Source organism: Aquila chrysaetos, chromosome 18, assembly GCF_900496995.4.
Source record: "Aquila chrysaetos chrysaetos chromosome 18, bAquChr1.4, whole genome shotgun sequence".
In the NCBI taxonomy this organism is placed as follows: Eukaryota; Metazoa; Chordata; class Aves; order Accipitriformes; family Accipitridae; genus Aquila; species Aquila chrysaetos.
In genome coordinates, this window is record NC_044021.1 from 25,873,034 (window position 1) to 25,926,574 (window position 53,541).

Consider the following 53,541-nt stretch of genomic DNA (forward strand, 5'->3'; position numbering starts at 1 on the left):
TTTGCCGTTCACGGATTTTCAGTTGTTAGGTTCAGTCCCTCAAAGCATGAAACGCAGAAGACTATTTAATAAAAAACCAAGCTTGGTAGACAGCAACATTACTATGCTATTTCCAGGCCATACATTTCCCCTGCTAGGAGATGTATGAGGGGGACTCGGGATTTTACTGAACTTTGGTCGCTTGCAGCGGTAGGAAAGGCCTTCCTTTAGCTGCTCAAGGGAGAGAGGCATGTTCTCAGCCAAATAATCATACCGCCCGTGAAAGAGTTTAAATGAACACAGCATTTTGATGTGGCTTTTGGCTTTCTCTGGACACCTTACGGCTTCCCATTTTCGGAGAAAGAGTTTGCTGGAAGAAGTGCTTTTTGGTAATTCAGTCTGGTTATTTCCGAGCCAAAATTAATGGATGCACATAAAGTTATGGAAGGGGAAGATGTCGTATTTTTTGTTGTGTCTGCATCTTCACCTTCCTTCAGAAATTTAACACCAGTCTAAAATTGAGTTTTGCACAAAAACAATCTACTCCAACACAAGCTGATTTACTTGCTGTTCTGTGATGCACTGAGGTCAGCTGTTTAAGTAGTCTGAAATCCTCAGCAGCTCTGGTACTTCTATGTAAATATAAACGGAGAGAAGGAACACTTTGTCATTAGTTATCTTGTCCAAGAGATCAGAGATACCAGCAAGGTAATTATTCAAACATTATTGCAGGACACAAGAAAGATCAGGTGCTTTATCATTATCTGTATAGCATACATGAGATGGATCGCCTCAGTGTTAGCAATCCCCTTTATCATTTTTATACTAGCAGAAATTCCTTCCGAGGAAAGGAATTCACAGTAAACCCACATTTTGGCAGTTAAGAATGTCACACCCAGACCCATACCTACCTGCAACTTCTTCCTCTGAAAGACAACTCACGCGTTTTGAAAAAAGTTATTTATTTTCACTGCTTTAATCTCTCTACTGTAGTGTTAGCACTTAACATAAGCATCCACTCTTCTACTGTCCTATTTACAATCCATTGAAATGTATACTCTACAAATACAATACATATTTTCAGAAATGTAAGGGAAATGCACAATTTTGTAAGGTTTAAAAAAAGTGACACTCATCTGTACAGGATCCTCAAATCATCCAAAAAGTAAAATTTACAAGGCAGTATCCACACAGCTATGTAAGGGCAGGTGCTACAGTGACAAAGCAGCAAACTTGCTAATACAATAAAATACAGAAAATTAAGGTGTTTTGGGGCACCAGATAACACATTTAGTACCGCTGAAGTTGTAAATTTAGTAATACCCATATTTCTAGAAACATGTAACTGCAAACCTGGAGAATGTTCTGAAAAATATTAAACATTATATACACATGAGGTAAATGTACCTTGGTCTTTTAAGAGGTAATTTGAGTTTAAAGCAACTGATATGGTGAAGTTTTTTTGTTTTAAAACACAAAATGATTAACACCTTGCAATCGTTTCAATGGCACGATATAAACAAGGAACTAACTAAAAGGTGAATTTCATGGCAATCACACTCAGAACCATTACTGAAAAAAATAAAATAGCCTCTTATTTCATTTGACACCTTCATGTCCCCACACAATCCCAATGTCTTTACCTATATACAAAGTCTTTCTTAGGATTACAAATGGAACCATTGGAGGGTGACAGTGTGTCATAACTTGGAAAGTCAGCTTGAGAAACATCCCAGAATTCCAGCTTTTAAGGTTGGAAGGTCCCTGAAGAATTCCAGCATTCCAAACACAATGTTTTGGGCTTTTCAGCATCAGACCATTTCCAATGCTCCTTATTCTCCATGTCCACATCCACCCGGTCACAAGTCTGTAAACCAAACTGAGGCTTCAATGCTACTAAAATGTCAAATTGATTAAATCCACAAAAACTTAAGTGAATGTATAATGTATGTAATATTTACAATAAACATTTGCATCAGTATTCATCAGAAACTGTTTTGGTATATACTTGAAATGATACAAAATTAATATTTTGAATGCTAAAATATTTTGGTCCCCCTGGATTTCCAAGAGCAGATCTGGTGATATTACAATCTTAATTTAAAAAATACTTATGTGTACCTGTGTCCATATATATAAGATATGATCTTACACAGGTAACATTTAAAGTTACATAATATATACAGACACAGCCTTTGTAAAAGGTGTTCAGTTTATATAATGGAAAAGAAGAACAAAGCTTGAAGTTGTGGTGTCAGAACTGAGGATACATATAGCTCTATTCAGAATTTTCCTGTTCAGCATTCCAATATGAATAATAAGGTTGTCCCAAAATAACATTCCTAACATCACACACTGTATCAAGCATCCTTCCTGTGCTTTGTTTTTGCAAGCTTCCATTACAAAGGGAAAAATCAGAACAATATAAGAATAGCTGCTAGCAATTCAGGAGAATGAAGACTGAAGAATGACATGAGACAGATGTAACATGAGATGATGCTGTTCAGCTGCCACACATTCTCTTTTAAATGCAACAGAACTGCTCCTTATATTTTAGGAAACTAAACGTTACGGTGATAAGGTTTTGTAGGTGCTAAAAAAAGCTACTAATGAAATTATTTGATGAATTATATTGGAAGGTCTCTCATGTTACCATCAAGATTACCTTAAAGATCTGAAGCATGCCAGCAGTCTGATGATTCTAAAGTATGAACTATACCATTTGCATCTATGGTAAAGATCCAGTTACGCCTATGAAAAACTCAAAAAGTTTAATTGTTTAGATAGAAAGCCTTTGAAATTAGTACGGAGATTAGTAAATTCTACTTTGATGCTGACCTGTTTTCTTTGAATATTTGTCTAGATACATAGAACTTCTTAAGAGGCATGCGAAGTACATAGACTTGGGAGTTTAGTTATATTCGATCATTTTTTTAGAACAGTCATAATTGAAAAAACTGTGGTGCACAGCTGTCCATTTGCACAAAGGCATTGTTTATTTAAAATACCTACACGAAGTAATTTTTGATGCAGCTTTGCCTGATAGAGGCCTGAAGCACAGAAGCCTGACTGGTCAGATAATGCTAAACAAACGTAAGCACGACAGCTGTACATATGTTTAAAATCAATTGTTTTCTAAGAACTTCTCTTACTTTTTCTTCTTTTCCTGGATGCCACCTTCCAGTACGAGTAAACTCATCCATAAAGGTGGTTGAATAAAGCATTTCATTATTTGCAGTTCAACCTCTGAAGGTCTGTAATTCCCACATCAGTTAAACCTATCTCCAACCAAGCACTAAGAATTTGGAAATACGCAAGAGTTAGCGAAGTGCTAAGGTTTATCTTGGCTAAGCCTCACATCACCTATATAGCCTCCTCTTGCTAGGACCCATCCATCTTACTGCTTTAACTACCACATATCACAGACCACGGAATACAAATCTCGACTATGCTTCTGTTAGCAACCACCGCGCCGCTGCTCCCGGCTTTGTGAAAAGCTCTCTCTCAGTGGACTGCGTGCTGAAGAACGAAAAGGAAGCAGAGTGAAGGTTGCCAAGCGTGTTGCACAACAGGATGGATACTGATGTGTTCTGGAAAGTAGGAGGTTAGGTGGCATATTATTCACCAGGCACATTTACATACTGACATACAACTGAGTGTTTCAGGCATTAATGAAACCAAAGGTCAACCAGACTCCTCCTAAAACTGCAATTAAAAAAAACATATCCTGGTAACAGCAGTTTTTTAAAGAGAATTTTCCACATTAATTCCCCCAGTTCCCTCCAGACGTCGTACATTCGGGCAGGAAGCAATTCAATTTCTAAACGAGTTTGCAAAAATCTTGTGATATCCTTAAAATCTCAGGCAAATCTTGACTAAAGCCATGCATATTCTTCTGTGTTCTTATGACAACACAAGCCACCGTAAGCTTTGTTCTTGTAACTATGAAGAGGATTGCTGGAATCCTCTGGTATTTGTATCCGAAGACCTGCAGCTCACCACTTTCTGTAGCTCACCACTTTCTGTGTATGAGGCACACACAAAATATATGCACATAAAATTTATAAGCAGCTTTGAACTTTCTAGTACAAAAGCCCAAATAACTTCTCCCTAATTACAGGTGCACTTAATCCTCGTTTAATTGCAAATATTGTTCTTTGAGCCTTAAAGACTCTGCAGAACTGCACAGAAAATATGCTTTCATATTTGATTTAATGGAGCAAAATCTCCCTTAAGAACACCTTACTCCTCTTGCTACTTTTCTGAAGTAGATAGGTACTTCAAGCATTTTAGAAGTACCACTTGATTAAAAAAAAAATCTTACACATAATTATGACTGATGACTTGACAATTACAAAATATGACAGTGAATTAACTAGCTTACATTATATAAAACTCCTATAGTGGTTTAAAGAGTCAGATTTTGGTAAAATTAAAGGTGTTCCATGAATCATGTGCTCACTTGCTGAAAACGAGTGTGAATGAGATCCTAGCTAGGCAAAGGATTTTTAACTTGTATTTTTGAAACCAAAAGTACCATAGGCTTTGTACGCTCCTACTGTTCTGCATTAAAAGACTCAAAAGCGGCACTTACTGGTATAATACAATCTATTTTGAAGGCAATGTAATGTTCTGAGAAAGTGGAAAAACCCCAGTAATCACGTATAAAGTATAGTTGCATAAATTATGTTCCCACAACTGAATGAGGTCAATTTGTAAATCAAGGTAAGAGTCCAAGAGATATACTACCTTAATAGCTAGCAAAGTATACTCCAACAGTACATTCACAATCTGAATCAAAGAACCGTGACAGTGGTTCAGAATAGTCAATGTACCAGCCAGGAATAAAGCTGCTTAGAGAGCCATCAATGCACTCTAGAACAATACAGTGAACCAGTTCCATTTTAAAAGTGACCTCCTATTTTTAGCACAGTTAACGAGAAGTTAAGACCAGCTATCAACTTTCCAAATAAAAAATTATAGGTTAATTAAAATAAAACTAGACTACACAATGTTTTGTAAGTAACCTGGGAAAGAGGTTCATAGTGCACAGAAAGGACCCAACACAACTGTTTAGCACGTCCACAAAAATCCTAGTAAGTGACGTTCCTATGAAGTACTAAAAGGCAGCAATATCCTTCTGTTCCCCCAATGAGGTAGAACAATTAACCTTCTTAACACGCCACTCTGGTGCAGATATGGATTTTTACAGTATTCTTCGGTAGCAAATCCAGGATTACATCTTTATCCCCTCCTGTTGACTAAGTTGCGATAATGTTTTCTTAATGCGCAAAGCTGTTAGCCTAGCAGCTCCGTTGGCATACCAGCATTCCCGCATAATTTTTGCCATTACTCGTAATGCCTGCAAAGGAAAGACAAGTAATTATATGTGCTGCTGTTCCAACGTAGCCCATGTAACCTCTGTTCTGCCTTAGCCTGTTTATGCATTTCTGAAATCTATTACTAGTACTACAGCTGCATGGAATTGTGTGTTGTATGAAAAACTCAAATTTTTACTTTATTGACAGAAAAATAAAATTCTTTACAATCCTGTAGAGCATAACTAGTATTTTTCAGTAGAATTTCAGCCCATGCAAAAATATTTTAATGAAAAATTAGTAGCTTGTAACTGTTTTCTGAATTTTTGCATCAGACAAAAATACACTCTTTTTTATTGTACCTCCAGTTAAGGAGTTAGTTCAAGGTAGAGCAATTCAAAGTTCATCAGCCATCTTCCTCAAACTGAAGCTTTCTAATGACTCTGAAAATTTTTGGAGTCTTTTTATCCTTCAGACAGCCATTCTTTGAAATCCGTGAATGTTACCACACAGGTAACAATGCAAATAACACAAGAACTGAAGATGAAATAAAATAATAGCTCTACATTCCAAGAATTACACCCAAAGCTGTATCACATTGAGCTGCTAAGTAAGTTTGCAGGATTGGAATGACAGCATTTAAAAAAATGACTTTACAGTCTGTTGGTGCGTATCATCGCCTTTCTCTCCTTCTTGCGTTCTCTTGCCCAATCTCTTATCTCAGGCCTTCACCCATGTATTCATTTCACACATGCCACAACCTAGTTCCCTCTTCCACCTAAAGTACATGGTATCTTATCAATCTCACTCCTACTGCAGCTCTTCTCCTAAGCTCTGAATCAGAAAGCATCGGTTCTAGCCCTAGCTGGGTTCCTAGAGCAAGCAATATGAACAAAGTTGGCTGGAAGGCAAGAGCTCGCTGCTGTGCGTGTTACTACCCGTGCAGCGTAACGAGCTCACCCCAGAATCGGGTACGCACTTCTACAGGGCATGGTCAGGTCAGGAGCGGTCGCTACATGCACGCTTCAGGTTCTAAGCCTTTGGCTTACTAGAGTCTCAGCTTCCTAATAACTGTGTTCATCTTTTAGTAAGTGCACAGAGTACAAATTCTGAGACACACAAAGCACTAAGGCCACCACAGTTTTGGATGAAAATTCCTAAAGGCATTTACTATTCTGGCCAGCCTGTAGGATACTCCTTGACTACACAACGGTAGGGCAAAGACCCCTGAGTGAGTTAGTTCCAAGTGAGCATTCACACGAGGCAGCACGGCACTGTTGAAGATACCATTTGTGTCCCAACAAGCAGTACAGTGCTGCTGCGCTGGCAGAGTATTGAGCTGAAACTAGCAAGTCCAGTTCTTGAAAGAGATAACCAGCCTAGTTACAAACCAATTGGCACAGACCTGACTAGCTCATGTATCTTTACTACGCCTGCTGTGGGTTAACCCCAGTGGGCAGCTCAGCCCCACAGAGCTGCTCGCTTGCTTCTTCCCCACTCCAGTGGGATGGGGCAAAGAATCGGGAGGGCAAAAGCGAGAAAACTCGTGGGTTGAGATAAAGACAGCTTAATAGGCAAAGCGGGGAAACCAAGCCAAAACAAAGAAAACCAAGTGATACGAACCCAATCGCTTACCACCATCCAAATGATGCCCAGCCAGTCCCTGAGCAACAGCAACCCCTGGAAAACTCCCCGCTCTCCTGGTTTTATTGCTGAGCATCACATTGCATGGTATGGAATATCCCCCTGATCAGTTTGGGTCAGCTCTCCCAGTCGTGTTCCCTCTCAGCCTCTCGTCCACCCCCAGCCTACTCAGCGGCTGGGCGGGCAGAGTGAGAAACGGAGGAAGCCTTGAAGCTGTGCAAGCACTGTTCAGCAAGCGCTAAAACGTCGGTCTACTATCAAATTGTTTTGGCCACAAACCCAAAACACAGCACCATACAGGCTGCTCTGAAGAAAGCTAACTCAATCCCAGCCAGACGCAGCACAACTCCCAGCTGCACAATTTATTTGCAGTGATGCTTCCTGTATAATATAATTCAGACTACCTTTAATTTACATTAGCATCACACCTATACTTCTCAGGAAGGGATCCTAAAATCCTCCACACAGGATTAGCTATTAATTTTTGTGAAATTACATTAATTATTAATGTATAACCAAGGATCAATGACATTCAATAAAGCCACAATGATCAGAATGAAATTAAGTTCTCCCAGAAGGAACCCTTCTCCCTTCAACAACAAGCACAATTTTTAAGCCATTGAAATCAATAAAAGCTCTAGTGTCCGTTAAAACAGCTTTAGCAAGGTTAGTTAATACCTCACAGCTCTGCCATCTGTTTGGAATATTGGGCCTTAACTTCTGCTCACACACAACTTTCCTCATTTCTTCAACAGAAGGATCTGAAGGAACGAGGTCATAGTACGGCAACTGGTAATCTTCATGGATGCCTGTAATAGGTTGAAAACAGCTTTATTTTAGCTAACACTGTATTACATATTCTTCACTGTTTACTGTGTTCCTTATCAGTACCCTACTGTTTTCTTTTTTTGTTTTAATTTTTAAAAATTACATTACAATCACTGACAAATAAATTTAAAAAAGAAAAAAAGTCCTTAACCGTACCTTAGGAGTATTTACATTACCCTTGAAGAACTTTTAATTTTGAAATTTATGTATTTGGAAAAGATGGAAACTATGTCAAATCTTTCTTATGCTATGCTTCCAAGAAGCATGTCTTTAGTATATGATTTATAATAGCACGTTCTATTTTAAATAAGGTATGGATGTTATCTGAACACATTATAGCTAGCCCTTACTTGTGGTGTTTGCCCCTTGCTCTCAAGGACATTTAACTTTGGCCTTTTCTCCCCTCTATGTAAAGGTTTTAGAAAAAAAATTAATACAGACAAGGATATTTCCTATTTTTTTCAAAAGGTATGGTTCATCAATTTACAAAGAGGTCAAATAAACCAGTCATCATTTACAGGATTAACAATTAGAAAGTCTGAGATGTACTGGCTATTACCTTGCACCTTTAGAGCAAACTGTTTACTCAAACTTATTCAGGTTCTGTAAGTTACTTATAATTCCTTAGTATGTCCAATTTTGTAAAGATTGCCACATACCACCGATTGAACATCGCCGAGCTATTTCCCAAAACACTAGTCCCATTGCATAGATGTCTGCTCGTTTGAATGACTCAAAATGTTTCATATTTATGGAATCATCTAGAACTTCAGGTGCCATGTACCTATTTGCAATAAAACAAAAAAAAAGAGAAGAGAACGTATAATTTCATAAATACTCACTGTAGGGAAAGTTCAATGCTACTGATCAGCTCAAAACCAAATTTAAATATTTATGTGGAAAAGGAGACAAAGGAAAATCTGCTTCATTAATGTTACCCAAACAAAGACCTTTCAGCGCAAAGGGGATAATAAGTAAACCGAGAGGAACAAGCTCAACAATAGAGGGAATAAGTAAAATGATAAACAGATAGAGCCATAAACCTGATAGACACAGGATAACAGAGACAATAACAAAGACCAAAAGTCTCCAGTTGCTAACCGATGGGCTATTAAGAAACTCCAGGCATAGCTTCAGAGGGCCAGTCTGGACCTTGTAAACTGCTAATAAGTGGGAAACGAGGAACACAAGGATTGTGGATATTCAAGGGAGGCCTGTGGGACTATGCAATGCTTATCAAGGAAAGTTTAGGAGAAGGGTAACTGGGAGGAACAGAATTGGAGCAATAAAAAAGGGTATCGTAGGGGCCAGCTGCATAAAGAGCTGCCAGTCACTACGCCTGTCTGACCAAGCCCCGCACCTGCTCACCGCAGCGTATCCTACCTTCTTAAATCCTAACTATCTTTCTAAGCAATCTCACTCTCAAGCCGACGTGCACGTGTGCTCTAAGGACTACGTGCCAGCAGCTGGAGGCAGGCGTGAGTGGGTTCAGGGCTGGCAACTGGAGCCAGATGAGGGATGAAGCTGCGCTTGGGCACGGGGTGCCAGCAACCGCACAGAAGGAGGGTCTCAGCTGGAAGGGGAACTGCAGATCCCAGCGGTGCGTGTCCACGGGTCTTTGGAGCACGTATCTGGAGCTACTGTGGGAATGAATTCTGGGCTAGCAGCTGCAGTCAGACAGTGGGTGAAGACACCCCTGGTGCCAGCAACTGGAGCGAACGAGAGTCTCCTCTGCGGCCACTGAAGTGGTACCACGGGTCACAGCCTTCACAGTCACTCACGTGCTTACAGGTACCAGCTGAAGGGGAGAACTGGGATGACCGAAGCAGAGTAAGGGCCTCTCGGCACCGGCAACTGGAGTGGGAATCACAGGTCATAAGGTCTGTGTGCCCCAGCCAGCTGCTGGGGTGGGCCAGAAGGGTTGTATTTCCCCCAAAGCTGGTATGCATGACAGGTGTGGATGGGTGTAATTCACTAGCAAACTTCAAGCTGTTCTAGCCAGCAAATAGATGGCCCAGGCAGGGATGCTTGACAGGCGGAGGGCCTGTGCTGGTATTCGAGGGAATCCATGCACGTAGGTGTGCATAAGGGCACACGCATCTCTCTGCTACTGTGCATTAACCCAGCCCAGCTGGTAAGTAGGAGACCTGTGGAGCACAGAAGAGGGCATTAGACACACCGAGGGTTGTACTGGTAGTTAGGGGATTCATAAACTTCCATGGGCTTGTGAGGCTGCAGAAGGGAGGGTGTGTTTTCACTAATGAAGTTCAATCCTGATCAGCTGAAGAGAAGGAAGGAGACTTGGCTGCCTGTACTTATATTTTATACAAGTTCTGACAGTGTTTTACGTGGGTGTTGAAGACAACACATGGTGTATAGCAATCTGTGTAATCGGCCCTGTCTGTAGTGTATGTGTCTGCGTATGCCCAGCCTCGCTACTGGTTGAATCCCAAGTAAGAAAGAAGCAGCAGCTGCATCCATGGGCCCGGAATGGACAGAGCCCCAGACCTGTGGACACACCAGGCTGGGCTCCAGAGGTCAGGCAGGAGGAAGCCCCGGCTCCTGGAATCTAGCAGCCACTTAGAACATCCCCCAGCAAGACTAGAGAGGGAATAGACACGAAGGGCTGGTTACAAAATCAGCACTGTGAAGGATTCCTTCGGAGCAAAGGGTCCCTACCATTGCAGTAATTGGTTCTTCATCATACAGTCTGTAAGTCCCATCATAACACATGGCAGGCTTTCTTCTTTTTTTTAAATAGTAAATCCTATTTGGGTTACACATTAACAACTGTGCTCACAAAAGTTTACTTTATCAACATTTCCTGAAACTGAAAAATCTGTGATGGACTTTCAACTAAGAAACAAGGACTGAAAACTGGTCATGGCATCCAAGTGATTCTTTAGCAACTAGGCCTAATGTGGGAACATCAAAAAAATGTCAGTGTGGACTGCATTCTGAGAGTTACTGACAGCAGCATCCCCACTGGCTGCTGGAAAGAATGAATGGTATTTGCTGCATCAGTCAACATCAGTTGTAAGATTGCGCTCTCACTCTGGTATAGCTCTGGCAGCTAAATCCAATATGTAACGTTTAGCAGAGTTCAGTGTGTTTCTCCACATCACTGCCCCTCAATCTCAAGCTGACATAACAATGAAGCAGGCAAACAATGACACCAGCGCTTTGGAGAGCACAGTTAATTTAAAGCAACACACATAGATTACTGGAGTGGAATACAGTGTCAGGCAACACTGGAACAGCCACAGAAGCCTATGCACAATTTCACGTAATCAACATAATACTAGCATTTTCTTTTCCTAGTACCAGAGATGGTAGGCAGAATACAAGACACACTACTTAAAATAAATTTCAGGACTATTAGACCTTTAAGAAATCTCTTGGCTACTGTCTAACAGAAATGACATACGTACAAGGAAGCAAGGTCTACCAACAAAAGAGAAAAAATGCAACCAGGAGTCCAGAACTTCAACAAGGGTTCCTGACATGAGAGCTCTCCTAAGCACTGTACAGGCATATAAATTCCTCGCAAGTGATAAACACAGCACAAGCAGCAGACAACTGTCTACAGAGGAATGTAACATTTACTTTGACAGTATTTATTGAATGGAAGCAGAGTCTTAAGTTTACATATATCACAATCTTTGATGTAGGCAAGGCTTAAATTATTCTGGGCCACCTGTATCAAAAACTTTTAAAATCAAGAATGCAAGATTGTGGTGGGTGTTTTAATGCTCTCCAAGGATTTTGCATTACTGGATAATCTTCTTATGCTACTTCATGTGTTTGACAGTATAGTGATCAGCTTTAGTCTAGAGGAAAGAATATTTGATCTGAAGATCACAGGGGCATGAGAAGAATGATGGAGCTGGGAAAACACCAAACCAAAAACTCCAACCATGTTGCAAGACTGTCAGCCAGAATCACTTATACAAGCAATAAAGGAGGTTGTCTCAGCTTCTGTAAATCATCTTAAGGACAAGGGTCTTAATAGGAAAGACCATAAGAGGCCTGAATGTGGCAAATGGAGCTTTTCCTCAAAAGAAAAAAATCCATCCCCCCTCCCATCCCAAATGTGACTTCCATTGAATTTATTGGCAAATTGACCTCTTACCATGATCCTCCATCAATGCATTTAGATTGGCTTTGCCTTTCATAACACAGAATGGTGACTGACTGCTCAAAAAGTCTGAAAGATTATTGCTGGAACAAGAGAGGTGAAAGGCAAGTAGGTCATCTAGCGTGGTTATCAGATTAGCCCTTTCACAGCTATCAGACAAAAGGGAGAGAAACATGCATCTCCTTGTCAGCTTATATATTGGACATGCATTGCTTGTCAGAAACAGTATTTTAGGTTCTGGAGAGAACTACTCTACATTGACTAACTTGGACCTTCTGAACAAGGTCTGCAGCTCAGTACCCTCCAAGAATGAAAAGGATAAGTCTACAAAGAAGTTTACAAATTATGTTGAGCATGGCCTTGCCAAACTTTGGGTGCCTGCTGACCTCTTCCCCCCACCCTTTTTTGGTCCAAGAGCTCTGTATTAGTTGCCTAAATTTCTTCTAAACATATAGGGAGCTTGGTGTCATCAAACAGGACCCATACACAACATGCTGAGTGTGACATCTCCTTTCACTAAGCCTGTTCTCTACAAGCATAGCTAAAATTCCACTCATACTGGGTTTAGGTAAACTGCAGAAAAGCACCCATGTTAAGGTGGAATTTGCAGCCAAGCTTCTTTGAAAGACAGCCTATTTCAACTACCAAAAGTAACAGTTGGGCCACACTTCTCAAAAAAACCAACCAAAAAAAAAAAAAAAAAAAAAGGAGAATGAGGGTTTGTTTTTTTTTTCCTTGCCTCAGGGAGTGAGAATGGGATTCTATTTCCTTCTCAGTTTAAAGCTCACATTCCCTGTTTTATGCTGCAGGCTGAGCTGTGAAAGCATACAGTTCACACCCTCTGGTAAAGCTAAGCCTCTGAACAGAAAAGAAAGAAAGATTCATTCAGAGAGAAGGATCATCAATCTGACTCAGCACCTATATCACTCACCCAAGAGTGAGTCTTGCTTGCTCCCTAGACCATACATTTTTTACAAGACAATCATTAGAAAAATATAAACTTAGCCAAATCTCCCTGAACTTGCGCACAGAGCTTCCATGTGCAGAAGAGATACCAGCAGTGGCAATCAATGAGAATAAAATTGCCATTGAACAGGTAAGATCTGAACTTTATTAGGAAAAATTAATCAGAGGTGCAGAGTTACTTACCTAAGAATGCACAAGAGGGAGGAAGAGGGGACCAAGCCTTTTATGAGAATGAATGATTTTCAGAGTGGTAGAAGTGACTGATGTCTTTAAAGTGGGAAACAGACTTAGTCATGCTGCTGCCCACTGCAGCAAGAGAGTTACTACAGCTTTACCCTTGTCAAGAAGCATAAAGCAGATGAACAAGCAATTTAATAGTGCCTATGCATGAAGAGATCTTGTAAGTGGGATCTACAGAAACAGCTGAAAGGATGCTTTCTCCAAAGACTAGACTAAAGAAAATAACTGATTTGCACACCATTTATCTTTGCATGTAGCTGTAGTAGAAAATACTAAGTCACATGTGGTACGTGCCCTGCACACAGCTAAGTTCGCATTGACAAATTCCACAGTAGTCTGCTGTTTTGCTGCTACCAATGATTACTGGAGACTTTGAGAAGGAATAATGCCCGCTACTTTGTAATCTAGTAGTAGTTCAGAAAATAAATCTCATCTGACCATTTGTGTGGTATTTTTAAAGTTGCCAAAGGACTAGTACAGCAGAGCTTTAAAACAAAGTAATTTCAGCAATATAATTGTCAGTAAAATAAATTTTCAGTACATGTTCTAAAAGCTTCTGTTCACTGAGCCTTAACAAAATAAACAACCTGACTTTTTCTTTCTTCCAAAAAGCCACAGCTAAAGGGGCATCCCAGTTCATTGTAAAACCCCAATCACCATTCCCCGCCCCCAACTCCCCTGCAGTATCACTGACTAAAGAGAGTTATTAAAAAAAAAATATTTTATGTATGGATTGGAGATTGGGCAACATCAACACAGAATTTTCTCCAACACTGCTAGGGCATATGCTGGAGTTAATCACATACAGCCCTGAAACTCTGGGCTTCCACACATTTCTCTGACAGGCGTACAAACTTCAGTTTGATGTATCACTGAACCCATAGGCATCAAAAGGACAAAAAGGTTGCCCACACCACACAACTCTGCTGCTGTGGTTCACTATTAGTGCTACTATCTCTAAATGCTGTATAGCTGCACAGATTACTAAAGGAAATTAATCTTCTCTTCAGAACAGCTTCCAGTTATTATTGTCTGGAGGTTCAGCAATGATAAATTACAGCCAGGAAGTTTAATTGCACTTGTGTTGATGGAGTTAAAGAGCTCCGAGTTCTTTTGAGACAAGAAAATCCATATTTCCAAATTCAGAAGTAGGCCTTTAAAAGAAAGGGATTATACTGACTTATCCATTGATAATTCTGTTTATGCATTAGATGACAGATGACTGCTGTTTTAAGCTCTTGTACTTCTCTCAAAAATATGATCCCATGAAAGACTGCATCCAAGACACTGCACCTTTTATGTTCTACCACATAGGCTTCACACTGAAAAAACCCCAGCTTTTTACTTTCACTGTCAATATCCTGTCTTACATTCCAGATTGGGCTGCAAGCAACATTTCCATGCAACACAAGGCAAAAAGAATAAAGATACGGCAGTGAAGTCTCTAAAACTGCCATTCATGAAGTCTCCTAATTGTTTTAATATATACTTGTGCCCTACAATATTTTGCAAGTTTTCAGTATTTTACACATGCTAGTAATAGATGCCAATATTCAACATGCTTTTTAAGCACCTACTGTCTAACTACATTACCAGCTGGCAAGGAAGTGTCTAGGAATTCTACCTGCCATTGTTTACATTTTCCTGTTGCTTGTATTTGTACCCACAAAAATCTTCTATATGGGACAAGACAAAACACAAAGCATTTTATTACAATAAGTCACCTGACGCATCATTTTAATGATTTTACCTTTTTGTTCCCACTCTGTGGTTTGGGGCAATATCAATTGTGTCTGTAGCAGAATCGTGCCTAACTGCCAACCCTAGGTCCGCAATGCAGCATGTTCCATTCTTCTTTACCAATATATTTTTTGATTTCAAATCTCTGTGGGCAATCGCTGGTTTGCCTGTAAGGGGAAAAAAAAAAAACCCAAACCCAGAAATTACACATCTGTAAAAAAGATAATTGCTATTATTCTAAGCCTGGCGCAGATTTTGTTTGAAGTTACAGAATTCCTTCCAGTTCTACTGCTTAATATGCATCAAGGTAACTCCTGAAATCATTCACTGTGGACTGGCTGGCTGTCCAGAAAAGTGCCTTAAACATCTACCATATTACTCCACTCTACTGCTCCTTTCCCTCTTCCTGCAAGTATTTATTGTGTACACATACTACGTGCCACAAAAAGGTTTCTAATCTCTCTGGAAATAGACCCATAGTGCTGTCTCAAAGTTAAGAAGATAGTACAGGCACCATTACTTAGTGCCTTTTAATAGGCGTTTTGTAGGAAGGATTGTTACATCGCAAAACCTGGGTATACCACACAAAGGAAGGTAAAAAACCTTACAAATTAAGAACTTCTATTAGTTCAGAAATTATCACAGGTCCCAAACAGACATTTTTCAATTCAGTCAGCTCCAGAAGGGATTAACTTGGGTATCTGTGCTGAGTTCAGCTGCCTTCTCATCACGTAAGTAGCTGTGTGCAAAGCAACTACACCGTGAAAAGGTTGAATGTTCTCATTAAGAAGAGAATTATAGTAGAAAGAGCTATGTATGTGTCATTTTTAAGAAACCCAGTATTATCCACATGACAAGTTGAATAGTTTTAAGATTACCTTGCGTGCCAACAATTTCCATGTGAAGATGAGCAAGACCACTGGCAGTGGACAAAGCTAATTTTATCATTCCTTCCACTGTTACTGTATACCTGTTCAGGTAATCAAAGAGTGATCCATGCTCATGATAGTCTGACACCAACCACAGCTGAGTCCATGTACCATTGTCTGCAAAATAACACTGGCATGAATACCACATATACACACACAAAAGACAAGCAAACCATATATGCCACTTTTATACAATGCTTATGAAGTACAAATTACATTTTGCAAGTAACGTCTGCCAATTAGACTCTCAAATCTTTACTTCTATCTCCGTAATATTTAAATGCCTCTGTAAGGGCTGGGACTACCACGCAAGACTTTCTGAACAGCTTAGTGAGTATTCTTTTATGTAAACTAAAAGATTAACCATAGAAAGCTGACGCCACTGTGATTCTGAGGTGAACTATTCAGGTTATTAGCTAGGCCCTGCCTTCCTCTAACTTTTCTGCTTGGGGGGGAACAGTGCTGAATGCATGATACAGAACATCCTGTCACTATCGGTCTAGTACAATACTGTCCAGGCTACCCATAAAAAAAAAAAAAAAAAAAAAAAAAAAAAAAGACATTCAAGCTTTGCCCCATGATGCCTTCAGTCTTCCCATAACCTCTCCGGCCTCAGCCTGGGAGATAATTTCCATAGTTACCAGCAGCTGGTAGATTTTTCCTCCTGAAGCAGAAGCTTGCAAGCAGCAATTTGACACACTACTTCAAAAACAAAGTCAAATCCCACCTCTGGTGACATCTAAGTTGCTGGCCAAAATTGAGGTTTCCAGGAGGCACAAGGGTAAAGCGAATGAAAAACACAGATTATGAGAAAACCAGTTTGTTGTATGATTTTTCACTGAACTATGAAGAACAAGATTATTCCATAATACATTTGCAGATATCCTAAGGCATACAAGTGACATAAGAACTAAATTGTTCACATTATTAAACTAGTGGACACAAAATACCTTGAAGTTTAAGCCACAGAGAGAAGACTATTAAAGGAATTCAAATCAAGAGGGGAGGCAAAAGGTTTTTTTTTACCTAAGAAGTAGAAATACACCCAGAAAGAACAATCCTGACACCAAATAGGTTTTCCAATTTTGTTTTGTTATAAAAACCACTCTCATGTGGCAGATCTGAGAAGTGGTTTTATAGCTAGCTACTTTTGTAGAACAGTCTTTCATCTCTTTAAATGGCTAGTTATCCCATAAAAGATTTTAGTTGGACTTCTATCCTGAATTATACAGCCACTATTCCCTAAGAATGAGTGACAAAACTCAGCACAAGCCAAAGAGATATCTCATTATGTGGTAGTCGCTAAGGATTATCAAAGTGCGTACTCAGGAACTAAATATGAAGGATAGCAAGGAGAGAAATGAATTCAGAAGTTAGTTCCTACCATAAACATACTGAAAAACTTTTAGTTTCCAAGTTGGAGGTTCTTATACTTCCTTCCCCTCTTCCTCCATTCCCCTCAAAGAACACACTTGGCCCAGAAAAGTCAGAGGCACTAAATGCCTGATCTACAGATTGACAGAAACTACCTTTACAGAAGTACTTGTGCTTATCTTTAAATAAGCACTTGGGTGGGGGTGGGAAAACTTTCAAGCATCCCTTCTACTTGGATGTTTCTAGGGAGGCCAGTGATGCCATTAAAAATAATTTTTAAAAAGTAATTAAAAAGCCACCAAATCCTTCAGAGCAGGGAAATAAAAGTCTAATCTACATTCAAACAATTCTCCTAACAGAAAGAGAATTTTGCCTTATTACATTCACAGAATAGTCTCAACTAAGTTGCTAATGTAAACAGGCAAAAAAACCCCATTCAAATGCTCTAACCTGTAAAAGACTGTTAGAAAGCTGCTATTGCACTATTGCAGTGGGAAGCTTCTTATAATATGCCCACAGAAGTGACTCCTAAACTTTGTTTTTCCAAAGAAAAAAGAAAATTAAAGATTTTTTTTTTAAAATACCTTCAATTATTTTATAGTTAGGTCTGCTGCTTCTTTTGCTACTTCACATACCCGAGCATGAACTCTTAGAACTCAGCATACTATTAAATGCTACTTTTTCCAAAGAGAATTACGGTCTCTGAAAATTCAATCCAACAGTATTAGCTTCACTGAACCAGTTTTACAGAACCGAATGTGTTCACAGGCATATAAAAGGTGCTCTCAAACACACATAGTCAAAGAGCTCCAAAAAGCTGTAGAAGTTCAAAACAAAGTAAATCAGTTCAGAATATTCTCCTCACTCAGTTTTATTCTACTGCTTCACCAGTTAAGACCCTGCATTGCCTGAAATAATCTTCTCCTGGGCATTAACACTATACACACTCATAGCTTGATCCCGTATTTGATTTCTTCTCCTGTTTCTTATGAATGGGATAACTCAGCAGGTGTCTAAACTGGACAACAAAAGTAGGGAAATTACTAATCTGATTTTAAGTAGTCTACCAGACCTGTTGTGTTTAAACAGATCTTTTAAAGATATCACAAAATTTCTGAAGAACTATCATTGCTTCGAATCAAGACTGTAGTGTCTTTGCATAGTTCTTCCCCTCTTAACTCTAGGTGCCCACCTACGAAGAGCATATGCTGCTGATTACAGACCCTTCTACTTCAGTTTTATCTTATTTATTAGCTGCAAATCTTAATATTCAGTCTGTTTTTACCTTCCTTCCAAAGGAGAAAATATAAAGCTGGGCTTACTATCCATTCTGAAAGGAGCCATGATTCTTTACTGTTATATGTCATATCTGTGGCCCTCCAACCAGATTTTAAGAAGGGATAGTGTTACATCCAAGCCTACGTGAATAATAGTAACGACAGACAAGCTAAAATGCAGCAGTAAGTATGGTGCCCAGCTACTAGATGGGACCTAGATTTTCTTTACCTTGCTGTATTTGACAAGCTACACATTTGTTTAGCAATCTAAGCAGAACACATGTTATGACGCACTTAAGTTGTCTTATACTGTTGACAGTAGTTAATTATTACCAAGTAATAATCAACCTGACCCTGAGTATTTTTGGCTGCACAGTAAACAGCATCTGTCATGATGCTTTCAATCACAGGATTTGCATTATCAGGTAAGAAAAAGGAATTATGCTCAGTAGTAATTACAGAGTAGCACAGCCTTCCATGACAAGGTAACCTAATTTAGTTCATATACACACCATGATCAAGAATCTCAAGCAATTTCAGAATGTTCAAGAATGTTATAAAAATTTATGTATGTTCTTGGAAACCTATTTAAGAGATTAACTATGGTTATTTCATCTGTTTGCAAGAAACTTTGAAGTATTTTAGACCATCAAAATCACTCAGAAGTAAAAGCTTTTTCTTTTGCAGTTCTAACAAAATTTGAAATTCCGAGTAAAGAAGCTTTCAGATTTGTTGTTAAGACTGATTACAGTTTGAGAAAAACATTAGTGAAGTCCAAGCAACATCCATCTTAGATGAGCTGCCTCTTGAAAAATGGAATTTATAACAATTGCTTTATCAAATATATAATCAAGTTTCAATTAGTAAATTCAGTCAATTCAATTTTAAGTGAAAAATGCTTTTTTCACATTGGTACTAGCAAAACAAAAATTTGGACTGGTCACATGCTTATTTTTAAACCACATACTAGGTTTTAAGGTGTGACAGTATTGCTTGGTACAAGAGTTTTGAACTGCAGACTTATGTTCCAAGTTGAACGTTTAAAAGAAGTTACAGAAACTGCTTAATTGCATGAGTTCCCCAGTGTCATGTAGTAAAGTGTTTCAAAGCAGAGAGTGGGATACAGTAGCCTCTTCTGGTGTGCAGATAATGTAACAGAAAAAAAACAGGAAAAAGCAGTGAAAAGATCAGATACAGAGGGGATCTAGAACTAGAAAACTCTTAGAAATGAGATACTCTGGGAGATGTTGGGGAAAACACTTTTGTCTGTGGCTGCAAGAGGACTGATACTGTTAGCAAAACAGCTTGACTCTATCACATTGAGAAAGTCATCTGATTAAACTGATGAAAAGCACTTGAGCTCCATAGCTTAGCAAGATCTTCCAGTCAAATTCCTTCTTCTCAGGCTGAAGCCAGAGCTTCAAAAAGAATAAATGGCTCAAGTATTACTTTTCTCAAGAGGAAGGAATTCTGCTCATTTCTCCACAGCATATTGCATAATAACATTCTTGGGGATCTACTCACCATGTACGGTAGTCTGACTGAACAAAACTTTCACCTAGGAAAGTGCAGCTTTCAATTAAGGGGAAGGAATGGAGAGGCCAAAGTATTTCAGTGCATAAAGTTACCTGAAAATGTGCAGTACAAGACTTCACCTTACTTGTAACATGACTAGAGACAATTATGGTTACAGACAGCTAAGCCAGGGAAACCTTTAGTACTGTAAATGGAGGTTGCTGCCCCTCCTCTTCTGCTAGTAGAATAATGCAGATAAGTAGTCATGGATACACTTTACAATTAAGTATCTAGGTTAGAAAGAACAAAACAAAAAACCTCCACCCCAAACCCAAACTATCTGTTTAGGTGGTTCAAAACAAGGCCATACGTGGCCCAGAAAGCAGTTTCCCTGACCTAGCAGTATTTGAAAGTTCGCATATACTCCTGGCTAAGTAAAGAACTACCCAGAACACAAACATGCTAGCCAGACAGAACACAACTGCAGTTAAAATTGCTTCTCAGCCCTCAAGCTGGCTTAACAGCAGCACCAGTATATTTTGGGACAGGAAAGCAGACAGATTGGACCAGCTCCTGCAGCCTTCTGAACGCCATACAGCTGTGGGGAAGTAGGGGAGGAGGAAGAGAACGTGCCATGAAGGCACATGGAATGTCTAAACAGCGTAGTAGAACAAGGAGTGAAGAGCGTACTTCAGTCACAAGCTTTATGACTCCACCATCTGAGCTGAACGCCACTGCCAGCTGATCTATCTGTGCTTGGAAACACTTTCTAATCTATACATGCACCTTCTATGTGAAGGCACCCCCCTCACCTCCCCAATTTTACAACTACTATGGCCAGCCAGATGTTCCCCAGCAGCTGTTAAAAATACGCAGTTGCATTAAGAGGAGAGACCTAACTAATGCCTTTACTAGTAGCGAGAATTGCAGCATGACACTGGCCCGCATTTACACCACAAACTACATGTCAGGAGATACGAGTCCTAGCATTCATAATGGATACACAATTCTCACTCTGAGAATTATTCTCCATATATCACCGAAGCTTTCAGCAAGCACTGAATTGGGATTGCAAAAGTAACACTGAGAATTCTGCACTGGTGGGTTAAAAACAATGATCCAGCTTCCCGCATCTGCTCAGACAGCAATTCTGTTAGAAAATAGAGTCAAGAACAGCAGCATTTTCAAAACACGTCTTTATCCATTTTTTGTAAACCAATTACCAACTAGTTCAAGAAAACAGAAGAGCCTTGCCCTAAAGCTTTAAAGCCTCAAATAATGGCATGACCTACCAACCAAGGATTTTTTCTTTGTATGGACAGCATATTAACAATAGAAACCAGAAACAATTCTATATCACATTATATTACAAGGAACCTAAAGGTGACCAAGTCAAATGGAATTTCATCCTATTGCATCTGGAACCTGAGCCAGCAATCAGGAAATTATTTTAGGAACCCACTCATTTAGGAAACCTTCCTCATACCTCCTCTGTACAGTAGTCAAATGTATTTTGGGGACAAACTATCTATGGGTTTGGGGCAAAATGGGAGACTGGGATGCTTAGCCACAGATAGATTTTGTTAAAAGTGACAGATAAGGTATTGCAATATACCCTTTATGCCTTTAGCGAGACATAGTACCTAAGGCTTCTGCAGGGATGAATTTTCATTTATGTCTTTAATGCAACTGATATACTAATTTTAAACTCAGGCTCCAGATACTCCCCTAGGTCCATCAGAACAAACTCAAGCTGTCAAGAGGTGCTATTAATATCCAATACAACTTGAGGCAAACTGAAAGTAAGACAGTTTCTAATGGTAAGCATAATAAGCTGCAGGAAAAAGTTGCCTAGTATGCTGTAGATCTGCAAGCTCTTGGAGGTTAACAAGTTGCACAAACATCTGTTATGAGCAAGTTAGCTATAGCTAACCCTTTCCTGAAGAAGGGAAGTGTTCTGCACAACCTCTTGGGTTCTGTTCCAATTCTACAGATTTATATATAGAAACTTGAAATTAATCTAGCGATAACTAAAAAGAACTCTATTTACATGTATACTTCAACTACACTAAAACCATTTAGGAATTTCCCACAAAACCGAGAGCCCTTTAAGAATCCAGGATGTGTGTGAAATCTTGACTCCTCCCTAAGGTGACAGAATTTTCTGTTAATGCTTTCTTCACAAAAAAGTCAAAGGCCATTTGTGGTGAAACATGTAATTTCAGTTTAAAATAACTGAATGAAACAGCATAACATTTTAGCCTCCCTTAATGTGAGAAATTCAAAACTGTTGTTAGTTTTGCCAAATTTTCGTGTCTTAAATTGGACTGCAGGAAAACCCAAGCAACTTTCATCTCTCTGAAACCGCAATAAATCAAGTTGAAGAAATGGTTAAACTCTTCCTTTTAGTGGATACTTAAAGGCTTAACAGGAGAACTTCAGGAAACAGGTACAGTTTTTAATACTAGGACCAAATCATTAATTCCCATTTTCCATTTTCTTTTCTAACTGGAGTTCTAAATGAGTATCTCATATCTCAGCCTTAAAAATGAATCCTCTACCTCTTACTTTATATTAGGACAACAGGATTAGACATGATCTCTTTTGGTCCCACACATGTATCTTATTAGGCTATTAGGGAAGTACAGGTACAGGTATTAAGCAGATGTGTGGGCTGACAGGATAAGGCATCTCTTTTTTGATACCAAACTTAACGAGTATTTTAACTTGCTTGTAGAAATTACACCTCATTAAATATGCAATAATTTTTTAAAAGAATTAAACACAGCATGTTTTCCAGAAAAACAAAAATGTACTTTTTCCCTTCATTAAACCTATGAAAAGCTTGCCAAACTCTGAAATATTCTAGTAACAAAATTATTTTTTGCTACTTTTAATGGGATTCTTACAACTTTATTTTCCCCACCATTTCCCATCTATTCTGACTGGGTACACAATCAGCTAAATGAATTCATAGCATCACTAACCTTTGTTGTCTGCTGCTATAAATCCAAGAATGTTTTCATGTCGTAGCATAACTGTTTGATAAATTTCTGCTTCGCGAAACCATGAGCGTTCCTCTCTTGAAGAGAAGATCTTCACAGCAACTTCTTCTCCTCTCCACTTCCCTCGCCAGACTTCTCCAAAGCGACCCTTACCAATGCTTTCTTGAAGTACTATAGTTCTTGCAATTGTTCTTTGCACAAGTAAAGGTAAACCTAAAAAAAACATTTAACGTTAACCTTAAACATCACTAACAAAATAAGCATTTACCATAAGTACTAAATATAAGATCTATATTCCATTAAGATATTTCTTTTAGAATGCACATAAACTCTCCTAAGATTTTAACAACTTGTTTTGAACTGCTAACAAGCAAGTAGGTAAGATGCTGCCTTCAACCTTAAAGGCCAGCAAAACAAGTACTCAAAGATATTATGCTAAAAACTGCCTCTACAGTTGTTAAAAAGAAGGCACAAACTTCCTTCCAGTTTAGAATTTTGACAGTTGTTGATCCATAAAGTTTTATTTTAATGAAAAAAGAGAAACAAACCATGAAGCAATCAGGACCAGGATTGAGGTTTTTTTGTTTGTTTGTTTAAGAAAAGGGTCTGCCCGTAACTTTCCTAGCAAAGCAGTTCAAGAGCACTTTTGCTACTGATTCATTTACTTGACATGACTTGGTCCATTTCCAAGTTAAAGTTAAACCATGCTTATCAGCAACACTGAATGTCGAAAGTTTACACTTGTGCCCAAGTATGCCAGTAGCCTGTTAGTGCTCTCAAGCCACTGTAAAATAGGAAAACATTGTTGTAACGCAAGCTTCCCATTTTACAGGCCATTCTTGTGCACCTTGCTATAATTATACTTGAGAAAAATGCTTACATTCATCAAGGTTTTTATAGCTTTGAAACATCTATGTGCTTTCAACTCACAGCACCTGATAACATGCTGCAGTAAGTTTATACAACAAACAAGAAGCACTAGCATCCCCCAACCAGGGTGGGGTTTTGTTTATTTTAAATCTTTCCTGCTGTAACTGCAAGGCTTGTCACAGAATTCTGCAGTGATACTACACTGCAAGATGAATGTATCAGCCAGGTTAACTGCTCACAATAAGCTCTTTTGGTATAGGATTATTTCACTTACAGAGTAATCTATTACTCCACAATCACTGTTCCAATAGCTGATAGAGCAACATCTGTATTTCCTTATGCTATAGAAAATAAATCCCAACTAATAGATCAAATAACTAGTTCCTGTCCATCTCTGGACATTGTTTGCTAGTTAACAGCATGACACAGACATCTGATCTGGTCACCAGCATTGTCACGCTTGTGTCTCAGTCTGAGGAGTGCTAATTAGAACACTGCAGTGTTCAGAGGAGTTCAAGACTTCCACGCTTACAGGAATTTTCTGCATTATCTGTGCTGACAACATACCTATGTGAAGAAGGGAAGGGGAAAAAAGGACACCATACCAGTGATTTAATCACTCACGTGCTATAATAGTTCTTACTGAGAAAGTTAAAATTTTTTCCTGTAATAGCTGTCCTCAGGTCAATTGTACTGCATGCCCAAACTGTAAAGGCTCATCTGTGAGGCCTAACTTCATTCTTTACGGACAGACTTTTGAAATGCAGAAAAGGCCAGACTAGAACAACCACAGGATCAAACTCAACCCTGAAAACGTAAAATTGGACTTTGTTAGCCAGAGAAAGCTTCCTCCTTTGCACTTATGTACTACTGCAGAATCCACTGGCAAATGTTAAATACAAGCTGATTTTGTATACTTGAAATGGGTGATACGCCTAGTATTTCCTTTTTCCTGCAGCTGTTTCAGAAAACTGTACATTTTCAGATGCACTGCTCTTAATTTGCTGTACCATTTATAGACATCCCTTCTTGTTTAAAAAAGAGGTCCAAGGATATCAGCTAACCTCTAAACAGATACTAAGCTCTAAACCCTCCAGACACGAAGCACTTCAATTTCAGATTACAACCCCCTAACCATCATGTTAATATGTCACAGTACAATAAAAACCCTCCTAACTGTGATCTATCCACCTTGCTCCTATACTTATTTTTACAGTACTTACAAGATTCAATTTCCTTCTGTTTTTTGCAACTGTGCTTTCTCTTACTACTGCTGCTGAACAAAACCAGAAGATCGGAATCCATATTTATATTACATCCGTAAGAATTCCTTACAGACTTTCTGTTGCAACTGAGTAGCCTCCTCTTTTTGCTATAGAGGAAACACAGCGCTGTATCGACAGGAACTTGAGCAACTGCTTTACAGTAAACCAGACTGCCTGAGAAGTAGCTCCTCCGAGATAGCTACGTTAGCCTTTGACATACACACTGGGCACAACTGTACTTCAAGCTTTTGGGAGTGCAGTTTCTTTTAACTGTGCATGAAGAAAGATGACAGTTTGCTAATCAGGAGGATGAGAAAATTCAAGCCCATGTTAAAATTGACAGGAGCTCATAATGTTTAGTATCGTCTTCAGCCACAGTCATCCAATTTATCCCTGAAGCCTTCATCATCATCTTCATACATCATAACAAAGTATCCTCAAGCCTTCTGAGAGTTTAACAAAAGAGTTCTTTTTCTTTTCCATATCTTAACTGTACTCTGATTAGTTTGGACCAATGACTGTCCAATGCGCAAGAAATTTGTACCTGATTTGGATAATTCAGGAATTAAAGAATTAAGTTCTAAAGCACTAAAAGTAGCCAACAAGAACAGCTGCTAGAACTTTGTTCTTGTTCACATTCTTGTTTGTAAGTCTCTGCCCAGAAGACTTCCTCTGAAGACTAATAAAAAACCCCAATCCCATGACCTGGTAAAAATCTCATTCCCTTCAAGCTTCTATGAACCACAGGTAAGTTTTTTCAGGAGTTTTACATTCACTTCAATGGACTCAACTTTACATTGATTTTTGTGACCCTTTGGATTTCTAAACACTTTAAGTTCCTGCTTGAAGTCACCTACCAATAATAACCAAAGCTTCTCCCTGCTGTTTTAGGCAATTCTTCCTATTTCCTTGCAACTAAGTTACTTTGCCATTTGTGAGTTGGAGACTAACAGCTGGGCATCCCAGTCTGCCTATACAATATGTAGTTGATATTTAGAGATTTGCCTCATGATCTGAAAATCATTCTCAGCTCCAAAAGACTTTTAAATCCTTCTCTTAGAAGCTGCGGCTTGAGCAGACAGGATCTATTTTAGATGTTTCATCAATTCCTTTCATCAGGCCTCTAGCTATTTCAGGTCTTGTTCGTCATGGAACAACAGGGCAACACTAACAGAAGTCAAGACTGAATAATTAATAACAGCTTACTATTCATCATTGCAGAAAATGAATCCCACTTCCCTTTTGACCTGATTAGGAAGCTCATTTTTAGAGATCTGATCACTTCTCTGTTTTATATGCTTCTCTTCAGAGAACAATGTAATACAAACCTGGTAGAATCCTTTTTATTTGACTATGAACTCTTTCAGTCCCTCAGTATGAATTTAAGAGCAGAATGTGTACTTTAGGTCACCAGGTCCTCAGCTGTGCCTCTTAGGTCTGGATTATTTTGTCTGTTCTGTACATTTCCATTGTGTTTCTTGCAACCTCTCACCCCAACAGAATCCCTTTCACACAGTTTAGTTTCTGCCAGTGTTAAGCTCTATTTTAACTAGCAGCTCTGACTTTTCTCCCTTCAGTGACCCTGTTCCCCACCTCCAGTTTATTCCATAAATGTACAGTCTTCTCAATTTGAAGTGTGCTGTACCAAAGTCTGGATTAAAATACACATTTCAATGAAATTCAATTGCTGCAGGCATATTTCAGGACACACGAAAATTATCAGTTCAAGTGCTAGGACACCGTAAATTTATACAGTCACTGATTGACTAATTTTGAGAAAAAGCGATACAAGTCATTGTAAACATATACTCTGCCAACAGTACAGAAAATAAGTACTTGAAGTACCTCCCATCCCACTGTCATAATAAAAGGGAAGTATAAAACACTAAATAAGGCTAATACTTGTCTTACAAACACCTGAACAACATGGAACTCACTGCAGCTGAAGTTAAAAGATCACTCTTATGGAAACACCCAGTCTTGTTTTACAGGGAACAAGACTTTGTCTTTCAAGCACAAAAAGAAACTAGTGAAGAGCTTTCCTTAGGGGTAAGTAAAATTCAACCATATTTGTTGGTTTTCTTCCTCTGATGCAGCCATCAGTAGCCAATGCTCAAATACTGTAGTAGGTCAGGTGCTCTGGGAGACTAGATCAGCTGGAGCATCCTAAAGCTCTGAAAACTAAGTAATTCCACAGCATGCTGCTTTGAATTAAGTGTAATTAAAGTGTAATTTGCAAACAGGCAAGGGAAGAGTCAGTAGTTTCTAACCATTTGCTCTGGAGGAAGAATCTTAAGTTTCTTGAACTGGGATTCCCCGCTTTTCAAGACCTTATTTTGAAGCAGTACTTCCAGAGTTTTCAAACATGAAGAGAGGCTCAGAAGCACCACAGGGAAGAAGGCCAGAAGGAAAATGAAGGAATATTCCTGACAACAAATGGAAAGACCAATTGACAACTAAGTCTGACGTAACATTATCGTAGGCCTCACTTCTGATCTAAAGCAGCGTGGGAAAGCAGCCATGTAGAAAGTGGCAGAAGTGCTGTGACTACCTACAGAAGTTAGAAGGGAACTATCAACCAGACAGTACATGTACCAATAGCTACAGATACAAATTAGTTTTCAGTTTAAAGCTAAAGAAAAAAACTTCACAAATTATCTCAAGACCACAGAAGATGGTAATTTAGATAATGCTGTGCAGAACAAAAAGGTAAGTGACTGAACCTTACTAACAGAGGCATCAAAGTATTTACAATAGCTGACTGTGATATTCCCTGCATATCAGACTGTACTCTCAGAATGATGAGGAACAGTAGCAGCAACTCAATATGTTTCTTTTATTTCACTTATTTCCATATATTGAATCTGTACTGATATGGAATGAATCTACATGGAAGTAGCTTTTCTAGTCATTTCTCCAGTTAATTGTAAGTTTAAGTAGACTTGACAATATTAAAGAAATGTGATGCCTTACAAGGCTCAAACACAAAGCAATTGCTACTAATAGTGTGACATTACCTGACCCGGAGCCTGAAGTTGTCATATCATAAATTAAATCCTTTAAAGTAGTTCCTTCCGATATAAAGGGACGATCCAGTGAGGGATCTTCTTCACTTGGCACACGATGATGAATTACAGTACGATTATGACAAAGATATAGAATCAACATTAGTGAAATGCAGACAAAGCAGACAGGTCCAGCAATGACAGCAGCCAGTTCCACAGGTCCTAGATTAGAAGCTGGTTTTCCTGGAGTAGGGCCTAACAGTAAAAATAAAAGAAAATGGTAAAACTATTTCTTTCTTTTTATGCAGCTAAATTTATTGTATATCACAGTGATCTTCAAATTATTTCAATGTATTTGTTAAAACTTTTGCACAATAACTTTTTCAAGAATCAAAATAAGTATTACAAAGGACAAAAGCAACTATGTGCTTACTCACAGTTTCCATTTAACTTGCATATAAGTCTTCAAAACTGGCCCTAACATCCCTATCCAGAAGATTAAACTTCTTGTTCAAAACCTCTTGAAATTTTACTTGCAGAATCTAAGGTGTATTTTAGGCCTTCAAATTCACCTACAACTTCAAAACTGAAACTTCCGCTCTTACAGAATTTTGTTTTAAAAAAAATAAAATAAAATCAAATATGCCCAAACCCCTTACCTGGTGTTGGAATTGGAAGTTCTATTTTATTGCAGTGGTCTCTGTCACAGCAATGAGGCACAGTAATGACTCCATCTCTGGAGGAGGGGGCACAAACAAATGGCCTGTCTCGGGGAATCAGATCGATTTCTGCTATACACATACTGTTGTGTATGACTTTGTCTGCAGTTCGTGTTACTGAGGTAAAACATAGCCCATCTGTCACACATGTGAAGTTGTCTTTTGTACATAGATGGCAGTAACACTGTAATGCTGTATTGAGAAAAAACATTAATGTTAGTATTGGTACATGTTCTGAGTTGAGAAACAACTTGAATGACTAAAGAAATGAAAGTTCTAAAAACTAGGAGGCCTATAATCTTTTTGGTTACATAAACACGGAACTGTAACACTAAAGAACAACACTACAAGGCCTTTTAGTGGGACAAAAAAAAAAAACAAAACCCAGGAGATGAGCGGGTGAAAGAAAGTAAAATTTAAAGCTGAAGTCATCTCTCCTTATACAATTATGTATTAAAAGAGAAAGCCTGCAATCCTAGATGTTCCTCCATTTATAGAAGTTCCATTACAGTTCCCCACACTAAAGATCTAGACTCTTTAATAACACTGTATCCTCTATAGCATGCAATTCTGCTATTTTCAAACCAAATACAAATAATGCCATTTTTTCACAATAACCACGGGTATCGCTTTAGTAAGTGACAAATAGGATGCTGCTGGCTATCCAAGATTAATACTTTATACGTTACTCGATGGCTTCAATTTTGCGCCGAGGGAAGGGCATATACAAGCTTAAGCCTCATTAAAAAACAAACCCTGAATAACCTGAGAACATACGCTTTCACACAAGCAGAATATGGTTTTGACTTGTTATTTATGAAGCCACAGGAAAACATTGCCTTACATTACTCAAGTTCCTGGTCTACTAAAGCTATCAACTGCACTAGTAAAAGAGGGGGCATGGGGAGGGAAGCAGGAATGACAGACTAATCATGTCTAAGATGATCAGGTTTCATTCTTTAAATGGCAGAAGTTCTTGGAAAAGGAAGACTACTACTTCAAATTTCTTTTTCCATTCCTTCCTGCATTTACAGGACCAAAGCCAGACAGAAAACAGTGTGGTAGCAACAATAAAAATACCAATATCCTCTGACTCCACTTGTTCATCTGTGGAGAGCAAAAGCTAGCATAGAACTTGTGTACGTGCATGCAGAAAGATTAAAACCAGAAATTTAGACAAATTTAAAATCTTAAACATTCCTGCCCAAAACACAAAAATGCACTGAGCCATAAACAAGCCTCTTTCAAGAGAACATACAAAATCTTACACCAAAGGTGTGAGGATTAATAGGTGGCAAAGCAAAAGATGCCCCCAAATCTGAAATCTGGTGTTCCACTTGAATTCAGGAGTTTAATATAACCACCTGAATTGCCTCAGATTTTACACCCCTCTCTATCGTTGGATATCATGCATTCAAATAAATGGTGATCTGATCTCAAATACATATTCCATCTCAAAATCTTGATTCCGAGTTGTACCCCTTTCTCTGAAAAGGCCTCCTTCCCCCAAGATTTTGAATCAAAACAAATTATCGCCAGTCATCCTCTACTGTTACAGAAAAGACATAAGGTTCTTAGGACTCCCTACAGAAAGACAACCCATGTTTCAAAGAGTCACCAGCCCACAGACCAGTCAGAAAAAGGGAGAAAAAACCCATGAAAGGGACTGCAAAACTATTTGTTTAGTATGAAGATTATTGAACAAATAACTAGAAGGTATATGAAACGAGAACTGGGAAACGGGAGGGTAAAGCTTCTTAACAGTACTGTGGCAGGTACGCCTGTCCTGACCGAGACCGAAACTCCCCAACCGCTCCAAGGAAAGAGCCACCGCCAGAAGCCAAGGTCTGGGGGTCGAACGCCCCTCGGCCGAGGGATAGGAAAAGCAAGGTCCTCCGCTCGACAGACAAGGCCCTCGGCCAGCGAAACGCCTCAGTCGAGAAAAGCTTCCAGATCCCCTGACCGCAGGTGACCACGAGCCCCGATCCAGCCGAGGGTGTAAAGGCAGCCCGCCGGGAGACCCCTCGTCCTCGGAGCGCGTCTTCGGAGCAGCGGGTCCGCAGCCGGAGATCTCCCCTCAGACGGGGACGTCGTCTCAGGGCAGTCCCCAGGGTGGAGCGCCTTGCCTTATCGGAGAGCGATCTGCGCATTTGAAGTCATCTTTCTAAGCTTAGATGTGGTTGGTTTGCGTAGGGATAGCTCCCAGCTGACATCCTGAGCCTGTAAGTTGTGTTCGTCGCAGTGTTTACAACCTAATATTCCTGTCCAATCTGGCTGTTATACCCCAATAGATCATAACTATTCAAACTGACAGTTACATTTTGATATCATTAAAGAAGAATGACTTTTGAAATACATCGCTGTCTAGTGTTTCTGCAACAAGTACTGCTTTTTGAAGATGCAATTTCCCACCTCCCCATCAGAGAAGTAAGGAAAGTCTTATTATTCAGGGTTTAACTATAAGAACACTTAACAGTTATTTTCCTGTTGGTGTGCCTTTCATAATTTACACTTGAACAAAGTATTTTTTAACTTATTAAACCCATTAAAAGTTTTCTAAAATATTCACACATTGATATATATGTCAACTTTCTTAACAAGCAGGCCTTTATCTCACTTGCTTTGTACCCGTGACTTTTTTTTTTCCCCTATTTAAATAATATTCTTGGCTTATCCTAACTGCACATCTGAATGCTTACAGTAAAAGACAGATATTCAGTAGGATATAGTTACACTGAGTCACTGCACAGAGGCCAAGTTACTTGAAGTGAAAAATGAGGTTTGGGTTGACCTTGTTACACTTACGCATCTTCCTGATCTTGTGAAGTTGTAGAAAGACACTGATACCACTATGACTAAGTAACGCATTTGGTGTCTTATCTTACTCATTCATTTCGTGCCCACCTCTCTTTTGCTAAAGAATTCCCAATGAGTGCAATTTGATACAGTTCATACTTTTGTTCCAGTTAGATGCCACTATCTTCCAGTCTCCTGCCAAGACACAGTACACAGTCACACACAACTGAATGGTTTCCTTGGCACTGACAGATCACTACTTCCTTCTGAAGCTACTCTCCCCCTTCCTTAAAAGCAGAAACCAATGCCTAAACAGCTGAATGGCCAAAGGTTCTAGGAATACAGGTTTTTTGCTGCTCTCTAGTGGACATACTCTTAAAAAAAAAATTAAAAATGCTTCAGTGCCCTTACTACTCTTGCCACTTAAAACTCTTCATGCCTTCCAACTCAAGTGGGTAACAGAATTTCTGTATTTTACTAGCAAGAAAACTAATTCAGAATCTTCAGCAACAATCCATATCAGGAGGAGAGGAAACAGAATTGGAATGTCCTTGCCCATGTCTCACTCTCCAGTTGCCTCTGCGTAAAAGAACAAAGACTATGACTACACAAGCGTGTTGTAGATGAGATTTAACATCAGTGGGATGAGGTGATGTCAATGACCAACTGTAGTTAAATCACTTCATTCCTATAAGGAAGTGTTTTCACTTGTAACTGATCTCAAGAAAAAAATATCATACTGTTGTCCTCTTGGAGATAAAATTTTTTGCTTTGTCTCCAAGTAGTCCATGTTCTTCTCAGAGAAGCATAACAGTAATTTTGAACACTCAGAAACTAGTCAGGTCTCTAAGTTGACTTAAATGAATACATACATTTCTAGAATGGGTTGATAACAGTATGCAATGAAAGAATGGCAACGCTGATGTAAGCTAATCTTCCATAGCCAGTAATGTCTTTCAGGTATAATGTATTTCAATACATTTGGAAAACACCCTTTGAATCCACTACCACAAAAAGCTCCTTCAAAACTACTAAACTCAAAGAGGAGGAAAAAAAAAAGTTTTCTCTTAGTCCATCTTTTCCATGGTGCAGAACTTTTTTTTTTTTTTTTTTTTTTAAGTATTACAACAGTGTTTGGATCGAACCACTACCATGAAGCTCCACTACCAACTACTGAAAGGTCACGTCTGTTTAAGTGATATGAGGCTTGGGAACTGAAAGTACAGAAAGCTAAATGAATGCACCAAAGGTTATATAGACAACCACTGACAAAGCCAAGAACAGAAATTGGGTCACCATAGTAATTTAGTGCCTTCTCTATTGCATTTCCTCACTGTGCCATGACCATTCTACATAATCATTCCTGCTTTATGTGACTGACTACGATTACAGGAAAACAGTGAGACAAAGCAGTTATAAAAATGTGTGTGCGCGCATTATGACACATATCATGTCATAGAAGTCATGAACAGCATACTTCTCATACCTCAAACCGATTTAATAATAGATTAACCTCTTCTGTTGAACACAATTACTTGGGTAATTGCTCAGGCTCAGACTCTCAGTTTGACAGTTTTGTATTCCCTTTAAAAAGCCTCTCTTCCATGGGTGCTGCAGCCTGGAAAGCCCACAGTGAGGGTAAGGCAAGCTGGCAACATAAATGAGACACTGAAACGACGCAGCTTGACAAGACTTAAAATAAGCTGGCTCCCAAGAGCTCAGATATTAATACTATATACAAAACGTGAACAGAGAATTAAGTACACCCTGTCAACTTAACTTTTAGAAGTCCGTACCGTTACGTACCTATCAAAACAGTCTTTTTTGTATCTGTTGTCTTTCTGAAGTAGGAAAATTGCACGAAGCCTTTATTTTTAGAATTGCATAAAACCCTGCGAATCGCTATATAGTATGTGCTAACATCCTGCAGAACTACTTCAACCAGACAGTTTAGCACAGAACACCACCTTCAGCCAAAGAATTTTTGGTTGGAAATCGTATGCTGAAATACCGTCTTTCAAAGAATGCTAACAAAGGGTATTACAGCAGTTAAAATTTGTGAGGTGCTCTAAAAAAACCCCAAACCCACATCTCATTATGCATAATTAACTATTATATATTATTAATACTTTGATTTATTTAAACATATATCTTTGTTTTACAAATTTAAAAAAGGCAAAATAGTCTCAGGCCCCCAACAGCAGCATTATGCTGAAGAAGAAACTCCAGATCCTTCTCCTGTGATGTTATAACTCTTCTCCCATGGAAAATACAATTTTTGACCCCAAAATTTCACCAAACAGTGGAACTTCACCAGAAGAACAATCGGGACTCCTGGCTCCACAAGATGCAGAGTTTCAAGGGATAAAGGAGTGGGGCTATGACGTGCAAGAGACAGTAACAGATTTTGAGGAGATGAGCAAGAGGGCTGTAGTGTTTAATGGTAGTTTTCTTCCCCTACCCAATAAAATTTGCCAGAAGCAAAAAAGCCTGACACCGAAAGGTGCTGTCAGCTTCCTATTCTCTGATTCAGACAATCCCCTCAAACAATACACGTGACTCATCTCTGAACTCTTCTAGCTCAAGATACAAAAATGTTTAGGTCTTACAATATGTGGGACATGGTTACATTTTTTTTTTAAACCATGATACTTCATGACCTTCACTAACTCATTCTTCTCACAAAGGCACTAATTAAGTTTAACTGTTGTAAAGTAACAGAACTGGATTTCAAGTTTTCAGGACAACTTTCACATACGTTTCATCCGTCTTTGTTAAGCAAAACTTCCACTGAAAACAGCAGGTTTTGGCAACCGAAGCAATACACTCAAGAAAACAGACAAATTACTTTATTAAGGCACTATCCTCAACTTGCAAGCAGCGATAGAGCCTTGTGAAAAATCCCAGCTTCAAAAAAGCACTATTATATTCTCTGTAGTGCAGGTGCCAAAGGGCGCTAACAGTTTTTTTGCATCTCATCCATAAAGCTACTTACAGATACGTTCATGCCTCTTACAGCAAGATACATTAAAAATTTGTTTCTGGTATCTTTCATAGAACAGTATGCTTTAGAAAACCAAAAGAAAGTTAAAATTAAAAGCCTAGGTTATAATTTTACTAATGTTACAAAAACAGAAAGAATAAAGATCTCCTTCATTTGTACTTTTAATTTCATTTCAGCATACAAATCAGATTTCCATCTTTATTTGCGATTAGGAGCAACTGTGTGAATGCAAGAGTTCCTACGAGATGAATCCCCAGAATTCTGGAAAGACCAAAGACTATGGCTCACACAGTTTAAAAAAATAAAAAAAGCTAAATTTCAGACTCTGCCTTACAAATTAGGGCTGTTCTACTGTTCAGCTAGCTGCTGTGATTCATTACATGTCTGATCTCCGTATAAACCGTTATCACAAGACGATTCATTCATGCAATAACACTAGTATATTGCAAAACCGCAGCATGAGAAGCAATCAGAAGATGCCTAACTTTTGTCAACCCATGATAAGAATACTAAGTAACAGTAGCCAGATCGTACCTTGTGCTTCTTTGTCAATTTAGACCACAAAGTTCAGACAAATTAACCCCTTTACCAGTACCAGGACCTGTCTATGAGTTATGGATCCCCCCCTGCCTCTATTCCCTTAGCTAGGAAGGATTTATCTTTTCTTAAACAAAAGGTAGCACACCACCACTTCCATCCTTAAGCTTTTCTATGGAAGTCTATTGCCTTGTTGTCACATAAAGCTTTTAGACCTTAATTTCACAACTGAGATTAGGTGAAAACCGTTGAGTGATCAGAGGCATTAAAAGGGAAAAGAAAAATTCCAAGCTCAAATCAAGGTAAAATTTCCTTCAACGTCTAAATTGGATGCGTTACATAAGGAAGCTTTAAATTATTAAAGCCTGCTGCACCTTTTTAAGAACACAAGAAACACCACGGTTCTTAAGCTTATTTCACTGTTTCCACATCAAAAATTCCTCCATTTCTTCAAAAATAACATGGACGATTAACACAGCATTTTAGTATAGCAAGTTATGTTTTCTTTAGGTAATATTTTCTTTACAGCATGAGTACCATCTTGGATTGAATGATGAAGAGCATGGATTTTTATCCCGATCGAGGGATGTCTCAAAGCTGTAACTGAAGAAGGAAGTTGTGGTGCTTCTCCTCTTCCTCTTTAAACCCCAAATCAATACACAATCCACCTACAGAAGAATTTCGGAAGCAGACCGATTACGAAATGCAGTTTGTGGATCTGTCATCACCATCACCTAACCTTCTGCAGATGAAACTGAAACCTGAACCAACTAGAGTAGGGTGTCCGTAACATTTGTACACCGCGTTAGGACATACGGCCCAAACTGCTAACCGAAGAACAAAATGGGCTTGCCTTTTTTTTTTTGGTGTTAAATAGAAAAATATCCATTTCTCGCATTTCTGGCTCCAGACACCAGCCCTGCAACAGCAGAGCTCTGACACCCCACCTCTCTCTCTCTCGCAAGAGAGCAGGGGTGCAGGAGGCTGGAGGCACAAACCCCTGCTACAGCTCCAGGCTGGCCAAGAGACCTCGCCGCCGCACACAGGGCTCCGCTCTTCGGCTCCAGCCCCGGGATCACCCACCGGCACGGCGCCTAACGGAGCTCAAGCATCTGACGTGGGAGTTCGGGGAACCTTTTTACCTTCGCTACGTGGAACATTCAACACGTATCTCCCCCAGCCGGCGCCGCTCGCTTCTCCTCCCCCGCGGCACCCTTCGCAAGCGCCCTGCAGCCCGCCGAAGGGAGACCCGCAAGGCTCGGCGGCGGCTTTGCCCCGGTCCGAAGCTGCCGGGAGCGGGGCAGGCACCTTCCCCCGGGACGGAACGGGGTGGTGGTGGTGGTTGCGGGGGGGGGGGGGGGGAACGGGGACCGTGTGTGCGTGCTCCGCCACCGATAACCAAGTTGCCTTCGCGGGCCGCGGACCCGCCTGGGAAAGGACGGGCCGGGGCCGGCGGGCTCGGGAAAGTTACCCCGGGGCGGACGGCACCCGAGGGGGCACCGGCGGCGGCGGGGGGGGGGGGGGTGGTGGCTGTCGAGGGGAGCCCGCCGCGGGAACCGCGTCCACCCCTCAGCGCCGGCCGCCACCCCTCATCCCCCTCCTCCCCCTCCTCCTGGCCCGGCCGCCCCACGTCTGCCCCGCGGCGCGGTCCCTCCCGCGGAGCCGCCGGTGCGCTCGGCCAACAAAGGGACGAGCGGTCCCCGGGCTCCGCCAGCCTCGGACACCCGGGGGATTGGGGGGGGGGGGGGGGAGAGAGGAGGAAGGCGACTCCGCCCCAGCCGGCCCCTCCGCCATGTTGTTGAAAGGAACCGACGGGGACCCGCTAGACCCCCGCCGCTCTCCTCCTCCTCCTCCCCCCCCCCCCCCCCCCCGCCGCCGCCCCAGGCACCACCTCACCCGCTCCCTCCCTCCCCTCCCCTTCCCTTCCTTCCCCACTCCTCCCCGATCACGCGTACCCAACTCACCGGCCGCCCCGGGGAAAAGCAACGCGGCCGCCGCCAGGCACAGCAGGGCCCAGGGCCGCCGCCCGGCCGCCGCCGCCGCCGCCGCCATGGTCCGGTCCCGAAACCGCAGAGACGGGAGCGAGCGACAGAGAGAGAGCGCGCGGGCGCGCGCGCACCCCGCGCGCCAGGATTCCGCCTCGCGACGCGACGCGACGCGCGCGCGCGCCCCCCCCCCCGTCCTCCCCTCCCTCCCTCCCCCGCCCCGCCCCTCCCGCCCTCAGACAGAGAGAAACGCTCGCGCCGCCGGCACCTCCCCGCCTCCCTCTCTGCCGCCGATGGAACCGACGCGGCGGCGGCGGCGCCGCCTGATTGGCCGTTCGCCCCCGTCCCGCCCCACCCCGCCCACCCCGGCAGCTGCGGAGAGCCCCAACAACAACAGGCGTCTGGAGGGCGTAACCGGGGGCGGGGCTGGGCTGTGATTGACGGCTGGCTGGGCTGTGATTGACGGTTGGTCGCGGGGCCGGGGAGGACGGCGGCAGCGCAGCCGGCCCCTGTCAGCGCGGCTCCCTGAGGTACTTGGCGGGGCGGGAGGCACCGCGGCTTCTCTCCGTAAACTTGCGAGCCGGCGGTGTGGAGAGCACCGGGGCGTGCGGCTGTAAGGCGGCTGTCGCCAGCAGCGGGGAGGACCGTCCCGGCCGGCACTCCTCGCCCTTCCAGACTGGCTGGTTGTGAGGTGCGGGAGGGGGTCCGGCAGCCCTCGGGTTGTCTCGGGAGAGGGGGAGAAGCCGCGGTGGCCGAGGAACTGCTCGTCTTTGGAGACGCTGCGGCTGGGAGAGGGGCTAGGCTAGGAGGAGCGCGCAGAGAGCCCTCGGGTGGGTCGTGGATGTAACCCACGAACGCTCCTGACGGCTTACTCGCTGCTAACGCACCAGCTGGCGTACGCATGAGGCGGCCCAGCCCTCGGGCTGCCAGTCCTACAGCCCGCTTCGCAGTTCGGCGGCAAAGGGTCTGTCTTCCCGCAGCGCCAAGAGCGAGTTGTAGTTCTGTGTGAGGAAGCAGCAGCCCTGGTCCCCGTGTGCCGCTCCCGTCTTGTTTCGCAGTCTGCGCGTTCGCTGCGCGTAGCTGGAGGAGTTGACTGGGAATGAGAAGCGAGCCTGCACACTCACAGCAGCCGTCTGAGGTTCTACTTAGTCCTACAACCTGCGGCAGCAGGCAGGGCATCCGCCCTGTGAAGAAAATTACCACGACTGAGATTGTTCCTTTCATCCCCAGCTTTATTAGCTTCTGCACGGGCAGCAGGGAAGGAGGAAAGGCTTTCTTCTTCCCTCTTGGGATCCGCTAACCACTCTCCCAGCATTTACCTGCTTGCTCTGGGAATCCTCCCCTGCCCGCCCCGTCCTGGCTCCATTACCTGGCTGTTGTGCCCAGATCCTGAATCAGTTCAGAGTCCCTCAAGTTCAACAAGTGCTTTTATGCTACTTTTGTTGCTCGTTTTGCTTGCTGTGTGGCCCTCCGATCATAGGACAAGTCACGTAGGTCACAGGTGCTTTTCCACTTGTTACCTGCAGTCACTCTTGCAAGCTTCACTTGCTGTCTCTGCCAGATGGTGACTTCCCAGTTCGTAGTGTTCAGGGCAGCAACCTCCACGCTCCTCAGTGTCACGTTCACTTCCATGTCACACTGATCTCCCGTCTCCTTTTTACTTGCAGTTGTTCAGCCAACACAGCCTTTATAAAAAGTCTTGTTTCTCCTACAGTACAGCTCACCTGGGTTAAGAATCTTGGTAATATAACAGTTCAAAGTGAGGTAAATTTTTATTAATTCACTCTCTTTCCCTTTCTCCCCGAGCAACGATCAGCATCATACATAAACAGACCCTAGTTATATTGGCTCTTGCAAAATAATATTTTAATGACGGATGTCCTTTATGACAGGTGTTGGACCAAACATCTGGATTTGATATAAATTCATGCCATAATGAACTACTGAAGTTGACAACACCAGGCAAACATGTTCTTAGTTATCCATATGTAGAAATACTTAAAGGGCTAATCCTCAAGTAATATACTAGCATCAGAAAGAAATACCAAAGCACTGTTAAAATTGCTCAAATCCCGAGGCACTGTTAAAATGACTCAGATCCCAAGGCATCTTTTAAATTCATATAGAGCACTGAAACTATAAGTTAAGAAAATTACATGCTTGGGAAAAAAAACAAATCCACTATTCATTTCCCCATCACAGATCTTCTGGATTTAAGGATGGGCCACAGCCAATATCTCTGAGGGAAGGCAGGAAACGGGAAGCAGAGCATGGTGAAGGATTTCTTTCAGGGCTCCCAGTTCAATCCTGTGGGGAGCGTTCTGAATTAGCATCCTGAGCGATGTTTGGCTGCCAGCCATAGAAAGAATAAAACAAGTCAGTAACTTGCAGGTAGCCGCTCACCAACTAAGATGGTTTCAGGTCACTTTCAAGTAGTGAACGGTGCCACCACAAATTAAATATTTTTGCCAGGCCTCACCCTTCTTTCGTAACATGCACAAGGTAAAGACCACTGCTGAAGAAATACCTACAATTATGTCATCCTCTGTCCTGATCCCTGGGTACCTATCTGTAATCTTGTGTACCACATTAAATTCAAAAGCCAAAGTAAACTCTGGGCAGAAGCAGCAACTGCAAGCTACTGAAATGGATTCTGTGTGTCCAGAATCGCCCCTTTTCTTGCCATGTTTGTATTCCATGTTTCCAGATTCTTAGGACTGCAGCTCCTGGTCTTGATTAACGTGGGGTCTAAGAACTTCTGACTGTGATACAGACTCTTGATGTTAAAAGGGGTCTGGTAGACAACTGGTTCTTGTTCTTGTTAGAAGGTCACTGACCGTGAAGGTCAGTGCCTGCACCTTCTCCCATTAGCTCCCCCTTGTTACCGTAAGATTCATCCCCTGTGTTTTTCCATCATCTTTCTCCCACTATTACTTCTGCAGTCAGTTCTCCTCTTGAGTATTTCGATGTTCCTGTTCCTTCATATGAGCTTCATAACTGCTTCTAGTAGTGCAAGCACGGGGTTTGCTGGTCTGGGTAGGACTCTGTATCTTTAGGAGGGTTATGTGAGAGGTACTTAGATTTACTTGTTGAGCTGCACAGTAGTTCATGTTTCATATTCCGTTTGATAATTTATCTATCTTTTTTGCTATACAAGATGGAGCAGTTAGATAAAAAATACAAAACACAAATGGTAGCCCGAGAAGAGGTAAATCATTGGTTTCTCCCCGTGTCTGCAAACAATTGAATGCCAATCCCAAGAAAATGAGGGGATCTTATTTATGACTGCACCTAGTTACATTCATCCTTAAATATGCTAGTTAGGCAAATGAGACAGTCAGCAAACAGTTTCCAAGATACACCTTTCTGTAAAATGACATTTTATTTAGGAAGAAAATAACTCTTCTGTGATTTCAGATTTTTCAAAATGACAATAATTGCTTGGCCTTTTTCTGCCAAAATAACATGAAAAAACAATTTCACTGTACGAATTTGCCAAGTTCAATAGAAAGCAACTCCTCACCATTGTATGTTTACGACATTTTAACTGGATTTATTAAACATTGTTCCTCAGCATTTCATGTGAGGGAATCCTTCAAACCACTTCTTACCTACTTTAATCCATCTTTGTTTTCACAGTGCTTACTGAGAATGGAAACAATGTAGTCAGTGGAAATATATTTAGAAGAATAGGCTAGAAAAACATTTTGCCTAGCCTCATTTATGTCATAAATTAAAGAATTTCCACCATTCCAATTATAGAAGGATGCAACAAATTTCATCAGCTTCTTAATGCAAGATAGAACACAAAGCAAGACAACATAGAAAATCCAAATTATCTGGCTTTATGAAATCTCTTTAGATCATCAAAATGGTTGAACCTATTTTAAAAATCCTTGCTTTTTAGATTGAGTAAAGCAGGTTATTATACAGGGAATATCTGCAATTTAAACACAGGTTAATTTCTTGCTTCTGTACTAGAATATGACATTTATACACATATGCAGCACCCACAGGGAGAGAGGATGAAATAATTAATCTTTAATTAGCAGTAGTTTTATTTCTTGCAAGAATTATTGTCAATCTTTGAATGTTTCTTATGCTTTCTTCCTGGAAGATGGAAAGCAAAATATTTGTGACTGCATGAAAGGTTCAAACAGAACTCTAATGCAAAAACCCCACATACTAAGAAACTACATAGTGGCTTAGAATATGACCAGTTTTGAAAAGGGACAAGTGGTGAGATGGTAGAAAATGATACAAACCAAATTGTTCTATAGGTTAGTCTTTGACTAAGATCAAGGGTATGAATGTTCTTGCATTATAAGCTGATTTACTTAAGAAAGCGGGCACTAATAAATACAAATTTTTTAGTTTTTAAAGTAAGAATGTGTGGAAGTGTGGTAGGAAATATTATTAATGGTGACCACTAAAAGCTTTACTAGTCTTTCAGTGTAAGAGATACTCTATCAGGGTAATAAAGACTTCTAATGAATCTTTCTCTCAGCAAGAAGTGCTGAGAGAACTCTATGCACAGTTAGTGCTAGAGCAAGAGGAAATAAAGGGGTTGCAAAACTTAATTTGCAGTTTTTACAGTTTTCTCTCCATGGTAATTAGCTAAATTTTATCTGCTTTTTTAAGAACTATTCAGAGCATCATGATATTTACAAATTACGTTTACTAAGGAACTCAGCAAGAGGAGAAATACTGGAAGTGTAACATTTACCAAAATAACAGAATAAGCTATTTTCAAAAAAAAAACCCCACCCAAAACAACAAACACCCGCCCCCCACCCCCCCCAATCCTCGATCTTCCTGAGCAGTTTTACTCAAACTGGGACAGAAAGGATCAAAGTGCTTATTAGCGTGCAATTTCTATAAGCACACAAATCGGAAAGTTCAGCAAAGAACTGTGATCTTGCCAAATCGGAGACATGCAAAAGAAAACACTTTTTTGAAGTCAGTGCTTTATAAAATACTCAGAATTACTCATTTTATAAGCTTTATAACATTGCCTGATTTTCCTCATCAGTGCTTCCAAAACTAAATACAGCGAGATCTTAGTTATTCAAAACCCAGTTAATCATCTCCATTAACAGGAGGCCAGTTGAAGCTTAAGACAACGTGAAACCCTTTTTGCTTTTAATTTAATTCACTGTCTGTGAAACACACCAGATCCATATCTCGGAGTTACGAGTTGGGCAGCCCAGCAATACACCGCATCAGTATGCAGCTGCTTGATCCCTCCAGCTAACACTCCTTATTATACAGCTAATAGGTTTGTGGATACATTATAGTGTTTTAAATTCTTACTCTGCAGTTTAGCAGATCTCAGTGATGACAGGTTTGCACTGCTGCTGTTAAACCCCTCCGACTTAGTGTTTCATTCCAGCTTGTAGAGTCCATCAGTTGCCGAGCTTGTTTTTCTACACATATGATATCCAACTTCATTTGAAATCAGGTATGAATATATTCAAAGAGAGCAGTGTTGATTGCAAGTCTCATTAGAGAGAGGTCTAATTTATGCTGGAAGCAGGGAAGAAGTATATAGTCCAAGACACGTTGCTAAACACAGAAGTGACTAAGAAGACTGGTTAGCTTAGGGAGGGGTTGCCAGAAGCAAGGAGGCTGACATCAACAAGGTCTGGAACTGACTTTAGACTGTACGTCATTATCTATTTGAAGGCCTTGTATTGCTATAGCAACCCTGAAATTGTGTGAGTATCTCACCTATGACTGCAGTGAAGGATAGATGCATTGAAGTAGCTTGCCTCTAATTAAGAAAGGATACTTTTTTTCTGTGGAAGTACAGCTTTTACCTGCTTGAGTGCTACTCCTCATACCAAGTTGATGGTGCAAGTAATAACTTATATCATTCTGCTTTTCAAGAAAGGTCAGTTTCCTCCTACACGGAAACCAGTTTTGAGATTGGACTCAGTTTAGACTTGAGTGGGCAAGCAGCAGCATGTGTAACTCACCAAAAGTTAATGTTACTCGAGTAACTTTTGGTAACTCACTAAAAGTTAATGTCTCTAGGAATGCACAGATCAGGATGTTTTCCTATTGTAGACCTCTGTGTACCCATTAGCAGGTAGGCATCCTGTGGGTTTGACGACTTCTTCCATGGAATTAGGGCTCATTACAGGCAAGAAATTTCTTAGAGCAGGAAGTAGGTATTGTGGTGATCAGCTGCTAAGACCCCAAAGCATTAGATTTGGGGATCTAGATTTCAACTTGGATTAAATATCAGTCATCCTTAAAAAAGAAATCAGTTTTTAAATAAAACTTTCACTCTGTTATTAAAATAACATTTTGTTCAGTTAAGTGTAAACCCACAATAAAAAAAAAAAAAAGCGAGAGGAAAATAACACACCTTCAGTAATGATTAATTCCTGACACTGATTTATTAACCCTGCAAACTGGGAATGAGAGAAGAGAGAGTTTCTTAGTTTCTTCTATAGTATGCTGTAGGAATTGCCTCTTCGGTGCAGCTTTTCTAGACTTGCTGTGTATTCCCCATCCACTCTCATTCTTCAGTGCTTATGACTGTATGTTACCTGAAGTGATAATGTCAAACTTTCTATCACAGTTCAGGTTCTGCCTCGTTGTTTCAAAACCCTGTTTCTGTAGTCTCTCTTAGCAGTATTTTCTGCAAGTTTTCACTTTTTTGTTTGCAAACAATAGCTAGAGTTCACTCTAAAGGTGCTGTACTTTGAGGAGTGCAAGCAAATTATATGGAGATTTTCTGTAGCATGTTCTAAAAAGGTGCTTTTTCCTTTAAATCAGGTAACAGAGCTTGTACCTACTCAGGAATAAAAACTAAAAAAGAGAAAAGTAGGCTAAAGATCTATTTGAATTAGATGACACATTATTCAGTGAAAAGGGAGATGGTGGAAATCAGTTGTGGAACTTTGTTCTTTACCAGTTCTTGAGTAGTTAAGTTTCTAACTTTCCTCCAAGAATCTGTGATTTTGAGATCATTTAAGTCCTTGGTTATTTCTCCATTTCCAAGTGATATTACTAACAGGGAAGACTTTTGTCACTGGACCTATAAAAAAATAGTAATTCATGCTGTTTTAATTTCTGAGTTAGCATGGGAATTCTCCTGAACAACATTTGCTGTTTGCAAATAATAAGAACTTTTACTTCATTCTGTTTCTCTACAGAGATAATTTTCCATCAGCCACATCCCTTAAGTGTAATGCCAAAAGTTGACTTTTATCCAAGAAGTCTTATTAGACTGGATAGTAGATAGCTGAAAAAACTGTCTCTCTTGAGAATTTAAGAATGTAGCAAGAATGCTGGTACTAAAATATAGCTAGCCAAAAGCATAAAGCTTGAAGAGCACAATAAGGATGAAAAAGTAGTGAGAGACTATGGAGATGTTGGAGGCTCTCAAATCTCAAGTTCTTTTAGGAAAGGCTAGGGATCTACAAAACTGTTTCATATATTGAAAAATTATTTCATCCGCACCATAAACCACTTGGAAGGAAGTATTTTTAAATCGTGGCCCTAGTAAACAAACTCCTGAAGCAGGATTTTTTTTTTTTTTTTTTTTTTTTTTTAGACAGTAACTTCTGCAATATCCTCACACAAGAAACCAAATGTTCTTATTACTGAGTCTGGAATGTTTTGTTGGTAGAGAGTAACTGTTTCTTTTCTTGCTTTCTGTTCTTTCTTCAGGCATTTTTCCAGGTTGGGTCTTCATTTTCTAAGTGGGGATGTTGACCACTGATTACTGAGGTCCTAATAACTGTATAGAAAACCAGACTAAGCAAATATTTAGTTCCTGTGTCTTTGGATATGGAAATCTCTTGTCCATGTATGTATCAGGTGCAAAAGACTAATGATTACATTATAATGTGCATTCTTGTGAATGTCTGGTGATATATTGTTATTACTTGACACGAGCCCTATCTTTCTAAAAAATGTGTGAATTGTTTTTTATATTTGATGGTTAACAAATTATTGAACCATTTTGTCTTTCCTCCTGATGTAGCTTCCGTTCTGACTGGAATATTATGATGTAGCTTCAGTTCTGACTGGAACATTGTCTCAAATATTACTACATTTGCAACAGTACTGCTTTCAAAAGCTTAACTGTCCTGCTTGCAAACAGTATGAAATATTAACTACGATGGTTTGGAAGAGAGCCAGTTGCTAAGATAAAGTCAGAAAAAATGAGAAGTTGCAATAAGGAGTGACCTTCTATTGATACACAGTTTAAGTTTTTTCATAAGTGTTTTTTTTTTTTTAAACCAGACTTAAGATTCTGACTTTCAAAATCTAAAAAAATAAACTATTCCTATCGTGTCCTTCATATCTATTTTCCCTGCCAGTGATAACCTCAATTGGCAGGTTCCTCAGGTAATGCTCTCCCCAAGGGTCGATGAAAGTAGGTGGGCCTTACGGCCCATAATTAAATAAATAAGCTCAAGTCAGGGAGAAAAAAGCCTTTTTAATGAGAGGTCCTCATAGATGACTGCTGATATCCATTTCCTTTCAATTAATAATTTTTGTGCTAGTATGTAATCTCTTGGGAATATTGTCTAAAACTTTTCAGAATTTCCTAGTACGTAAAGATAACGGTTGACTCACACCTCTAATTTTGTCTACTAATAAAGCTTTGAATTTCTCCTGAAGTCATGAGTCATTTCTGTTTTCATTTTAAAAATTCAGCACTGCAACAGCACAGTCACAGGCCTAGCAAGTGTCACACAGGTTTCCTGGCACTCAGTTATGCGCTTGCTTACGTCTGGTAAAATATTTCTAATGTATTTGACAGGGAAAAGGCTTTTTTCATGTATCTTTTAAATTAGGAGCCCAGAGAAGTGGGATTCTAGCTTTACTCTCCATTGCTTGTTTCTGCTGATATTTGTGAGCAGTTTGCAGATCCCCTTTGGTGATCGACAGGATAGTGAAGTTGTGTTGTGCCACGTTGAGCTGGGCTGTGAGCAGAACCCTGAGCACTGACGTCTGGGTGCTGGCTATCCAACTAGCGAAGCCAAATCGATGTACTGAGCAGTCCTTGCTGTAACCAGGTCCTTTTGCTACTAGAATAGATGCCAGAATCTGAACACCAAGTGTTCTCCAACTTCACAAAGTTGCATTCCTCCAGCAAAATTAACTGTGTGCTACTTTCTGGGGGGCAGCATACAAATCACCAGCCTCTTTCAGCCCAATTACGTCCATTCATTTCTGAACAGGTTAGGTTCAAATTTAAGAGACTGTGCAAGAGGGAAGATGTAAAACCAAAAAATAATAATAAAAAATAATCCCATGCTAGTACATCATACAGTTTCTCTGCACACTTGTGAGGAACCCAAATTTGCTGAATTGAACCTCAGTATAGGACTGGTGTCTTAGGTTATTAACACTGAAAGGAAAGGCACATGATGGGAGCAGAAAATACCAAAGATTTAAAAAAATGGTATGTCCTGAAGCAGAAAATACCTGTGTTGCCTGAATTTTAATGGGCAAATGTGTCTCACTGTTTCAGCAGTGGTTGCTGCTACAGATGGCCAACCTTTAGCATCTCCATCCGATAATGTAGATCTATTGATTTGCTGCTCTTCACTGAATGTCCTTGAGTTTGATGATATCTTTTTGGTAAGATGATACCTGTACCTGAAGATGACACCCCTAGCAGATCTGTACCGCTAACTCCCCATCCCCTTTCGGTACTCAGAACAAAGCAGCTGTCCTTTCTGGGGACCGTCTTGCTTCTGTGGACCATCTTGCTTCTGTGGCACGTTACAACCTACTGGCAAGAGTAGATAATAGTATTGGACTTACTTTGGAAGCTGAGAATTCATTTCTGGTCTCTGAAACAGGACTGGTTTTTACAGATTATGAAACAGGGAATACTGCTGTACTGTAGTCATTCTTTCCTATGACAATTAATGAAGAACTGCACCTAAAAGCTAGGGTGTGTCAAATTTTAACTTATTTTTATGCTTCTGATAGTGAATGTTAGTTGCTGTTAAACTATGTGGAGACCATCACAAGCCACAAAACAGGAAATGCAAGAGGAAGTCGACACTAAGAAGTAATACTTCTGTTAAAGTCTGAGAGGATGTTTGAATTTCTTGCCACTGCCGTCATCACAAGTATTTCCTATTCCTGAAATCAAGAGGGGTCACTAGTCCAAACTGAAATTAAAGAGATACTATCCAGTCAAACTTGACCTCTGTCTTGCATCTGGTTAAATCAAGGTTCTAGATAACGTACATATCCCAGAACTTCTGCAATAGTAGTGCCGAAAAATCTTTCATCACACCTGCCCAACCAAAATGCCTATTGTCAGTGGTGTTTAAAGGTGACCATTGCCAAAAAATCAGGAGAAACGTGTCACTTCCTAACTTAAAGATGGGATAAAATTAAGGAAAAAATAAACATTTAAAATGAATGTCAGGAAAACATACATCATTGCGCTGGATTATTCTGCCAAGAAGATACTGGAAATGATGTTAGTAAGAATATATATATTTGATCTAATGAAGAGTAGATGATGGGAAAGGAAAAGCCTTCACTGGCAAGGAGATCTTTTCAGTTTAACTAAGTAATCATGGGATTAATTTTGTCAAAGTTAAGGAATGTATTACAGGACAGAAAATGAAGAGCTCAATAAATGTTCAATATTCACTAGGGCAAAAGATGAGTGTTAGAGTATCTCTGAGTATCATTCTGTTGCAGTTTAGCTTTACAGAGGAGATTACTCCTTTTGTAGCTATAGTTGAAGCTATTAGAAGTCCAGTCTATCATGCTCTTAGTTTTCAGAAGAACAGATTTTCTTGAGAAGCTGAATGCTTTATCTTTTTCTAGAATACATTTTTTCTTATAACTTTGCTAAAGGTCAAAGCACTGTGTAAAAGTATTACATTTTGAAAGCTGGCTGTGGCATTTTTTTTTTTAAATACAGTTTTAGTTTCTAATTGAATCAACTCTCAAAAATGGATTGGCCTACAAACACACCAGAATTAGTTTGTTCTGTTAGCCTGCTGAGAAGAACTGCTTTTTAGTATTTGTAGGATTATCCTGGAGGTGAGATAAAAGGAGTTATGTTTAGGTGCACAAAAAGTGTCATAAATTATACATACACAAAAATCCTACAATAGAAAAAATGTTCAATGCTGTGAAGTGAAGCACTCAAATGTGCCAGAACTGGGGTTACTGATGCCCCATTTCCACTTGGATTCACACATTTTAGTATGTGTTTAAAATCTGTGATCATATTTAAAATATCCCTGCCTTATTCACTGCACAAATGAGCAGAGCCCACTTAGTGATCAGCTCTTCAAGAATTTGTTTCATTCTCACAGCTCAGTAGGTGGCCTGTACATGAGAGTGCAGTACCTCCACAACATAAGCAAGCACTACTGTTCTCTGCACCTGTGGCTATGTGATTCTGCCAACACTTGCCCATATCTTATCCCACAGGAGCCAAATTGAAGAGCTAAATCAGCAAGGAACAAGTATCTTTTACTTTGCAGGGTTTGTTTTTGATCTGTTGTGCTCTCTGGGGCTTCATGATAACAAAGGTGGGCACAAGGGAGAATGCAGGACGTGGAGCAGAGATGTTTGTATCTGGTTGAACTGACTTAGGTCAATTTTAACTCTCATGGAATTGCATGTTGATCTACTCCACGCTAATTGTAACCTACTCTAAAATGGATCGACTTCTACAGAGCTTTTCTTCCTCGAGTGAATCAGGGACAGAATCCAGTTCCTTTGGGCACTGTTCTGTTGCCATAAACATGAGATCATCCTTTCTCTTTGGCCACACCATGCCTTAGTCATTGCAGTATTTGTAACATATGAAGCTGGGGTTTTCCAGACAGCCTTACCCTTGATGAATAATCCTAGTTTGTTCTCTGGACATTGCTTTCCTGTGAGCAAAATGAGGAAGAAGTGTTGGGAGAAGGAACACCATAAATCACTTGAGTTTGAAATGCAGTGTGTATTTGAACATTGCTACCAAAACCTGTAAAGGCACCTGGATCTTGGCAGGTTCCTGTCCTGTTCTGTTCTAACTTTGTCCTGTGCTTGCTTCTCTCCATGCTTCTGAGCTGGCTTGGATGGGAGAGTCACAGCTGTTACCGGGCTCTACTGATAATAATGAAATACACTGAGGTTCTCCCAGAAGTAGTGGAATAGGTGGCTTGTTACCACATCATCCTCTGTATTTTACTTTGGGCTAAAACAAATTTATGCTTCTCTTGCATGTGAACTAGGATTAACTTTTGAGCAGGCTGTAATATTGGATGGCAAAAAGTTGCTGCTCTTCTTATCTTGACCTACTGAAACCTATTTTAATCAAAGGCAGTTTAACTTACTGTTTTAGATTTAGGCAGCTCAAGTCTTATCACTGTAGTTTTTTTACTGTTGGGTGCTTTAGCTCTCTGCACAATGTACAGAGAGATACTCACCTAAAAATTAACAGAACGTCTTGTGAGCAGGACACCCAGGGTTGCCTCAACTTCTTCACTCTCTCCACATAGTTAAGTTTCTATGGAGAGTCAGAGCTTTTCTGCAAAAGTATACCTGGGAGCTGTTACTTTTAACCCATCATCCTAGTGGGAAATACAGGTTTAATGCCCAAGGGATTTGTGCTCACAGACCTCACTTGCAAGACTAAGGATATATGGAGTGCTACTCTGAGTCCTTCCTATTAGAGCTATTTCAATGTCTGCGGATTCTTACTCATGGGCTACAGAAAGAAATTCTTGCTTTTGAATTGCCCAAAGTGTCGATGGAAGCATAGTTGCCTATGGAGATTTACCAGTGGCTGCGTGGAAATTGAAGTATCATGAATTTTTGACACGGATACATAAATCCTTTTCGTCACTTTGTTTGACATCTATTAGATTTAACTAGGCTGCTCTTCACAAACATCTCCTCTGAGTTCACTGTCCCTTTTATAGCTCCAGCCTGTACACTAGCCTGTTTACTGCCTTCAGAGTTGCTTTTATAGATCCTACACAGAGCTGAGAATTTGCTATTTTCTTCTAACTTCTCATTCATAGAGTTTACCGCAACTTCAGTGCTTCATTATTCCTCCTCCCCAAACCTTTTGATTTGTCTTACCCTTCTCCCTTCCCACCTTATATCCTACTGAGTGTACCAGTAAAAGACGATACAGCTGTAAGTGACTATTTTGATCCCTCTTCTAGGCTATTCATCAGTATTCCTGACGTTTTCTCCTGGTGACAAGCAATTGGATTTTTGTAAGAAAGATACTGTGATTCAGTGACTTTGACAGAATGAGTAGCTTATCATCTGTCATTATGTGGCACTCGATTGAGAACACGACTTTGTTAGTGTCTGCCTAAGGCTTGCAGTGTCCCCCGATACATCATCAATAGCTAGGTTGGGAGGGTTGACTCTACTTTTTTCCAAGAAAAAAAGATGGACATTAGGAGGTGACTGAGTTAGATGCAACTAGCTTATCTTGCTTCTCTCCCCCAACCTTTTCATTGTAAAAACAGAGGCCTTTCTTCAGGAGATATATTTTGAGAGGCCCAGGCCACAAATCTGTTCTGATGTTGGTGATAATTACCTCTGTCCATCAACTAGATAATTTCCTGCCCTAACAGAAAAGTATCATGGCACATACACAGATACCAGCTTCTTGCCTTCTTAAAATGGAGGCGTAGACATCTGAGTGCACTGCTGCACCTTCAGTTCCTCCACCTGCAATTTGAGAAGATCTAACTTTGAAGTTAGCTTAGCTGTGCTTTGAGCAGGGAGTTGGATTAGATGACCTTCTGAGATCACTTCCAATCTAAATTATTCTACCATTCTAAGACATATCAAACTACAGGAAAGCGGGGAGAGAGATAGTGAATACACATTCGATCTATGAATCTCAATGAAATCTGGCTATTAATAAGTATTTTTTTTTTTACTTTTGATTAACAGTCTGTATGTCCATTTCTAATTCATGTAGATTAATGCATGGCATCAACTTTGGCTGGATCTGAACCTTTTGCACAAACATCAGTCTTATGTCTGTTCTTCCAAATTTCTGTAAGCTTCAGCTGGATGAAAATGGGTGTAGGGTACGGGGTTCGGAAGATCTCGCGATGTCACGGAAAGGTAGAAGGCTAGTCGTCGCCTCCCTATGACGTATCAGTGATCCCACCTACCGTTGTTAGTATAAAAGGAATTAACTGCGCAATAAAAGAGGAAGTTGACGCTCACACCGTGTGTGTTATCTGTCTCTTCCCTGGTCCGGGTTGACCAGTGATCTAATCGTGGCACCTTGATATGTAGCAACGCTACAATGGGGGTCAAGATAGGCATTCTGCAGCCTCAAGGATGAAAACACTTGTAAATAAGCCCCCCAGTACTCAAACTTTGTCAGTGGTATATGTTTTAATTACTCAGATCAGCTCTGCCATAGCAAGTTTTAGTGTAGTCTTACAACTTGTTAGCCAATTAGCTTCTGTACAGTGGTTTTGGCTTTGGATATCCCAACAATGGAGGCAAACAGTCTCAGGATATGTTTGAAAGACCTTGACTTGTGAGCGTATAATGTCAAGACTGCCATGTCTTCCTGATATGGGCTACTCCTGACTCCTGGATGTTTGAGATCAAGAACAAAAAACGGCCGAGTTAAGTTTGTGGTTTAAGAATGGCTTTGCTGTAATGATAGAGAAACTTTGCAAAGTAGTGGTGTGGGAAAAATCTGAGAGCGAGCCAGGTTCTTACTTTGTAGGCAGAACTAATGGCAATGAAAGACACATTAATGAAAATGTGCTGTAGTGAATGCTTCTGAAGCAACCTGTTCACAGATGTACCCTAGGGACTTCCCAAGCCCTAGGGACTTGTGGAGGTTCAGAGCCCACTGGGGTATACCTTCTTGGAAGGAAACATGGACTTGAAAATAATGGGGGCAACAAGTTGGAAATTGCTGCTGAGTTTTGATGAAGCTGATGAACAATTCCCAATTCAGCTGAAAAAAGGAAATCTAATATATGACTTTTGGGCTTGGTTTTGGTCAACATCACAATGAGAATTTAGCAAACTCGTGAGCTCAAACACACCACTCGTCCTACCCTACACATGGTGTAGGATCAGGGGATGCTGTCTCACATTTCAAGGTATCAGGAAGGCTTCTGATAGACTGGCTGAAAGGGTGGTGGGATGATTCTGGGAACTCACTTTCGGTGTCTCAGGCAAATCTCAGCACACCTTTAGACTCTGAAAAAAGAGTCATTGAGAAGATGCTGCTGAGTCTAGAATTGGAAGCTGTTCAGTACTCCTGACGGGTACACAGTACACACAAAAACATGATGCCTGATCCACCAGGTGCTGGAGTAAAGGACATGGGCAAATGCCTTGTGTTGCCCTGTTTGCTAGTGTAAGACATCACGGTACAAGTTACCAGTTGTACGGGATGACCGTACCAGGGCCCTTCATTTCTCACAGATTTGAAACTTCCCAGCTGTGTGAACAGCCACTCCATGCCCCAACCAAGGTGCTCATCGCTGTTGAATGAGGCGAGGATGAGGGGATGGCACAATATATCTACATACAGCCTGAGAGTGTTTGTGTAGGTCAGTGATGGCTTTAGGAGGGTTCCCTGAAAGAATGCAGGCTGGATATACGGATTACATGAATGGATGTTTGCAGGAGGATTGTATATTAAGTTTGGCAAAAAGCCACAAAGATGTATTGGTGTGTGTCCCATGAGCATCAGAGATGCGTATCCTGCAGTCCCTCTACAGGCTTTCACTTGGGTGAGGACTCCAGTTAGCCCTGAGACCAGGCACAGTGGTTAAGCACCTGTAAGTACAATTAAACCGTTCTGTTCCAAAATAGGGTGGCTCCTTCAAACTATCCACAGCAGTAGTTGTTGGCACATGCTGTCCCCCCAAAACATACCGCAGGGCGGTGGCTGGAAGGGTTGCAGATGGCACTGACCAGAACTGTGCCAGGGAATAGTTCAGCAATCAAACAGTCATGCTATTTGTGCTAACGCCTGTACCCTGACCCTGATAATTTTCTAGCATAGATGTAGCCTCAGAGATGTAACTAGCCTCAACTGAGACCTTGGAACCTGCAAAGTTAAAATACATAACTCCATAGCAAAGCTAAACATCAATGAACCGTTTTTAGGACGTTAACACCAACCCATCCTCTAACTTAGTGGGGAGATAATGTTTTTCCAGTGGCAAGCCATTACTGTGACTAGGATCTTGGTGAATACATCTGGAACCAAAGAAGGCCAAACAGAATGACTGTGAGGTGGTGTTGGTACTGACCAGTGGAGAAACACAGCTATTAGGCAGTCCCCCGCTGCTGTTCATATAAACATACTTGAAGTGCAGCGTACAAAACATACCTTTCCTGCAGACACATTGTCATCATCATCCTGGCTTGAATTTGAATGTGACCTTGGGT

General features: G+C 40.5%; 1 protein-coding gene across 1 annotated transcript; it reads right to left on the minus strand.

Moving 5' to 3' along the window:
- Positions 1 to 924: 924 nt before the first annotated feature.
- TGFBR1 (transforming growth factor beta receptor 1) lies at positions 925 to 37,268 on the minus strand. Its single transcript, XM_030041818.2, has 9 exons — positions 37,114 to 37,268; positions 28,753 to 29,004; positions 28,106 to 28,348; positions 22,936 to 23,166; positions 15,732 to 15,899; positions 14,864 to 15,020; positions 8,429 to 8,553; positions 7,620 to 7,750; positions 925 to 5,341 (listed from the first exon to the last, which is right to left on the minus strand). The coding sequence occupies exons 1-9, from the start codon at positions 37,199 to 37,201 to the stop codon at positions 5,216 to 5,218; spliced, it is 1,521 nt and encodes a 506-aa protein (XP_029897678.1). The 5' UTR covers positions 37,202 to 37,268; the 3' UTR covers positions 925 to 5,215.
- Between the last annotated feature and the right edge of the window lie 16,273 nt (positions 37,269 to 53,541).

Coding starts and splice junctions, on each gene's coding strand:
- TGFBR1 (XM_030041818.2), bottom strand. CDS start 37,201: ATGGCGGCGGCGGCGGCGGCGGCCGGGCGGCGGCCCTGGGCCCTGCTG. Junction 23,167..28,105: donor AACTTCAGGCTCCGGGTCAG/GTAATGTCACAC, acceptor TGTTTTTTTTAG/GTTTACCTTTACTTGTGCAA. Junction 8,554..14,863: donor CACAGAGTGGGAACAAAAAG/GTAAAATCATTA, acceptor TATTGCAAATAG/GTACATGGCACCTGAAGTTC.